The sequence below is a fragment of the Zingiber officinale genome, chromosome 5A (genome assembly GCF_018446385.1).
Source record: "Zingiber officinale cultivar Zhangliang chromosome 5A, Zo_v1.1, whole genome shotgun sequence".
Taxonomy (NCBI): Eukaryota; Viridiplantae; Streptophyta; class Magnoliopsida; order Zingiberales; family Zingiberaceae; genus Zingiber; species Zingiber officinale.
The window spans coordinates 135,106,747-135,176,054 of record NC_055994.1 but is presented as its reverse complement, the minus strand read 5'-3'; the positions used below and the strand labels follow the sequence as shown (position 1 = coordinate 135,176,054).

At 39.1% G+C, this 69,308-nt stretch overlaps 6 protein-coding genes and 2 long non-coding RNA genes across 9 annotated transcripts; 3 read left to right on the top strand and 5 right to left on the bottom strand.

Annotated features, from left to right (window-relative positions):
* Positions 1-11,223: 11,223 nt before the first annotated feature.
* LOC121981956 lies at positions 11,224-15,812 on the top strand. Its single transcript, XM_042534769.1, has 3 exons — positions 11,224-12,169; positions 12,842-13,060; positions 15,312-15,812. The coding sequence occupies exons 2-3, from the start codon at positions 12,878-12,880 to the stop codon at positions 15,588-15,590; spliced, it is 462 nt and encodes a 153-aa protein (XP_042390703.1). The 5' UTR covers positions 11,224-12,169; positions 12,842-12,877; the 3' UTR covers positions 15,591-15,812.
* Positions 15,813-17,075: 1,263 nt separating this feature from the next.
* On the top strand, positions 17,076-26,073 carry LOC121981953 (cyclic nucleotide-gated ion channel 1-like). Of its 2 annotated transcripts, none has more exons than XM_042534765.1 (7): positions 17,076-17,292; positions 18,638-19,166; positions 20,975-21,187; positions 21,794-22,077; positions 22,528-22,639; positions 24,025-24,261; positions 25,061-26,073. In XM_042534765.1, exons 1-7 carry the CDS (start codon positions 17,276-17,278, stop codon positions 25,739-25,741), a joined length of 2,073 nt encoding a protein of 690 aa, XP_042390699.1. In that variant the 5' UTR covers positions 17,076-17,275; the 3' UTR covers positions 25,742-26,073. The 2 variants fall into 2 exon arrangements, with proteins under 2 accessions (XP_042390699.1, XP_042390700.1); XM_042534766.1 differs by having other exon boundaries at positions 17,218-17,292; positions 18,638-18,744.
* A 63-nt stretch (positions 26,074-26,136) lies between these two features.
* On the bottom strand, positions 26,137-27,753 carry LOC121981954 (pentatricopeptide repeat-containing protein At4g02750-like). The gene has a single exon (XM_042534767.1). The coding sequence runs from the start codon at positions 27,740-27,742 to the stop codon at positions 26,165-26,167; it is 1,578 nt and encodes a 525-aa protein (XP_042390701.1). The 5' UTR covers positions 27,743-27,753; the 3' UTR covers positions 26,137-26,164.
* Positions 27,754-27,844: 91 nt separating this feature from the next.
* On the bottom strand, positions 27,845-28,880 carry LOC121981955. Its single transcript, XM_042534768.1, has 4 exons — positions 28,788-28,880; positions 28,461-28,611; positions 28,054-28,371; positions 27,845-27,969 (listed from the first exon to the last, which is right to left on the bottom strand). The coding sequence occupies exons 1-4, from the start codon at positions 28,845-28,847 to the stop codon at positions 27,887-27,889; spliced, it is 612 nt and encodes a 203-aa protein (XP_042390702.1). The 5' UTR covers positions 28,848-28,880; the 3' UTR covers positions 27,845-27,886.
* An 18,716-nt stretch (positions 28,881-47,596) lies between these two features.
* LOC121981952 (protein JINGUBANG-like) lies at positions 47,597-49,592 on the bottom strand. Its single transcript, XM_042534764.1, has one exon. It carries the CDS (start codon positions 49,171-49,173, stop codon positions 47,881-47,883), a length of 1,293 nt encoding a protein of 430 aa, XP_042390698.1. The 5' UTR covers positions 49,174-49,592; the 3' UTR covers positions 47,597-47,880.
* A 136-nt stretch (positions 49,593-49,728) lies between these two features.
* Positions 49,729-50,559, bottom strand: LOC121983279. Its single transcript, XR_006112447.1, has 2 exons — positions 50,237-50,559; positions 49,729-50,135 (listed from the first exon to the last, which is right to left on the bottom strand). It is a non-coding gene; the product is annotated as an uncharacterized LOC121983279 (long non-coding RNA).
* A 5,077-nt stretch (positions 50,560-55,636) lies between these two features.
* Positions 55,637-56,137, bottom strand: LOC121980052. The gene has a single exon (XM_042532023.1). It carries the CDS (start codon positions 56,135-56,137, stop codon positions 55,637-55,639), a length of 501 nt encoding a protein of 166 aa, XP_042387957.1.
* Positions 56,138-59,364: 3,227 nt separating this feature from the next.
* Positions 59,365-60,396, top strand: LOC121983278. The gene is made up of 3 exons (XR_006112446.1): positions 59,365-59,777; positions 59,867-59,946; positions 60,343-60,396. It is a non-coding gene; the product is annotated as an uncharacterized LOC121983278 (long non-coding RNA).
* Positions 60,397-69,308: the final 8,912 nt, after the last annotated feature.

The following is a 69,308-nucleotide window of genomic DNA, read 5'->3' as shown; positions in this document are numbered from 1 at the left end:
ACATTTCTTTCTTTTTTGTTTGTTCAACAATCTAGCATTAAATTGGACAAATACTAGATTGTTCAACCTGTTGGCATCCAACCTATTTCTTTTCTTTGTGTGAATCTAAAAAAAACAGAGAAAGTAAATACCATAGTCAGTACCTGAATATAAAGTATAGACGTTAAAAATTATAACTAATTTAATTAAAGAGTAGACAGAAAGTTTAAAACTTACTCCTTCAAATGTACTCCAATTTCTTTCACACCCAGATGAACTTGTAGTTAATGAAAGTATCCTCAATGCCACTTGTAGCAAGTTGGGTGTGTGAGCACTGTATGTACTCCACCATACACATGAATCAAACGTATCATCATTTTTTTCACATGCTTTTACCGAGTGTTTTTCTAAATAATCCAGTCTTGTCTCTGTATTTTGTCAATTCCTTGTTAATAATTATATCCCGCAGATCTAACCCATTGGCATGTAAAATTTTCATGCATTCAAAAATCTCTGTTGTGAGTTGTGACCTCTTCATAAAGAGCAATAAAACTATCTTTATAGTAAAAATAGGGATTCAACAAAAATACAGTGGTATGCAATGATGTATCAAGTCTATCCTTCATTTTTAACTTAATCACTATGATAGACTGATAATTTAATTTCACGTTCAGGGCTACCTTGATGTCTTCTTTAGCTTGAAGAAGTTCCCCATATAGAAACCCCATCGATGACTTTCTATCTCCATCTGCCAATTGAAGAACTCTTACCAAAGGTGCAAGTATTTTCAAACCAAGTGTCACACCATTCCAAAAACTCATGCTCATCACAGTAGAGTAAGCCAATTTCCCTTTATTTGTTTTTGACCATTTACATTTCTCCCACATATCATTTGTATACATGACCCTTAAATTAGATTTTTTTAATCAAACTTTGTAATGTGAGGAAACTTGATGCAAATATGGTAACTCCTGGCCGGACTATGTCTCTCTTCTTCGTGAAACTTCTCTTCAATGACAAAGTCTTATGGTGAGCATAAATGAAGATGGTAAAAGACTTGACTTGCTCAATAACCTTTTTATATCGTGGAAGCTTGCCAATACTTTCAAGCATGCGATTAACTGTGTGAGTTGTACATGAACTCCATAAGATCCCACATTGCTTTTCTCTCATCAATTTAGTTGTAGCCATATTATTGGTGATATTGTCTGTTACAATCTGAACAATATTCTGAGCTTTTACTTGTTCAACACGCTTGTCAACATACTCAAAAATAAGTTCATCTTTATGTGCCTCGTCTGAAGACTCCTTAGACTCAAAAAATGTAGTACCCAAGTCGCAATTAACACACATATTTAAGATGCTTCTTTTTTATCACTCTATGCATTTGTCATGATCGAGCATCCATTCTTTGCCCATTCTTCTTCATGTTTCTTCAGCAATTGCTTTGTTCTTTCAACTTCGGCTTCAAAAGTGGCTCCCTAAGTTGATATTGAGTCGAACTTGTTGAGTTCTCTCTTGAAAAGAGCCTCATTTATATTTTTGGCGAAGCACTTTACTTCCACCGGAGCCAGATTTTACGGAGCAATTGCCGATGCATATTTATCCATGGGGCCAAGTGGAAGAGGTTTTTTAACTCCATCCATCCCTTCAATTTCAAGACTTTCTTCTTCATCTAGGGAAATAGCCACCTCTGCTCTACAACTTTGTTCTTCCATTATTTTGTTCTTCTTTCTGTTCCTCCCTTCTAAAATAGCCTGTTTGCACTTATTTTTGTCTTCTTGAGATGCTTTTCGACAACCAGATACATTTCCAGGTATATTTCCAATGTGCTCCTTTATCCTATACACTCCTCCTGACATTGCTTTTCCACGTAACTTACATTTAATTTTGTCGAGGTTCTTAGGATCAATCAATATCCCAAACTCCCATCCGATGTCATTTGACTTTCTTCTAAGAATTCCGGATTCGGGTTGAGTGACAGATGCTGTCGAAGATGGATTGCTTGCCATTGATAACAGATAATCTGAAGGAAAAAAAATTATATATAACAAACAAGACATAATATGATAATAAAATTTAATTATACCATACAAATATACAATACAAAATAATGAAAATATGAAATATAACATTAAGTCATTAACAAGTCTGAGAATATTTTTTTATATATCTTAATCTAATTAATAAAATTTATTAAATATTTGTTTAAATAAATTTAATTTTAAATATATTTTTTATATTATTAAATCTGTTATATACTTATATATAAATTAATATTTATAAGAATTTTTAAAATTTTAATTTAATTTTCATATTTTTAAAACTGATTTATATAAATTAATAATATTTATTAGAATTTTTAAAATTTTAATATAATTTTAATAATTAATATTTATAAATCCGATTAATATACATTTATAATATATAAAATTTATAAATATGATTTATATAAATTAATAATACTTATTAAAAATTTTAAAATTTTAAATTAATTTTAATATGTATAAATCGGATTAATATAAATTTATAATATATAAAACTTATAATTTATAAATAATTAAATATGATTTATTAATTTATTAATATGTATTATATGTTTTTTAATTTTAAATATTTTTATATTTTTAAATCTGATAAAGTGATAAATGATAATATTTATTATAATTTTTTAAACCTGTTAATATATAAATTAATATTTAATATTATTTATTTTAAAAAATTAAATATATTATTTATATATTTAAATATGATTATATAAATTGATAATGGTTATTAGAATTTTATATATTTAAATTTGTTTTTATATAAATTAATAATATTTATTATAAAAAAGATAAATTTTAAATATATTTAATTGGAATCTTAATTTTATTAGGCTTTATGAACTCAACCCTATTATTAAAATTATCCCCGTTAGGAGTTAGGAATTGTTTTAATTTATTAAATCTAAAAAAAATATTAAAAAAAAAAGAAAAAAAAACGCTAAAACCCGTCTCTGTCGCGAGTCTCGCGACTCGCGCGACGGCGCGGACGCCACAGGCCGCCGCCGGTAGCGTCGCGCGAAAAGCTTCTGGCATATCCAGAAGCATCGCGACTCTACCGGCGTTGCTCGAAGCAACGCCGGACTTCGCCAGACGCGTACGGCGCGTCCGGCGACGCTTCAGGCAGCGTCTGACACTTGCGATGCGTCCGGTGTTGCCGCGACGATGATTTGAGAAACTAAAAAACATAAACGAACAAAAAACAAAAACTTACCGGAAACAACGCGATCAGGGAAGCCGGAAGACGAAGAGTCGGCGAAGAATCGGGGCGATGAAACAAACTAACGCCTGGCAAATACCTAAAAACGGATTTAAATACCTTAAAAAGCTTGGGCCGCCGAGCCCGCTGAAGCCCGCCGAATCCCGCGGAGGACCGCCGAGGACCGCCTAGGCGGCCCAGCCGCCTAGGGCTTCCGCCTCGCTGGTTTCCGGCGCGGCAGCCTGCCGCACAACGCCTAGGCGGCGCCTAGGCGGCCGCCCAGGCCGCAATTTCGAACACTGACATTTTCTTACCATTTTTTGGTTATATAATTTATAGGGAACTTGCCAAACATCTACCACCGCACACTCGTACATGTAGCGGCTATACGTTGTAGCAGCTACTTGCACAGTTAGTTGCTACAACGTGAAGCAACTACATCGTTATAGCAGCATTTGGACAGGTAGCTGCTATAATGTTGTAGCAACCACTTGGACAGGTAGCTGCTACTACGTGTAGCAACTGCTTGGACACGTAGCCGCTACATGGACACGTAGCTGCTACAACGTTGTAGCAGTCACATTGATAGATAGCTGCTACACTTGGACAACCACTCCACAGTTCAATTTAGCCTGAACTTCATACCGACCTTCGCCGTCCAACCAACTCGACAATTTAATTAAGCATTGGCTCCTTCAGGGAGTCACCAAATAGGGTACTCCTAGGAGAGCTAAATGCCAGCGGTTGGCCAGGGTGGTAGTGTGGGGAGGGCTGATGAGAAGGTACTTATCGCTCCACTCCTTGGCCGAAAAGATATTTTGTCAAAAGGCTCAGTCTGCGGACTGGCTTGAAAACAAAAAAGCCCGTTGTACTAAGGTCATGCACCTCTAGTGTAGAACGTTCCAGTAGTCTTCAAATTCGATGCTCTCTCTCGAGTTCGAATCCTGAAGATGAGTAAATACAAGGATATTTAAGTACTAAGCTAATGCTAATAACAAACTTCCTATAAAAATTGTAAGTCTTTATATGGCCTTATAAATGTAAGAACTTACAATGAGGAGATATGCAAACCCTTTGAGCATGAGAGCTTGCTTTCCCTCAAGGCCCTCTGGCTTCAGCATCTTTGAAAGCAAATCACTAATGACCCCCAATGTGGGCTTATATAATCATATACAGCCTTATACCAGTTATACCTACCTAAATTTTCAAAATCAACACAATCAATTAGTGATTGTACTGGTAATCTAGATATATTGCTAGTAATAGTAAATAAAACACAAACAAAGAAATACAATATTAAAAGTTGGCAAAAAAATTTCAAATTTAGCAGATGAAGATTGTTTACTGAGATTGATCATCTTGTTCTCTAATTCCTTCTTTGAACACTCTACATTTTTGAAATGTTGAATAAAGAGTGGGGTGGTGGCTGCATACTGTTGTATATTAACTTGAACGTCTTGGTCTGGAAACCCTAGAATTAGTGAAACATCTTTCCTTTTGAAGCTAATCTCATTATAAAAGATGAAACATTTGCCTTCAACGCCCCAATTGTTAAAAATATTTTGTATAAGACTTCGGATATTTGTAATTTCAGGCATGACTACGATCCAAATAAATGAGCTTCCATTTATCAACTCCATTTGCGGTCATTTATGTGTAGCGATGATAAAAAAAGCCTTTAACTAAGGGTAATTACTTTTCCAATGCACTTTCCTATAATATGCACGAGAAGTCTATGACTCATCATTTAATTTTGCCAAACAAATATATTAAATCTTGGTGATAATCATTTACCTTCATTAAAATGTTATTAGTTTTCAACCATAATATAATACATTACAATGTTAGTTAAAGTAAAATAGCTACTGTAATATGGTTACGGTAACGGTTAGATAATGGATAAATAAATAGTATATAAGATTTAGGATAACTAACTATAAAAATAATTTAAAATTTTACCTTGAATTTGTATAAGGGATAATAATAATAATAATAATAATAATAATAATAATAATTTGATAAGCAGATTTATTGGAAAATTTTTAAAGTTATGAATATTCGGGGATGATTCAAGTAGGATGGAAAAAACCCGTTGGATTTATCTATTCAATGAGGAGTTGATTTATTACAAAACACCTAAGTTCCTATTGCCCTAGTTTCCGCCGCCTCACTTTTTTTTTTTTCCCCTCGCGATTCCGTCCGCCCGACTCCGTGCCTGTCTCCGCCGACGCTGCGCCGCCCTCTGTGATCCCTCCGGATCCCGGAAGGGGGCTACGGCTGCTGCTGTGAGTCGTCACCGGGGAGCTGCTACGAAGAGTCGGGCTGCTGCCCTCTTTCACGCCGGCGAGCCGCGAGCAGCAACTGCTGCTGCCACAGTGCAGTCGCCGCCGCCTTAACCACCCGACGTCGTTGCCTCCGTCAACTGTGGTGAACAGTCGCCAGAGGAGAAGCCGTAGGTAATGAAGTTATACCTAAGTTTCACTCATTCAATTTAGTTGATTAAATCCTATTAGCAATCAGGGTTAATCTCACTATAGGAATTGAAATCTGCTTGTTGATTTGGGATTTGAATAGCTGTCTGTTAATGGTGAGATGGGTGAGTTAACCCTCATCCAAGGTGCCATGACCGGCTAACACTAGGGTAAGGCTTGTCAATGGGTTTGATTAGTTAATAAACTAGAGATTTAACTGTGTTAATTACAGATGTATTAGATTCTAAAAACAGTAACCGGGTGGCTAGATTAATGCAACCATGGAGCTAATAACTAAAGGACTAACAAGCAAATAGAAAATAGATACGGCTAATACCAAAGAATGCAGGAATAAATTTTTATAGGAAGTTTGTTATTAGCATTAGCTTAGTACTTAAATATCCTTGTATTTACTCATCTTCAGGATTCGAACTCGAGAGAGAGCATCGAATTTGAAGACTACTGGAACGTTCTACACTAGAGGTGCATGACCTTAGTACAACGGGCTTTTTTGTTTTCAAGCCAGTCCGCAGACTGAGCCTTTTGACAAAATATCTTTTCGGCCAAGGAGTGGAGCGATAAGTACCTTCTCATCAGCCCTCCCCACACTACCACCCTGGCCAACCGCTGGCATTTAGCTCTCCTAGGAGTACCCTATTTGGTGACTCCCTGAAGGAGCCAATGCTTAATTAAATTGTCGAGTTGGTTGGACGGCGAAGGTCGGTATGAAGTTCAGGCTAAATTGAACTGTGGAGTGGTTGTCCAAGTGTAGCAGCTATCTATCAATGTGACTGCTACAACGTTGTAGCAGCTACGTGTCCATGTAGCGGCTACGTGTCCAAGCAGTTGCTACACGTAGTAGCAGCTACCTGTCCAAGTGGTTGCTACAACATTATAGCAGCTACCTGTCCAAATGCTGCTATAACGATGTAGTTGCTTCACGTTGTAGCAACTAACTGTGCAAGTAGCTGCTACAACGTATAGCCGCTACATGTACGAGTGTGCGGTGGTAGATGTTTGGCAAGTTCCCTATAAATTATATAACCAAAAAATGGTAAGAAAATGTCAGTGTTCGAAATTGCGGCCTGGGCGGCCGCCTAGGCGCCGCCTAGGCGTTGTGCGGCAGGCTGCCGCGCCGGAAACCAGCGAGGCGGAAGCCCTAGGCGGCTGGGCCACCTAGGCGGTCCTCGGCGGTCCTCCGCGGGATTCGGCGGGCTCGGCGGCCCAAGCTTTTTAAGGTATTTAAATCCGTTTTTAGGTATTTGCCAGGCGTTAGTTTGTTTCATCGCCCCGATTCTTCGCCGACTCTTCGTCTTCCGGCTTCCCTGATCGCGTTGTTTCCGGTAAGTTTTTGTTTTTTGTTCGTTTATGTTTTTTAGTTTCTCAAATCATCGTCGCGGCAACACCGGACGCATCGCAAGTGTCAGACGCTGCCTGAAGCGTCGCCGGACGCGCCGTACGCGTCTGGCGAAGTCCGGCGTTGCTTCGAGCAACGCCGGTAGAGTCGCGATGCTTCTGGATATGCCAGAAGCTTTTCGCGCGACGCTACCAGCGCTGCTGGAAGCAACGCCGGACTTCGCCGGACGCATCGGACTCGTCCGGCGAAGCTTCTGGCAGCGCCGGAGCCCTCCCGCGAGCTGCCGGCGGCGGCCTGTGGCGTCCGCGCCGTCGCGAGACTCGCGACAGAGACGGGTTTTAGCGTTTTTTTTCTTTTTTTTTTAATATTTTTTTTAGATTTAATAAATTAAAACAATTCCTAACTCCTAACGGGGATAATTTTAATAATAGGGTTGAGTTCATAAAGCCTAATAAAATTAAGATTCCAATTAAATATATTTAAAATTTATCTTTTTTATAATAAATATTATTAATTTATATAAAAACAAATTTAAATATATAAAATTCTAATAACCATTATCAATTTATATAATCATATTTAAATATATAAATAATATATTTAATTTTTTAAAATAAATAATATTAAATATTAATTTATATATTAACATGTTTAAAAAATTATAATAAATATTATCATTTATCACTTTATCAGATTTAAAAATATAAAAATATTTAAAATTAAAAAACATATAATACATATTAATAAATTAATAAATCATATTTAATTATTTATAAATTATAAGTTTTATATATTATAAATTTATATTAATCCGATTTATACATATTAAAATTAATTTAAAATTTTAAAATTTTTAATAAGTATTATTAATTTATATAAATCATATTTATAAATTTTATATATTATAAATGTATATTAATCGGATTTATAAATATTAATTATTAAAATTATATTAAAATTTTAAAAATTCTAATAAATATTATTAATTTATATAAATCAGTTTTAAAAATATGAAAATTAAATTAAAATTTTAAAAATTCTTATAAATATTAATTTATATATAAGTATATAACAGATTTAATAATATAAAAAATATATTTAAAATTAAATTTATTTAAACAAATATTTAATAAATTTTATTAATTAGATTAAGATATATAAAAAAATATTCTCAGACTTGTTAATGACTTAATGTTATATTTCATATTTTCATTATTTTGTATTGTATATTTGTATGGTATAATTAAATTTTATTATCATATTATGTCTTGTTATATATAATTTTTTTCCTTCAGATTATCTGTTATCATCTGTCACTCAACCCGAATCCGGAATTCTTAGAAGAAAGTCAAATGACATCGGATGGGAGTTTGGGATATTGATTGATCCTAAGAACCTCGACAAAATTAAATGTAAGTTACGTGGAAAAGCAATGTCAGGAGGAGTGTATAGGATAAAGGAGCACATTGGAAATATACCTGGAAATGTATCTGGTTGTCGAAAAGCATCTCAAGAAGACAAAAATAAGTGCAAACAGGCTATTTTAGAAGGGAGGAACAGAAAGAAGAACAAAATAATGGAAGAACAAAGTTGTAGAGCAGAGGTGGCTATTTCCCTAGATGAAGAAGAAAGTCTTGAAATTGAAGGGATGGATGGAGTTAAAAAACCTCTTCCACTTGGCCCCATGGATAAATATGCATCGGCAATTGCTCCAGAAAATGCTGGCTCCAGTGGAAGTAAAGTGCTTCGCCAAAAAAATATAAATGAGGCTCTTTTCAAAGAGAGAACTCAACAAGTTCAACAATATGTTGGGAGATGGGTGTATGAAAATGGAATCTCATTCAATGCTGTTGATAATGATAGCTTCAAGCAACTAATGGAGGCAGTGGGTCAATTTGGACCAGGATTCAAGCCTCCAACTCAATATCAACTTAGGGAGCCACTATTGAAAGCCGAAGTTGAAAGAACAAAACAATTGCTGAAGAAACATGAAGAAGAATGGGCAAAGAATGGATGCTCGATCATGACAGATGCATGGAGTGATAGAAAAAGAAGAAGCATCTTAAATTTGTGTGTTAATTGCAAGCTGGGTACTATATTTTTAGAGTTTAAGGAGTCTTCAAACGAGGCACATACAACTGAACTTATTTTTGAGTATGTTGACAAGTGTATTGAATAAGTAGGAGCTCAGAATATTGTTCAAATTGTTACAGACAATGCGATCAACAATACGGTGGCAACTAAATTGATGAGAGAAAAGAGACCTGGGATCTTTTGGAGTTCATGTGCAACTCACACTTTTAATCTCATGCTTGAAAGTATTGGCAAACTTCCACGATATAAAAAGGTTATTGAGTAAGCCAAGTCTTTTACCATTTTCATTTATGCTCACTATAAAACTTTGTCATTGATGAGTTTCACAAAGAAGAGAGATATAATTCGACCAGGGGTTACCGGGTTTGTATCAAATTTTCTCACATTCTGAAAAAAAATCTAGTTTAAGGGTCATGTTTACAAGTGATGTGGGAGAAATGTAAATGGTTAAAAACAAATAAAGGGAAATTGGCTTACTCTAATATGATGAGCATGAGTTTTTGGACTAGTGTATGACACTTTGTTTGAAAACATTTGCTCCTTTGGTAAGAGTTCTTCGATTGATAGATGGAGATAGAAAGCCATGCATGGGGTTTTTATATGAGGAGTTTTTTCAAGCTAAAGAAGATATCAAGGTGGCTCAAAATAATGTGAAATCAAATTATCAACATATTACATTGATTATTGAGTCAAAAATATAGGATAAACTTGATATATCATTGCATATTGTTGCTATTTTGTTGAATCCTTATTTTTACTATAAAGATGGTTCCATTGCTCTTTACGAGGAGGTTGCGATAGGGATTTTTGAATGCATGGAAATTTTGCATGTCAATGAGTTTGATCTATAAGATACAATTATTAACAAGGAATATGTAAAATATAGAGACAAGACTAGGTTATTTGGGAAAACATTGGCAGTAAAAGTATGTGAAAAAAATGATGATACATTTGATCCATGTGCATGCTGGAGTACCTACGGTACTCACAAACCCAACTTGCTAAGAGTGGTTTTGAGGATACTTTCATTAACTACAAGTTCATTTGGGTGTGAAAGAAATTGGAGTGTATTTGAAGTAGTAGTTTAAACTTTAACTCTTTAATTAAATTAGTTATAATTTTTAACGTCTATACTTTATATTCAGGCACTGACTATAGTATTTACTTTCTCTGTTTTTTTAGATTCACACAAAGAAAAGAAATAGGTTGGATGCCAACAGGTTGAACAATATAGTATTTGTCCAATTTAATGCTAGATTGTTGAACAAACAAAAAAGAGAAAAAGAAAGAAATGTTGATGTCCTTCTTGCAAAAGATGCTTCAAATGCACAAGGTTGGATTGTGGATGGTGGGGAAGATGATGAAGTTGAACTAGGTTCCGGGCTCACTTGGCAAATGGTTGATGAAGCAAGTGGAGCAGATGAAAATCTGCAACCCCGAAGAAGCTCTAGAGTGAGAGAACTTCATGAAGATGACTTTGAATCCGAAGAAGAAGACGAGGATCACAATAATGATATTGAGTTTGTGTCCGATGAAGAACAAGTTATTGAAAATTATGGAGAAGAAGAAGCAGAATAAATATGAGTCTATTTTGATATTATTAGTTGTGTAATTTTGAACTCATTTTGTTAAGACATGATTTATGTTATTTAACAATTATATTTTGCTTAGTGTTACTAGTTCACAATGCATTGTAATCTTGAATTGAACTATTGCTTCTATTTTTCAATGTTCTACTTCTACTGTTTACTATATGATTATGATAACTTACTGCATGTTAATTGTTTCTTTTACTCATATTTATTGAGCCTAGTATATTTCCTTTGCACAAAACTATTAGTTTTCTTTTATAATTTTTCATTTTTTGGTATCGGAAAGTATGTATTTATTTCAGCATACATAGTTAGATCTTCATTGCTATGAAATTGTTTAAGACAACATTTAGATTTGCATATGACATTGTCCACAGTCCACATGAAACAAGGGATACCGAGGAATCCGCCTAGCGGCGCCTAGTCCCCGCTTAGGCGGCCTAGGCGCTTGTCTGCCGCCCGACTAGCGCCTAGCGAATTTTAGAACCTTGGAAAATGTTGTTCGGACTAAGCGTCAGCCAATCTTTGCGGTGGTAGTTTGGGGAGCTTCTTGTTAGTTCGAGAACCCGCATGTGACTGTAAGTTGTAAGTTGTGCTAAGCGGGCAGTGCCTTTGCTTTGCTTGCAGGCAGGAGCGAGGTGCGACGGACAACAACGATAAAGGAAGGAGCGAGAGAGAGAGAGAGGGCGGGAAATTTAAATTTGGGAACAAGTCGAGCATTACGTTTTTAATGTGCAAGGCGGAAGGGGGAGAGAGAATAAAAGTAAGGGGGAGAGAGAATAAAAGGAATATTTTTTTACAAAAACATCGAGCTGGCAACACCACATAAGCGCGTCGCGCATGAAGCGTCGGGCAGCATATTATTTGTGTGTGTGTGTGTGTGTGTGTGTGTGTGTGATGAAATGACATTTCCTGCTTAAGTGGACTTGAATGAAAGAAAGAGCACCAATCTGAGAGAGTAACATGACACTAAGATTTAGCAGTTGGGTGTCGTGTACTTTTGCACTAATTCAAAACCCTCTTTTCGTTATATCATTTGTGTGTGTGTGTGTGATGAAATGACATTTCCTGCTTAAGTGGACTTGAATGAAAGAAAGAGCACCAATCTGAGAGAGTAACATGACACTAAGATTTAGCAGTTGGGTGTCGTGTACTTTTGCACTAATTCAAAACCCTCTTTTCGTTACCTATCAGCCATCGCGCCTGAGCCCCGCCTGACGTTGCCGCTACCCGTTGCATCTTCTCGCGACGCCTCTGACAGCAAGTGGCATGAGCCATACCTCCCTTCCACCTTCCGTCTCCTGTAGTGACGCTTCCGCCTGTGGCATGAGCGATACCTCCCTGGCCTTTCATCGTCAAGAAGCTAACTCGTCCTCCTTCCAAGGCCCCTTTTTTTAACCGGCTGTGTACGTTTCCCGAGGTGTCTAGGCATCGTAAGTCTATGTACCTTGATGTAATTTTTGATTTCCTCGCATATCTTTATTTCGAAGTAATTTTCGTCGTCGTTTCTTATTTTGAATAGATCCGGTGAGCGACATATCGTGCAGCATGTAGGAGCTTTTTTTCCCTCTCGCAACGTATATTTGACGTTATTTCCATTAATCGTAGTGCATAGGCTGCTTCTCTTTTCTTAATCTAGAGTGTCAATTAATGGTACATAATGCTTGACGTAATTAGTCTGATACTCAATGTTTGAAGGTTCAGCAATATCTATACATTAGTCTTCTCTTAGATGTATGTAGAATTATCAGTTTCTAGTAACAACTAATACATTTTGATAACTCCCTATCACTTATTATTAATTTTAATATAATTTGCTGTTTTTTAGTCAATTCATTGAGCAGACGTGTGATTGTCTTAATGGTTGCAGCCAAATCATCTCCTTGTATAGTTCTTATAGATATATTGAGATTAAGAAAATATAGAGGAAATCACAGTCATCAATTAAGGGTTTTCCATCTTGTGGAACATTTTATGAAGGGAAATTTGAATTTTACTTGTTATGTATTGAGGATTATTTAGTGGTTAAATTAGAGAGTAGAAGACTAAATCATTATTTTACTTCGCTAATATAATGGTTTTTGGCTGTTTCTCTTTGTATACAGTTCTATTTAACAGAAAAGAGGTGAAAGAATAGCATCATGCCTCTGTACGATTGCCTCCTTTTAGCAAAGCCTCATGTCTCCAAGCAGGCGTTGGTTGAGATGGTTGGGCGAATTGGGAGTCGGGTCTTTCTCCGGAATGGTGTCCTTACTGACATCAAATCTTTTGGCACCATCCAGCTTGCTTATGGTATCAAGAAACTTGACGGACGCCATTTCCAGGTTCATTATCTTCTTACCTTATTCTACTCTCCCCAATTTCCCCATAGGATGCACAAGTAATCTCTCCTGGCTCTGTTTTCTGTTTTTAGGCTACTGTATTGTACGGTTCATAAATGGGATCTTTATGTTTTTTACCCTTGTTTTTCCTCGGTCTTAAATACATCCAAGTACTGTTAGTGGTTTCCTAGGATTCAGTGTGCTTTGTTTTCTGTTTCCATTTATGAATTGAAGTTATGTATGCTATCCTTCTCAGCAGAAGCACCTCTACAAGTAGTACAGAGGGCATCAATTCACTTCCAGGTGGAGCAACTCTTCATCATAGAATCACAACTGAACAAGTCAAAGATGGCTCCCTTCTTGTCGCCAAGTTTTGAACTTTTTATGCTTTCTTTTTAGGCTCAAACATCAACATTTTTTTAAATTCTGCAGATGGCAAATGATCTAGTAGTTTAACAAACCTTTGACATGTTTGGAACAATATCAAAACCCTTTATCTTGGTGCACATAGAGATTAGTCAAGTCATTTGTGTTAGGACCTTTGGCGGCCGGCTAGAGAGGGGGGTGAATAGCCCCTGCACAAAAACAAACAAAAGTACTTACCTGGGCTTATAACTTAACAAACACTTGCATAAAAATAAAAGATAAACTAAAAAGACGAGACTCACAGATTTACTTGGTTTCAATCGGGAAAGTTGTTAATCCAAGGCAGTTGAATCGCACTAAGAATCTACTTCAGGCGGAGAAGTCTCTTATAGCAATGAACGCACAGAAAAAGAAAGCTAAACAAAACAAAAAGTGTCTACAAGTGTTGTTGAACTATTTCTTGTTCTTCTTAGCTTCTTGGACCAAGACTGTATTTATAGTCTTGGTCGAGGCACCTGGAAGGGTTTCAAGCGCCTGAGTGAGATAAAAACTTATCCCCGACGCAACTGTCAAAGACCACGTCGAAATGACTAAAACTTGGGTTCCGGGCGCTCGTGCTGCTCCGGGCCTCCAGCTTCGGCTCTGCTTTCTTCGGTCCGGGTCTTCCGCTCCGGCTCCGCTTGCTTGGTGATTTCGGCCATCCGAAATAGGGCTCACACGAACCCAACTTCCGGCTTTCTCAAGCAAGCTTCCGCTCCTGGCTTCTCGTCCCTCGGAAACGCCGCGCGCCTCCTTCTCATCCGTTCGCATACTCTTCCGCAGCACCTCGTCCCTCAGACACACCGAGCTCGTCGGCTCTCTCCCGTGTCGTCATTCTCGTTAGCTGCGTCTTTTGCTCGACGCCCTGTGCTCCTAAATTCTTGTACACTTAGACACAAAGTTAAACACAACATGATCTAACTTAACTTGTTTGATCACATCAAAATAACCTTAGTCCTTGGGGTACCAACAATTTGTCTTGAAAGCTATATAATAACAGAGGTTTATTTGATATTCAACTTGTTGTGCAATAACAAAACACAAGGATAGTTTTGAGTTATTTATGAACCAGAGAGCGTAGAGCGTACAAACTAAGCTTGGAGAGATAGAGTAGACTGGCACAACTTGAATCAGAATTTTTCTTCTTTTGTGCTAGTTATCAATGTGTCAGCAATGCTGGTAGCTCACGGACAAGCTACAAGTTAAATGATGGAGCAATTATTGATTGCTCTAATTGTTGATATCTTCAATACTCTTTATTAGTATTTCTTGATATTTAAAGGCCGTTTTTCATACCTTTTTTGTGTCAAATGATTGCTTAAACTCCCTCAGTGATCCATCTAAACACACTGGCGTTGATTATAGAGTCTGACTATTTTGCTGATCATAATTGTTGAGGCGCCCTGCGATCATCTGTTTGATAGTGGATTTTCAAGATAGAAACTCCGTTGAGATAATCTCTGTTGATATAGTGAGCTTGAAAGGTTAGCATAAGTACCCTCGAAATTGGTTTATATATTTCTTTTTTCATATTAGCAATGGATCCTCCGACCAAAATATCTATTTTTTCCCTTCTAAATTACCACATAAATTACTCATTTATTAATAAAGTGGGCATTTTGATAGTAAAATGAAAAATGTTAGAGTACATTTTGACATTAATTAAACCTTGAGGGGCATTTTAAAAAAAAGTTAGTAGATGTTGGGTGCATTTTGAAAAATATCCATAAATATGTACTCGATCAAACTTTATGTAAATAGCATGATAGCACCATGACTGTATCTTGTTAAAATTTTTCTTTGTTTACCTCTCTTTCATCGGTGTGCTTAAACATGATGGTTTCTGCAGGGACAACTGATGCAAATGACCATGATGGTACCTCCCACATTTAACCAGGAGCTACACTACTTGAATAAGGAAGATCGTCTATTGCGATGGCTTGTAGTGAAACACAGGAATACAATGTACGGGCAGGAGTTCATTAACGAGGACGAAGGGACAAATGAGCTAATGCATCAAAAAGGTGGCTTGTTTAGCAAAAGGACTGCTGCAGACGGAGATGAAGACGAAGACGAAGATGACGACGATGATGACGATGATGGTGATGAAGAGTATGATTTGGAGTAGAAAACTGTCATCTCACAATAAAGCATATTATCAGTTCAAGTCCATGGATTTGTGAATCGAGAATAGCATGATTTGGACTAAATTCACATTTGGCTCTTGAAAGTTTGCCTCTTTATGGATGCTTTAACTGCAAGAGGACTTGATTTTGTAGGAAATATTTGGTGTTTTTCTTCTGTATTTCACTACTTATTCAAAACTTCTCTTTGGTTAGAATTCATTGAATCGTGGCGTTCATTAGATTGGTGCAAGATATGCCACACTATTGATTAATTTTTTAAAAATAAATCATTAGATTGCTCTCCTACAAAAGTCAGATGCTTTAAACAATTTTTTGAAGCTCAGCGCCGCCCACAAATTCTACTAGTTTGAACTGACCCATGATAATGATATTTAGTTAAATGTTAAATTTTCTAATGATGCTGGTTCAGGATTATCTTTAATAATCTTAATTATTCATCTAAGATTATTAATAAAATTTTTATTTGATTTAGGTAATCGATAATTTTCGAATAATGTTCCATGTTAATAAATGAGATATGTGGAAAATTAAAGTTTTTCTTGATTTCGATTGAAATTTTTTTATTCAAAATATTCTCGAATAAAAGAAAGATGTGATAAAAAAGAAAAAATAAAATAAAAAATTTTTTAAAAATAAAAAAATGTAAAAAAAATAAATATTTTTAAAAAATAGGAAAAACATTTTAAAAAATAAAAATAATAAAAAATAGTAAAAAAATAAAAATAATAAAAAAATAGGAAAAATGTTTTAAAAAAATTAAAAATAATAAAAACATAAATATATAAAAATATATAAAAAATATAAAAAAAATTAAAAACATAAAAAATATAAAAAGTAAAAAAATAAAAAAAAAAAGTAAAAAAAATAAAGAAAAACTTTAAAAAATTAAAAAAGGAAAAAAAAAAAGGAAAGAAAGAAAAAAAAATAAAAAACACATAAAAATAAAGAAATGTGAAAAAGAAAAAATAAAAAAAATGTAGAGTTTAAATAATAATAATAATAATAATAATATATATAGTTAGTTTTGTAAGTAAGGGTAACATAATAAAATATTAAATTAGGTTATTTATTAAAATCTTTAAATAAATAAATTTTTATTACATTATTTAGGTTGAACCAAATAATATTTAGTTATGTTTTATTTCTCATAATCTTTATTATCAAGATTATATATATGATAATATGAATCAAACCTATCTAAAAGATTAAATTATAAATATAAATATTATGTATACTTTTAAAAATATACCATCTTTATAAATAACTCAATTCGTCACCATATATATTTAAATTATATAAAGTCATGTTTAAACTTAATATTCTCATCTTAATATAATTAAATTATGTGATATTATTTATTTTTATTTTTTTATATGAGGTAGACGACTTTTGTTTTAAAAAAAATGCTTTCTAATTTATTTACTAAAAGAGTCAACGGCGAGAGAAGCCGAGCGTCTGATAGTGAACTGCTCCCTCCATCGATGATGGTAGGCCCCGCCGCTTTGAGTGCAAGGATCCGACGACTCAACGCCGAATGAAGCATCCGGGAACCTTCGCCACTCTTTCGGCATTGGCAGCCATAATTTTGATTTGATGGCTTTGATTCTTCCAATCACTTCTCCAATTCTTCTCCTTTCCGACCCAGAGGACGAGTGATTCCTAATCGATGGCGGAAAGCAGGAGGTATGCCATGCTAGGGTTTTTCTCCCTGATTCGTTTTTCTTCCCAAATTATGGAGCTGTGCCAAATTTCTCCATTTGAACCGTTTTAGGGCCTGTTCATCGACTGATTTATTGATATCTTTACTCATCAACTTTATAAAATTGAATATACGTGTTCGAATATATGAAACAAGATTAGGTGTGGAAGTGGAACCAAGATGTGAAATTGCTATTTCATATTAGTTGCCTTGGTCGTGTTGCCGGAAGTGGGTTAAAGTGGCTTGTCTGGAAGAAATTGCTTATGTTAATTAAAGTATGTACTGACACTAGCGGAAGAAGTAAATGATGACCTGTGGACGTGGAAACCTTTTAAGGCTTAATTAGCTTCTAGATGTTGGGATTTCCAAGAATCACACTGCAATAATTATGACTTGGGTTCGTTAGAGTGTTGTTTTCTACATGCGCGTGATAGGGTTCGTAAACCAAATTCATAAATTATTTGACTTGGCTAAATACAAGACACACAGTGAGTTACAGAAATATCTATGCTTTTTTAAAGGAGAGAAACCAATTTTTGTGAATATGATTAAATTCTATACTGCAGATGTTTGTATATGTGACAATATAGTTCAGTTATTTATGGTGGTGCAATGGTGGGATTTTCAGTTTGCACCACCATCAAGTTAGATCAATGTTGAATTTAGCAATGTTTTGTGAGGTCAGTCACTATCCACTTTTTAGGTTATACATCCCTAGACATCACAATGTAGTGGTAACTTGTTACTCTGTAAGGTACATTAATCCCCAGTCAAGTTTCTATTGTAAAACTTCTATCTTGGTTCCGTGTTTGTTTTTTGGCGGAATCTATCTTGGTTCCTTTGAATTGACTAATGTTCTTTTGTTGCATGCTACAAAGCAATTACTTAAAGATACATTTTTGTACTAGGCACCAATCAGAAGTTATGAACATATAGGATGCTTTAAATTCTCAGAAGTTCCTGTTTTGGTTCAATACGAGAGGGTTTATGTTTGTATTGATTAGTGGTATCAGTTTGGAAGTTGGCTTAATTCTTACAAAGGGAAGCTTATTTAGTTACTCGAGAAAGATACTTGCTATTCAATTTAAACAACCATTCTAAGTTTGTAACATTGAAACAGTAACTAATGATTCCTTATCAGTTGTAACTAATTTATTAACCTTTGCATATCCTTTCTTTTTGTAAAATATATATATATAGCCAATGTATTTTCCTACTTTTAATTAACTTAATTGTCAATTGGTTTTAGTTCACTTATGGAACTGGTAGCAAAATATATTTTACACAGTATTAACCTTTTAATTAGAATTTTGGTTGTGATTTTCTCAGTTACAGGCCTCAGGATTCGTGTTCAGAGAAATCTTGGGGTTCAGAGATGTCTCTTCTGCAAAGCAGAGAAAGAAATTCTAGTTCAACAAGTGTCCAAAAAGGACTTGGTTGGTTTAGAAACAATACTCTCTTTAAATATATGACAAATTCATCTGTGGAGAAGCCTTCCAAAACAAAAATTCTAGATCCTCAAGGACAATTTCTCCAGAGGTGGAATAAAATATTTGTCATAACTTGTGTGATAGCAGTGTCTGTAGACCCCTTCTTCTTCTACATCCCAGTTATTAAAGATGGCAATAATTGCCTTTATTTACATAAGAAGATAAAGATCACTGCGAGTATACTGCGATCTTTCGTAGATAGTTTCTACTTACTCCGTATCTTATTTCAATTTCGAACTGGATTCATCGCTCCTTCATCTAGAATATTTGGACGAGGTGTTTTAGTTGAAGATTTGTTTGCTATTGCCAAGAGATATTTATCATCATATTTCATAATCGACATTCTTTCAGTTCTTCCGCTTCCTCAGGTATCATATTAATTTATGTCCTATAACTTTGGTATTAAACATGACTTATTTACATATAAATCTTGGTGGGATAGTGAATCACATCTGGTAGTTTTTATTGTATGTTATAAGGATAAAGTATAGAATACTAACATGATTTTTGGTGATTCTTGTTTCTCCTTTTAATTTTTGTTAGATTTAATGACTTTGGATCTTATTTTTCCCCATATTGTTATTTGCATTCACAGATAGAATAAATCCATCCTGTTGATATTGTTTAATTATTTCTCTTCTTTGTTCAACAACCATCTTGATGAAATGCATAGTCTTGATTGCTTTCAATTAGCATCCTTAGTTTCATGTGGATAGGGGCATATGACTTAAGAAAGAGCATAATTTTGAAAATTTCTTGTTCTCATTGAGATAAAGTCATTTGTTTTTATATGTTTTCCTCATATATGTTGCTTTCTATGCCTTGTTTCTTGCTTACGGAGGCTTGACCTGTTGCACAATTAAATGTTTACCTACTCCTGTGGATGACGGCTGAACTCATATGTAAAAAGGGCAGCCCGATACACAAAGCTCTCGCCATGCGGGGTCCCGGAGAAGGATCCATTGTACGCAGCCTTACCTTGCTTTTTGCAAGAGGTTGTTTCCAGGATTAGAACCCGTGATCTTTTGGTCACATGACAACAATTTTATCGTTGCGCCAAGGCTCCCCTTCAGCTGAACTCATATGTGAACAACATAAATCCAATCTCAATATTCATGTACAAGAGACCATAGGATGACTCCTGGTGTTAGTCACCACCCGATCTTGTTCTTGCTAAGTTGTGAATTCTGATATCCCTAAAGGACTATTCTGCAAATTTTAAGTTCATTATAGTTTCATAATTTGTTTTTTACAAAAAAGTGGGCACCTTGTTTTTTAGATAAGTCAATTGAGGACCTTATTTTCTTTTTCTTTTTACTTGTTTTGTTGCTATTGGTCTTTGTTATTGCTAACTAAGAATGCACTTATATACTCCATGCATAGAAATAATAGAAAAATAGTTAACAATATGGTGGAAGTAAACTTTATGGTAAATCAATGAGGGATAGCTTTGAATCACAACATGAGGTTGTGTTTGGTTTGATGGAATAGAAGGAAATAGAAAAAGGGTTGAAATGACATGAAAAAACAGGAGCAATGCTTGTTTCCATCTTGTACTTGATTTAACTAGTTCTGAGTGATTTTAGAGAATGAAATCAAAGCGTAATTAGAGATAATTTGCCTTGGCCCAAAGCACCCTAAACTTCTAAAAAAGTTCTTTTGCGCACTATATAATTTATTTTCCATTTGCTACTAATGCCAGATCTCAAGTAAATTAGTAGCTAGTGCCATTTAGTGAGCAAGTTGGGCATGGAAGCAGACTGAAAACATTTGGAAAGTACGGGAGCCAATTAACATTTATGGAAGTATGTGGTCATTTGGCAAAAGGTGAAATCCATGGCAAAATGAAACTTTATTATTAAATGGTTTTAATTAAAATATATCTTAAATTATTAGAAAAATATTAAGTTATTAGAAACATGGCTACTAAATATCTTCACAAAAGTTAGAACAATTGGTATATTGACAGATGCAACTTTTGAAACTACCAACATGATCTAAATATTTGTGTGCAAATGTTTTCTGAACTTTGATATCTTTTATATTTTTGCTAAAATATATTACATCATTAGTTTCACTTATCTAATTTCGTACTGTTGCTGTTTATTTTTTTTAAACGTAACAAATTTACCCTTTGATTCTTTTGACAATTGATCACATGTTTTTATCTGCACAGATGATGATCCTGATCATAATGCCCAAGCTTGAAGGAATAGAACTCCTGAATGCCACACATGCATTAATGCGTATAGTTGTATTACAATATATTCCACGACTTCTTAGGATCAGGCCATTGTATCTTGAATTCACTAGGTCTGCTGGTATAATTACAGAGACAGCATGGGCTGGAGCTGCTTTTAACCTTTTCCTTTATATGCTTGCAAGCCATGTAAGTTAACAGAAAGTGTTGAACTTTGTTGTCAACTTTTGGATGATGTTTAAAGAGTAATTTTTGAGGGAACAGCGATTCAATGTGACTTTGCTCTGCCTTCCAATTTTACTGTTTTAATTATCTTTGCTGCTTGATGGTTGAATCTAAGTTTTCTCCTTTAACCCTGCTTTTTTATCATTTCATTCTGGATAAGTTCAGAGATTTAGTGAAGTTGTAGACCAATGAAACAGGAGAATTGATGCAATATGAAGGATTTTTTTTCCAAATAACCTGAGCAGTATTGTATGCCATGCTATTTCTAAATGATTATAGCAACATGCGGCATTATCAGATGGGTTAACCAGGTGCACTGCACCTTGAGGAGCAAAATTGTAATAATTTATTTTGAGCATCAAGTGTGATGATGGTGAAATTTTTCTTGAAACTAGCATTTTTTCACTATCATTGGAAATAATTGTACTCCTATTTCATGTTTTCATACATGTTTTATTTGGGAATGGTAAGAATTCTTTGAATATTTGGTCCATCTATTCTCTCTAGAGTTAGATTAAGTTATTTTTTGTTGATTCTTCTTGATTGCAACATGTTTTATTTTGTTTTAAGGTCCTGGGAGCTTCATGGTATTTGCTTTCTATTGAACGTGAAGATGCATGTTGGAGAAAAGCTTGTGGCCGTAATAATGGTTGTGAAATTGATTCTTTAGTCTGCAGGCAACGGAACACCCAGAGCAATAATTTTTTGGCAACTGATTGCCCTATTAACAGTATTCAAAATCCCCCTCCCTTTGACTTTGGAATATATCTACCAGCTCTCAACAATGTTGCTCAATCAGAGAAATTCTTGGAAAAGTTCTTTTATTGCTTTTGGTGGGGACTTCAAAATTTAAGGCAATATACAACTTTCCCTATTTTGATCTGCAAAATCCTGTCTTGCTTCTGCGATTTCACACATCTACCATCTGTAATTTATGCATATGGCATAGTCTGTGAATTTCTTCTTACATAACCATACAATGTTTTCTACCTCAGTCATTCAAACTTGGATCATTTCAATCATGCAATAAAATTGGTTCTTATTTTTATTTACTTTACCCAATTTGGTTTCATCATACCTCAGAAATTGCATTTGACATTCAGATAGCAGATGTGTTGTATTTCTTTATGTTTACCTAATATGATACATTACCGTCACTAACTGAACTTAATTGTCATGTTGTCTTCTTCATATCTAGTTAATCTTTTATATATTTGGATTCATTTGTCATGGTAAGTCACAATGCATTATTTTAGGTTTATCATATTTCCTTATTTTGTGTCTGAAATGATGCTAAATTGCAGTTCTCTTGGACAAAACCTCAAGACAAGCACTTTCATATGGGAGAATTTGTTTGCAATTTTTGTTTCCACCTCGGGTTTGGTTCTGTTTGCACTTCTGATAGGAAACATGCAGGTATAGCATTTAGGCATTTAGGGGATACCAATATCTGGTTATTTTTATTGGCAAAATTATGGTTTCTATCTTCTACCTTTGGATTTAGAGATTTTTTTTTGTCTATTAAGGTAAGTCAACGGTCTCTTTACAAATTGTGACTTATATATTTTTGAGCTCTTCTGCTTTCTCGATTTAGCCTATTTTTTAGCTTGTTCCCTGGATACACATCAACTTACTCGGTCTTAGTGCACTAGAAGGGAAATGCTTCAAGCTTAGTAGATTAAAGACAGAATATATGGAATTTAAGTTTAGCAATATTAGAAGTAATGAAACAATTGTTAAGATAGAAGAGGACGAGTTGCTCGGAACCGAAAGATTTAAATATTTAGAATCATTTTTGCAAAACGATGGAGGGATTGAGAGAGATGTCTTACATAGAATACAAGCAGGATGAGTGAAATGGAAGGGAGTGTCGAGTGTTGTATGTAACTGTAAAGTACCTCTTAAACTTAAAGGTAAGTTCTATAAAATCGTAGTTAGACCTGCTATGTTATATGGAACTGAATGTTAGGCTGTGACTTGAGCACATGACTAGAAGATGAGAGTTGCAGAGATGAGGATGTTAAGGTGGATGTGTGGGCATACGAGGATGGGCAAAATAAGAAATGAGAGCATTAGAGAAAAAGTCGGAGTTGCATCTATTGAGGAAAAATTCCGAGAGACACGTTTAAGATGGTACGGACATGTACTTAGACGATCAATAAATGCTCCAGTTAGGCGATGTGAAACTATGATAAACATACATATCAAACGAGAAAGAGGAAGACCAAAAAAGACTTGGTTAGCAACAATAAAAGAAGATAAAATTTATTTAAATATAGATTATGATATAATAGGAGATAGAGCTCAATGGCGTAAAAGGATTCATATAGCCGACCCCACCTAGTGGGAAAAGGTTTGGTTGTTGTTGTTATTGATTTTCTATTTCCATGTCCCATGTCCCATCAAGCAACTTCCAATGCGGTGCTGTTCTATAGTTGCATGAATTTCAATGATTTCATTGGATAATAATTGTAGATTCTATATCAATTTCATTTAATCAATTAATTTAGTCTTTCAATTCCTTGCTCTACAATGAGATATAGAACAGGATTTACTTCTATGAACTTCTTGGACATCATGATCTGCATTCAATTTCACAGGAGTTCTTGAAAAGATGAGGTTGCTATGGTTGAGTATAGTTCACTTGTTTGAGTGAGACTGAGTTGAGTGTCCAAATAAATTGCTGTAAACTAGCTTTCTATCAAAAATGCTTTCCTATATGTTGATTGGACTTGTTTTTGTTCTATGTAATTTGACAATTGTCATTCCATTCTGTAAATTCACAATCACTTTTTTTCCAGACGTATTTGCAATCTACCACTTTGAGAATAGAAGAGATGAGACTGAAAAGGAGAGATGCAGAACAATGGATGTCACATCGGTTGCTTCCTGAGAATCTAAGAGAGCGAATACGCCGTCATGAGCAATACAAATGGCAAGAAACAAGAGGGGTAGATGAAGAGTGCCTTATTTACAACCTTCCTAAAGACCTTCGAAGAGATATAAAGCGCCACCTCTGCATAGCACTTCTCAAGCGGGTAGGATGGCTAAGATTGTTTCTCTCATTTCTATTTATTAAGTCCTCATCTAGATTTTTTTTTTCTTCACTGCGTACTTGATATACAGCCTAAAGAGAGCAAAATTAACTTTAATAGCTTATAACTAATACATACTATCCATTTGTCAATCCATTGCAAAGTAACTTAGAAGGGATATTGAAATTTACCGCAGCATATACTGAGTTACTAGTAACTGGAACACAGAAGCTAGTGAATTTAAATAGTCTAAAGAAATCAACAACTTAGTGACTTATAACCAGCACATATTATCTATCTGTCAATTCTTTGCAAAGCAATCGAGAAGAAATATTGAAAGTTTATTGTAGCAAATTACTAACTAGTAACTGGAAAAGATTGCATCCATTTTGCCATACCAAAGATATCCTATTAGTTTTCCTTTTCATTGACATACTTACCTTTTCATTGTTCAAAGATAATGTTCAGATGTAAATGGTATGTGATTTGGTATTAGGGAAAGTTGGGTGTGTGATTTCTCAAAATGCCAAAGTGGTTATTGTTATTCCTCATGGGGGTGCCTAGTTGGTTAGTGGATGGCAAATTTGCTACAATGGGGTGGGAATTAATTCCCGGCAGGCACATGTCCTTTGGAAAAAAACTCTTTCGACCCCTAGCCACTTGACGGTCGGCTATAAGTTGACCTGTCACCTCACCGGATGAGCATAATCATCGTTTGCTACAAAATAGTTATTGTTCAAATCAGCAAGAGTAAAATATTTTCTTCCCAAATTATATTATGTTGACTATGCATTTTTTGTAGGTTCCAATGTTTGAGATAATGGACGATCAACTGATGGACGCCATGTCAGCCCGCCTCAAACCAGTTCTCTTCACTGAAAACAGTTGCATTGTCCGCGAAGGAGACCCAGTCAATGAAATGCTATTCGTCATGCGTGGAAAGCTAGAGAGCACAACCACAAATGGCGGGAGAACTGGCTTCTTCAATTCAGACATCCTCAAGGCCGGAGACTTTTGTGGAGATGAGCTTCTCACCTGGGCTCTCGACCCCAACATCCACACCAGCCTCCCAATATCCACCAGGACAGTAAAAACGCTCACTGATGTCGAAGCCTTTGCCCTGTTAGCCGACGATCTGAAATTTGTTGCTTCCCAATTCAGAAGGCTACACAGCAAGAAGCTGCAGCATACGTTTAAATTCCATTCACAGCAGTGGAGGACATGGGCTGCTTGTTTCATACAGGTAGCTTGGCGCAGATACGCAAAAAAGAAGCTCGAGGACGCTCTACATGAAAAGGAGAAGTTGCTGCAATCAGTAATGGTGAGTGATGGTGCTTACTCATCAAGTCTTGGTGCTGCATTATACGCTTCGAGGTTTGCTGCCAACATGCTGCGGGGATTGCGACGAAATACGAGTAAAGCTCGTCCCATGATGTTTATTCCAAAGCCAGCGGAGCCAGATTTTTCTGTGGAAGAACATTAGCGCCTAGTCTTGAATTCCACTCTTCTGCCAAGTAGTTTGATAGCATATTTTGGGTATATTTTGAAGAGTGTAGCAAATTATGCTGTATATAATTATTTGAATAGGCCAGTGTAAGATAGTTAATTCCATTGTGTGGTGAAGTATATGTACAGGTAGTTAGCTGTTAATGCCAACTCGAACGATAGAAGATAAGAAATGCAAGTGTAGGTGTGGGGTTCTCTTGTAAGTAGTGTTTTGTTTGGCTTCTTTTAGATACATTTCTGAAACTACTGCAGAATCAGGATTTTGTGAAACTGCTTGTTTTAGATTATCTATGATCGATATGTCTCAAAGAATTGGCTTTCTTACAGGAGGTGAATGTCATAATAGAGGCTTATGTTTCTATAGATCTTTAATGAGAAGGGGTCCAACTCTCACTATGAATCATGCTTTCTGTGCATGCTGCAATTGTGTGGAAGCAGACTCGATCCAACTCAAAGCCCTTTGCTTCCTCGATCTCTTGCACTGCATCTTCCCCTTCAGCTCATCGAAACTAGTCCATAAGCCTCTTTCTCCGTAAACCTTTAGCATCATTGAGTAGATGATTGGATGGTCCTTCTGCAATCTTTGCATTGCCTTCACTGCAGATAGCCCATGCTCCAAATTGGAATGCAAGCCACACGCAGTGAGAAATGCTCCCCACACCGCGATATCGGCTTCGAAAGGCATTCTCTTGATCAGGTTCTCTGCTTGCTCAATGTTCCCTGAACGCCCAAGCAAGTCCACCATGCATCCATAATGCTCCAACCGTGGCTCGATGCAAAATTTCCTCTCCATAGAATCGAAGTAATGCACACCTTCATCTACTAGTCCACCGTGCACGCAAGCCGTTAGCACGCAGACAAAGGTGATGGGATCAGGTCGAATTCCTTCCTCGATCATCTTTTGGAACTCTTCCAATGCTCTCGTAGATAGGCCATTCTTGGCGTAGCATCCAATTATGGAGTTCCATGAAGCCACATTTCGGGTTTCGCACGAGTCAAAGGATCGAGCCGCATAGCTCACATCGCCGCACTTGCCATACATCTCGACCAGGGAGGTAGACAAGACGACGTCCCACTGTGATAAAGATCTCGAGATTTGCCCATGGATTGATTGCCCGAAATGGAGGAAGCCTCCAATGGCGCAGGCAGCGAGCACCGTGGAGTATGTGAATTGGTTTGGGAAGACATCGGAAAGCCTACGCATCCGGATGAACAGATTTAGAGCTTCTGCATGCTGCTCGTTTCTCTGGTATCCTTTGATCATTGATGTCCACGTGATGACATTCCTCTGCGGCATCCGATCGAAGTATCTTCGCGCCTCGTTCAGCTTGCCATTGTCGATGCAACCATTGATCATGGTAGTCCAAGCGACAACACTTTTCACTGGCATTGTCTCGAACACGTGCTCTGCATCCTCGAGCATTCCAAGCTCCATGTATCCTGAGATCAGCGAAGTCCACGACACTGAATTCTTGACCGGAATGTCTCCGAATGCTCGACGCATGGAAACTGGGTCCTCCAGACTCGCATAGCCACCAACTAGTGCAGTCCCGAGAATGGAATTGAGAGGGGTGAGGCCAGCGCGAATAGCCATCGAATGGAGCTGGGGAATGAGGTTGCTGGATGGAATGGCCGCAACCATGGTCGCCAGCGTTGCCCCATTCGGACTAACACCGGCACGTTGCATCCGTAGGAAATGCTGGAAGGCCAGCAATGGACGCCCGGTGCGCCTGAAGGCGGAAAGAATGGTGTTCCACGAGACAATGTCTCGGCGTGGCATTTCGTCGAACATCTTGTGGGCGCATTGGGGGCGACCGTGTGTGGCGTAACCGGAGAGCATGAGGTTCCACGAGGTGGTGTCTGTTAGGTGAGAGTTGCTGCGGAATGCTTCGACGGCATTGGTCAGCCGGCGGTGGCGGAGATGGTGGAGCAGGACGGAGTTCAACTGGGCGGAGGAGTGGAGGGTAACATAGGACATGAGTGGCGGTTAAGTTGATTCCACCGTCAATGAACCAGAGGCCGCAGGAGATACACAGAGAACAACACCATTTACCCTTATGCTTCAGATTCAAAAGCAGGGTTATATCATAGTCGATCGAACTAGCTTTTTTGGGTAAGATAATCACAACTTTTTCATATGTTCGACAACATTAGTGAAGAAGTGCAGGGTGAGGCCGATGCTGACTGCCACAAGGGCTACAATTCCTGCAAAAACAATCAAATTTTCATATCTCGGAGAACTATTTTCTCTTGCGAATGATGCGTGAATTTGATCTGGTTTGAACTCACCAGATTGAGCGAGTCTCGCTGAGCTTTGCCTTTCTTCTACCTCGCCCTCGTTGGAAGAGACTTTGAGCTGCAAGCTCATGGACAAAACCACCAGGCCACTCCCAAGCTTCTCCCTCACGACCCTCTCGCGCATGTCCAGCGACAAAAGCCCACTACACCCGTCGACATAATCCTCCACCACCACCTTCACGAGAAGGAGAACGCCGCCCCAAAGCACCAGCGAAGCCGCCTGACGCAGCCTTCTTGATGCAGCGAACCCAACGTAAAGGAGATCGACAAAGGATGCAGAGGCATAGAAAGGCAACCACAAATACCAATCTGATAAAAAAAGAAGGGACGACTTTCCTGAAGCTATAATCTGGTTCTGACGAGGAGGAACGATTAGAAAGGGGCATGAATTTGCTTGCCTGGATCGTTAAGCTGAACAGATGCAGAGTAAGCAAAGAGGATGCTCATGATGATAGAGCAAGCGGAGAGAACGGGAGGCTGCAGGGCGATCCTTGTCATTCTCGTGGAGATGAGCTTGCCTTGCACCAGTCGCTGCAAGCAAATTGTTGTCTGGGATTGGAGGAAGAGCGAGATCGACGATTCAATGAAGATGGAAAGGAAAAAAAGTCAACTGATTACACAATTTGATATTCCATGTATGTTTTAATAATTAAAATTATATATTAAAAATGATAATATACAAGAACAACAACGAGTGTAAAGAAGAAGAATGATAGAAGACATACTATACTCCAAGAACAACAATCCGGGGATGAACACAAGTCAAATTTAGACTTCAGATTCATTCCCTGATATGCTCAATTTAAATTGTGTCGACTTTATGCCAAATACCAAATTTTTGTTCTATTTCTAGCTACCAAGTTATTTAGTTTCCATTGTAATGCAGGTCCAAATGCAGTAGAGTTTATCATCAACCATGCAAAGTATCAGTGGCTTTAATTTCCATGAGGAAAAGAAGATAAACGCTGCAAGTCATATTCTTTATGACCTTTGTGCATATAGACATAATATTATTATTATTATTATTATTATTATTATTATTATTATTAGATTTTCTATTTATTAGCTATTAAGGATATATTAGTTTTTTTCTTATTATGGACCTAACACAGTATAAATATTGTGTAACTTTTCATTATTGATTGATGTACATAATATAGCAAACCTTAGTTTTGGTACGTTTGTGTAGTACGGTTTTTTATTTTGAGCCTTTTGATTGAGTTTTTTTTTTTTTTTTTTTTTTGTATCACCTTAATTTTGTTTACTGATTGGTTATTCGTTAGCACTATTTATTTTGCCACAATGATTGGTCGTATAAATGATTTACTTCAATCGATTAGTGTTCAACTGGATGAAAAAAAATATTTATATTGGAAATATGTTATGAAAACTTCATGCGGAGAAAGTCTATGTGAGGATATATTTCAGGTGTGCAAATTAAACCTACAGTCTCATGCTTATTTGAAAAGTTCTCTAGAGTGTTACTTCACTTCGTTTTCATCTAAAAAATCACGATTCAATATTGTTTATCAAATGTACGAGTGTGTGTCATATTCTTTTATTGTTATATGTTTATGATATAATTAATATTGGTGATGATTATGATGAAATTGTTTTCTTGAAGTCTGAGTTGGCTCATTATTTTGCTATGAAAGACTTAAGTATATTATGCTACTTTCTGGCATTGAGGTCGCCTATCCTCCAAAAAATTATCTTTTAACTCAATTAATGTGAATGTATCACAAGGGCCCAAGAGAGATTATGGAGGTGGCAAGAGGTATTTTGGTCTTTTCATGTTTTGAGGGTTTGGGTATTTAGGGGTGCATTGTTCATGCAAAAGGGAGGGGAGGCTGGCTTCGTGTTTTTGCAGGTTGTGTTTGTATACATGATTGGTATATGTTGTAGGAGTCCTAGGATAAACTGTCCATTTGTAGGTAGTGTTTGTATACATATCCAGTTATGATTGTTGTAGGTTTCTTGTGGATTATACCTATGTGGTTAGGTGTACATGTCTGATTGTTTTATTGGAGTTATCTTGTTGATTGAACCTATGTTGTGGTATGTGCACATGTGTTTGGGTGTTATGATGGAAGTATCTTGTCGATTAAATCTGTGTCGTGATATGTGTACATGTGATTTGGTGTATTATTCGAGGTATCTTGTTGATTATATCAGTTTTGTGGGTGCGCTCATGTGTATTATGTTTATTGGAAGTATTTCGTTGATTATACTCTTGTCGTATGTGTATATATGTTAGGTGAGTATTATTGGAGGAGTATTGTCGATTATACCCACGCTGATATATGCACACATGTTCGGTATGTATTGTTGGAGGTATCATGTTGATCATACCTATGTTGTGTGTGCACGTGAGTCGGATTATTATTGGTAGTATCATGAGGATTCTACCTATGTTGAGTGTCTACCATTATGTCTTTGGCTGTATACCTTGTCAACTAATTCTCCTACTAATGAGTGGCCCACTACGATGTTGAGAGAGTTGACAATGGATTCGATATGTTTACTAGATTGTTATACGCTTGGCTGCCCATAGTGACCTGTGGTAGAGCGATCTCGTGCATTCTCTAGCTAGATGTTAGATGTCTTGATCACTTATGAATTGTTTGTGGTGGAGCGTAGCTCCCACATATTATAGATTGTTGTGGTGGAGCATTGCTCCCACATTTTATGGAACGTTTGTGGTGGAGCGTTGCTCCCACATATTGAGGATTGCTTATGGTAAAGTGTTGCTCCCACATATGTTGTTTTTCTTGTGATGGAGAATTGCTCTCACATTTGATGATCTATTCCTTGGTGTTTATGGTCGGGGATCTTATGGTTGAGGATGTCTGATATACAGATATTATAAATTCTTGGTTTTATCATTAAGGCTTATAGTGCCCTAGATGTTATCATGGACTCGATGATTTGGGTATCCCTAGGATATTGGATCAGTATCCATTATCTTTATTAACGATGTGGTGATCTATTCCCGATCCGAGGTTTATCACGTACATGTTGGGATCTAGCGCGCTAAACACGCTTAAGCGCAACGGAAAAATACTAGATCTTCTATCCAGCAAATCCATGCGAAGGGAAGAAACATTTTCTGAAAATAATCTATACTAAGTTACATGATAGGATTATACCTTTGTTGTGTGCCTTTCGCAATCCCGACAGCAACCTTTTCTTTGGATCCAGATCTCAGCGCGTTCAAGTGTCCGCGCATCTATGGTATCCACACGAACATATCCTTCGTTCATCGCACGAACTAAGCCTTTGGAGAAGAACCATCTTCTTGTGCTAGCAAGAAGTATGGTTCGGCCAAGCTTGAAGCTTCGGCCAAGGAGGAAGGAAGAAGAAGAAGAAAGAAGCTCAAGAGACACCTTTTCTCATCTAATGAAAAACAAATTCAAAATTTTATTTATATTCATCAAATGAATATCAAGGGTTTTGTCTATTTGTATTCCTCCTAATGGGTTGGATTTATTATATTGGATTAACTATTAATCCAATAACCCAATAAGTTTAACCTATTGAGTCTAACCCATTAATCTAATGTGTCTAATTCGGATTGGACTCAATCCAATGAGTGGGTTCATTTGAGTCTAACTCAATGAGTAACCCAAAAGGCCTAATCATCTCATGATTGGCTCTTAGGGCTAATTACTAACAGTACACCATCTTCGCATAGTTTTAAGGATGTTTCGATGGAAACATTTATATGTGAAATTCAGTAGTGTATATTTTGATTGTCATTTGTGAGATAATTGAGACACATGGTCACCAGTAGGGGTATACCGTCGATCCACAAGAGATAGAGGTTGTTACCAGTTGGGAGTTGTCGTAGTCTATATAGGAGACTCGCAACTTTCTTTGTCTAGCTAGTTATTATCGGAGGTTCGTTGAGGGTTTTCCTCGTGTTGCTATGCCACTTACACGCCTGACTAGGAAGAGCGTGAAGTTCACGAGGCCAAAAATCGGCGAGACCAACTTCCAGGAACTGAATTGGATATTAGTGTTGGCACCAGTTCTGGTTTTACCTCTGGAGAAGACGAGTTCGTACTCTATACCGACGCTTCTCTACAGTGTTTGGGCTCTGTTTGATGCAACACGACAAGGTAGTCTCTTATGCTTCTCGTCAATGGAAGGAGCAAGAGAAGAACTACCCTGTACATAATCTAGGGTTAACCGCCATTATCTTTTCGTTGAAGATTTGGCGGCATCATCTGTAGGGTATTATATTTGGGATTCTTACAGATCAAAAGAGTTTTAAATATCTTTTCACCCAGAAAGAACTTAATCTCCTACAGAGGAGATGGATGGAGTTCCTGAAGGATTACGATTGTACCATTAGCTACCACACGGGGGAAAACTAATGTGGTTGTCGATGCGCTTAACCGGAAGTTCAGAGGGGCTTTAGCTCGCCACCTAGTTTTAAGCATGGACTTGATTTAGGGTTTCTCCGAATTTGGCCTTCAGGAGCAGGGACAGATAGAGCAGGGTATTCTGGTTACCATGGTTGCTCAGTCGTCGATCAGAACGAGGATCTGAGAGACCTAGGCCGGTGATCAGCGCTTATAGTCGATTGGCAGCCAGATAGCTTCCGGACAGCAGACCGAGTTCACCCGAGATGAGGAGGGCATTATTTATTTATGAGGCAGGTTATGTGTACCTCAATCTCACCTGGTCTTAGAGGAACTACTTCAAGAGGCTCACCATTCTCGATTTACGATCCACCCCGGTGGAACCTGCATGTATCGAGATTTGAGACGTTCCTATTGGTGGAACCGCAGAAAGAAAGTCATCGCGGAGTTTGTAGCTAGATGTCTAGTCTGTCAGTAAGTAAAGGCTGAGCACCAAAGACCTGTAGGAATTACTTCAGAGGCTTCCTATTCTGGAGTGGGAATGGGAGCACATCACTATGGATTGTGTGGTAGGATTGCCTAAGACACGACGAGGTCATGATGCGATTTGGGTAGTCGTTGATCGATTAACTAAATCCGTACACTTCCTAGAGATTTGGAAGACCGACTCTCTGAGCTGATTGGCAGAGCTGTATTGTCAGGAGATCATCAGATTGCATGGTGTCCCATTGAGTATTATATCGGATAGAGACTCACGGTTCACGTCCTAGTTCTGGTAGAGTCTGCAGCAGGCCTTGGGCACACAATTTCGTTTTAGTACATCATTCCATCCTCAGACAGATGGACAACTAGAGCGGACCATTCAGATTTTAGAGGACTTGCTGAGGTCTTGCGTTACGGATTTCGGAGGTAGCTGGGTGGACCACCTGCCATTAATAAAGTTTGCTTATAACAACAGCTATCATCCAGCTATCCAGATGGCACCGTCTGAAGCGTTGTATGTAGGCCTTGTCGGACTCCCACCCTCAGGGAGGAGGTTGGGGAGGGCCAACTACTAGGACCTCATAGGGCTCAGCAGGAGGCAGAGTTGGTCCACACTATTAGACGGAGAATGTTAGAGGCGCAGGACCGCCAGAAGAGTTATGTTGATCGGAGACGGAGACTCCTGGAGTTCTCCACTAACGCCATGTAATTCTAAGAGTCTCACTCACGAAAGGGGCGAAGAGATTTGGTCTCTGAGGTAAGCTAGCTCCATGATACATTGGGACTTTCCAGATCTGGGAGAGGATTGGAGTGATAGTCTATCATCTGGCGCTACTGTTGGTTGCTACTCAGAATACCGTCCTAGTTCCACTGTACAAAAATTTGTATAAGCATAGAACTATCCTAGCTACCCATGTGCTCTACTGAAGTTAAATTTAGATTGCAAACAATGCTTAATATTATTAATCCAAATCGTCCTTCAGAAGTTAAACTTGAATTGGGAATGAAACTTAATATTCTTACTTCAAGTTTAACCGATGTGATCTTCTTAAGTTAAACCATATTACAGAAGTTATTAAATATATATTTCAAAGATCGGCTTCCAGGTTAAACATAGCGAGACACTAGGCCTTCTTAGGTATGAGATCATCCACCACTTCCTAGACAAAGTCTTTCAAAGAAAATCGATATTTAACTTCTTACAGTAAACTAGGTTTAACTACAGAGACCTCAATAGAAACACAATATCGAAACATGAAATCAAAAACATAAAATCGATAATAAAAATGATAACTTAAACTGATAACCTCTTGTGTTTGGTTTTTCTGTTAAAGTGTATACTAAAAGTCTAGCCCTTTGTAAACATTTTATTTTAAAATAAAGAATCACATTGGTCAAATGTCTACATTTATATGCTAAGTGTAGTTGTTCAATTAATTTATATTGTAGATAACATGGTACGTGGTGTCACACACAGAAGATCATGTTATTAATTCCTTATAAATTATAAACAGTAGCTCACGACTAAGATGGAAAGGAACAAACCATTGGAATAGTCATAGTGTAATTTGGTATTAGTTTATCTTAACTATAAAATTATACTAGTACACTCTAAGTGTATTGAGCAAGACCAATTAAGGTAAGTTCTTTTTATGTTGACTGAATAAAAGAACAAGACTTTTGTTATTATGAAAGTGTATTTTCTTAATCCTGATATAATAACAAACACATATATTTAGTATTTATTTCTTTAACTTATCAATGGGTGAGATTTAGTTCGATAAATCAAGAGACCCGATAAATTGAGAAATGATATTATTTATAGTGTGTGTTGTTGATTATAGAAGGAAACTGTGTCCTAGTAATCTAGGTTGATAATGTCCCCAAGAGGAGCTCATAAGGATTATCATGTAAACTCTGCAGGTGGACTTAGTCCGACATGACAATAAGGTTGAGTGGTACTACTCTTGGACTAAGATATTAATTAAAGTGAGTTATCAGTAACTCATTTAATTAGTGGGCATTCGACATCTTAAACACAGGGAGATTAACACACTCATGATAAGAGTGCGGTAGTTCAATAATAATTCTTTAGTGGTATGAATTATTATTGATAAAATTAAGTTGGGTGTTCAGGGAGAACATGGGAAGCTTAATTTCATAGGGAGATCAAAACCAATTCCTCCTCTCGGTCCCTATCGTAGCTTCTTATTTATAGAGAATTATATCCACCAAATACCCACTTCCTACCCACCCTTAGGTGGCCGCCCAAACAAGCTTGGAGCCCAAGCTTGGGTCGGCCAAGCCAAAGGCTTGAGCTACGTAAGAGTGGCCGACCATAGCTTGGAGCCCAAGCTTGGTGTGGTCGGCCATATAAAATAAAAGGATTTTATTTTTTAAATCTTTTCTTGTGTGGAAGCTATGGTTTTAAAAGAGAGTTTAAAAATTTAAATCTTTCCTTTTATAATTTTCTACAAAAGATTAAGAGAAAGGTTTAATATCTTTTCTTATTTATAGTTAAAAAGAATATTTTAATTTTTGAGAAAACTTTCCTTTTATGTAACCATCCTCATGATTTTTAAAAGAGAATTTTAAAATTAAATCTTTCCTTTTATAGTTTCTACAAAAGATTAAGAGAAAAGATTTGATATCTTTCCTTATTTGTAGATTGAAAGGTAGATTTTAATTTTGAGAAAACTTTCCTTTTTGTAATCATCCACATGTTTCCTTTTTGTAATCCCCTTATATATAGTCAGTATAAAAAGAAACTACCTTAAATGGTCCTACTCAATACACTCATAGTGTACTAGTGTAATTTATTAGTCAAGATAAACTAATACCAAATTACACTACAACCACTCCAATGGTTTGTCCCATTCCATCTTGGTTGTGAGCAACTATTTATAATTTATAAGAAATTGATAACATAATCTTCTGTGTGTCTTCTCGCACCATGTTATCTACAATATAAATTAAATGGACAACTACACTTAGCATAAATGTAGACATTTGACCAATGTAATTCTTATTTCAAAATAAATATTTACAAAAAAACTAGACTTTTAGCATACACTCTAACAGCTGCCACAGTCTCTGGCAGACGTTCACAATGTATTTCATGTGTCCATACTAAGGAAATATGTGTCCAATCCAGCACATGTTCTGTCAGATGTATCAATTCTCATTCAGCCTGACGTTATCTACGAGGAGGTTCCAGTACGGATTATGGACCACATAGAGCGTCAGCTGCAGAACAAGACTATCCGGCTGGTTAAAGTTAGATGACAATATCATACTGACGAGGAGACTAACTGGGAGCTCGAGGATATGATCTGAGCTCGATACCCCTATCTTTTTACTTGAAGAATGTGGGTTAGATTTCTGTTCAGCATTTATATTATCTATCTATTACTAGCACTTGCTGATGATAAATAGTAAAATTTAGGGACTAAATTTTTATTAGTGGGGGAGAATGTAAAATACTATAACTAATTAATAATAAAATAATTAGGTTAAATGAACGAATAACTGTAAGGAAATTTTTAGAAATTTTATGAGAATTTTTCGGAGCTCATATGAGCGAGTTTAAGGGGGCTCAATTATTAGGTCACAGGAAAACCTGTTTAAGCTATCCGATTTAAACGAGAAAATATTTAATTTCCTTCAATATTTATTTTTCTTTTTTCTTTAATTCTTTTGTCGTGCCCTATTCCTTCTCTCCCCGAAAGCCTTCTTCTCCTCGTCGTCTTCCCCTCTCCCTCACGCGGCACACAACATCTTCTCCCTCTCGAACCCACTTCGTAGATTCCCTTCTCCCTTCACCTCTCCGCACTTCTGCCGATGTCGATGGTTGCCTCCCTGATGTCGGCGCTCAAGAGCCCTCCCTTTGCGTCGTTCCCTTCTCTCCTGACCCTTCTTCAACACCCGATGGCACCGCCCAACGCCCCGCCACTCACTGTCTTTGTTGGTGTAGCTCAGCGTCGCAGCTAACCGAGGGCAAGCCTACCATGATCTCCCCCTTCCGATTTCCGCTTGTGCCCTAGATCTAGACTATCGCCGCCTCCTCTCAGTCTCTACCGATGCAACTAACCCTAGATCAACGTCGGCGTCCCTTCCTTCTGTCGACTCATTGCTGCTTTCTGCGAACCACCGTCGTTGTGTGTTGCCACGAGGTTCACCGTCAGTTCCTCTTCTCCACGCCATTGCCACTGTCAATGCTTTCCTTCCAGTGAGCAATGGGTGATCCTCAGGCAGAGATAGGGAAGAAGCAGTGAACCTTTGGCAGAAACAATGAAGGTAACGAATGGAGGAGTTTGGAATTTGGGGTACTATTTTGATTGTAGTTGCTGTAGATTGAGGTTTGTAGTGGTTTTAGATTGATTAAGATTATGTGAATTGGTTTGAAATGCTTGTAGTTGTTGGATCAACCATTGTAGCTCCAACCTTTCTTCCGGCAGCAGCTTCACAGTAGCTTAGATCATGAATTTTCAGTAGCAAGCTTCTTCGGCTGTGAATTATATAGCGGAGCATCTGATTTGGGTGAGTTTTGAAGTTGTTTTCATTTCTATATTGGAATGTGAATAGGGTATTATGGATTGGATTGATTATGGGTTAGAATGTTTGAGATGGGTTAATTACGTAAGGTTGATTAATAATGAGGGTTTCCTAATTGAATTAGGAATTTGATTTAATCATTGGATACTCATGCGAGTAGATTGATTTTATGCTTATTGTTACAGGACTTTGAGTTGAGGCGAGCGTCTCAACGTGGAGAGAGTCAGGACCATCTATTTAAAGGCAGATATCTCTTGACTTATCTTTTATGATATTGTCACTTTGATATGCATAGTAAATTATAGATAGTAGCAATGATCATTCTTAGATTTACATTGGTATGCCACTATTTGACCCCTATAGTATGTTTTGTTCGTTGCCTGTTATGTATCCATGTTTATATCTCTTGATTATTATCATGTGCACCTTAGTTCCTAGAGGAAGTGACATACTAGGCTTCACTGAGTATAGGACTAATTTTTTTGGATTTTATGATCTGGCATGTGTACTTAGATCTGTGATACATAGGTCATGGTATGATTTATTTTTCTGTTTGGTACATATTATGTGGAGGTGATTATGGTTAAGATTTACGTGCTTAGTGTCATGCACCATCTTGCATTATTGCATGCTGTGCGATTGTCGGCTTCATTATTGTTGAGCACATCGACAGTTACATGATTTGCACACACAACCACTCATGGGTTAGTGGTATATCAGGCAGGGTGTGTAGCAGTTTGCTCTGTTAGGCTCCGCTGGTCTGCTCATGGGTAGTGGTACGCAACGTGGTAGCCGGCAAGGATCACTCTTCTGGACTGTCTCAGGGAGATAAGAGCATTGCGCTCCCCTACTCTATTTGGGGTAGGAGGATAGGTGTACTCTGACAGCATCCTGTCTACTCAGTCACTCAGGAGCAGTGATGGCAGAGTACACAGTTGTCATAGCCCCACCCACTCGATCTGACCATCGCGTGTGAGATAGCTGACTGACGTCAAGGGTGACACATGTCATTTTGCACCATATTGCATGATTGCATTTATTGCTTATAATTGCTGCATATTGGTTGCTGCATTTTGGTGTTTGCATATGATTGGTATGCATACAAGAGACATGAGGTATTTGGTCTGACGATCGTATGTTCCGGATAGGAGACCCTGGTGAGTACAGTCTCTTCAGCATTTTCAGTCTGCATTTCCTACTTTTGTTCAAGAAAATGTACCGCATGATTATTTCTGTCAGTTATATCTTATTAGGCATGTCAACTTGATATCCGTTGAGTTCTTTGAACTCACACCGTTGAGCTATTTCTATTTTAGGTAACAGGTAGATTTTTGGAGTCGCTTGAAGTATCCTGTCTGCAAGTTCCCATGTCACATCCGAAGAGTTGTTTCTGATTTTCATTTGTACTTTATTTGGTCTATGTTTTTGGTTTACTTAGCAATGTAAATTTAGGCTTTGGTTTCGGAGTATTTTGATGTGGTGTTTTGTATTATTTGTTGTGTTGTGTAAGTCTAGCCGACTAGCAGTCTTGTTTTTAGTTTGTAATGACTTTCTATCGTTTCCGCTGTGTTTTTGGTATTTTGATCCAGCCGAGTGGGTTGTTAGATATATATATAACTGCGTGGTTGCATTTTTTTATTGTTACAACCGAGTGGACTGAATATAAACTGAGTGGTTGTGTATATATTCCAGCCGTGTGTGGCTGATGTATATCTGTGGATGTAGAAATGATTCAGATTGTCATTGGTACAAGGGGGATGCTGCCGAATTTTTCTTTGGCTAGGACTCCTCGGGACGTGACAATTTAAGTCTAGGGGAGGGTAGTACAATTTTATAAAATATTTTAAATCTTTGTACTTGTAAATTTTATAATTATTATTTTTATAATTGTTATTTTTGAGGTTTTACCCTAATTTAATTTGGGTTTGTTCACATAAAAAAGATGGAGATTGTAAGTACCCCGTGATAGTTTTGATGTGATTAACCAAGTAAAATTAGGTCATGTTGGTATTTAACCCCTGCGTCTAAGTGCAGGAACCTAGGAGCACAGAAAGTCGAATGAAAGACGCATCTAGTGAAAAGGACGGCACGGGAGATAGTCGACAGGCTCAGTGCGTCCGAGGGACGAGGTGCTGCATAGAGTAAAATTTCAAACCCAGGTGACTATCCTACATAGACTTCTTTTTTTATTAGTCCATTGAGAAAGGTGGATTTAACATCTATTTGAACCCTTTATGGGTTGCATAACTGAGTAGCATTCTAATGGACTTTAGTCTAGCTACTGGGATATAAGTTTCATCATAGTCAAGTCCCTCTACTTGACTAAATCCTTTAGCAACTAGCCTAGCTTTGTTTCTAGTAATTTCTCCAGTCTCGCTTAATTCATTTCTAAACACCCATTTTGTTTCTATTATCTTCTTATTTTTGGGTGGTGGTACTAAGTCTTAAACCTCATTTCTCTCAAATTTAGCTAGTTCCTCTTGCATAGCTATGATCTAGTCTGGGTCAAGTAAAGATTCAGCTATGGTTTTGAGTTCAATTTTTGAAATCAAAGATATTTGACTTAGGTTTCTAAGGGATGACCTAGACTAAACCCTTAGGTCTGGATCATCAATTATTTGGTCAATTGGATGATTTGGGTTGACTCTTATGGTTTTAGGAGGTTGATTCACTTGAGGTTGATCTTCCTCTTCATGATTTAAGTCTTCACTGGTTCCCTCGTGATTATTGTTGCCTTGACTAAAATTAATTGGCTGAATTTGAGTTTGTTCTAGGTTTTGGTTAAGTTCCTTGAATTTTGCATTTGAGGTTTCTTCAATTCTTAGTGTAACTTTATTATATATTCTATAACCTCTACTGTTCAGCGAGTATCATACAAAAATTCCATTTTCTATTTTAGAAGTAAATTTTCCTAAGTGTTCTCTTGTGTTGAGTATAAAGACTGGGCACCCAAATACTTTAAAGTATTTTATATTGGGTTGTTTATTATAATATATTTCAAAGAGGGTTTTGTTATGTATTTTATTTATTGTGGTTCTATTTTGCACATAATAGGTTGTACTAACAGCTTCTTCCCCAAAAGTACTTAGGTAAATTATATTCGTTTAGCATTGTCCTAGAAGCTTCAAGTAGAGTTCTATTTTTTCTTTTTACAATTTCATCTTGTTGAGATATTTTAGGACACGAAAATTCATAATGATATCCATTTTCAAGACAGAATTGGTTAAAATTATGATTTTTAAATTCACCCCATTGTCACTTCTAACTCTTTTAATTTTAAGGTCATTTTCATTTTCAACTTGCTTGCAAAAATTTGTAAAGATTTCAAAAGTTTCATCCTTATTTTTTAAGAATTTTACCCATGTGAACCTAGAATAGTCGTCTATTATTACTAGATAATATAAGCTTTCATTTATGGATTTGACCCCATGGGAGTCAAATAAGTCTATGTGTAAAAGTTCTAGTATAGAGTTTGTTTGAAGTTGGTTAGTTGGTTTGTGAGTGGATTTTGTTTGTTTTCCTTGTTGACAAGCATTACAGATTGTTGAGTCTAAGTTGAGTAATTTTGGTAATCCTCTAACTAATCCATTTAATTTGCTTATATTTCTGAAGTTTGTGTGTGACATTCTTCTATGTCATAACCAAATTTCTTCTTTTTGTGTTAAGTAACACTTAAGTGAATAAATGGTTAGGTTAATTGCATAGATGTTGTCTTTTCTAAACCCTTTTAGACTTATTGTAGGGTTATCTAAGTGTTTGATTAAGCATTTCGAAGATAAGAATCTAACCTTATATCCAGTGTCACATAGTTGACTAATACTAAGAAGGTTATACTTGAAATTTTCAACAAGTAACATATTTGTAATAATAAAGTCAGTTTTAAGTTCAATATTACCTATGTCGATTACTTTGAGTTTGTCGTTGTTTCCAAAAGTAACTGTTCCTAAACTTTTGTAGGTAAGTTGAGTGAATTTAGTGTGATCTCCAGTCATATGTTTGGAGCAACCATTGTTCAAGATCCACTTGATTTCCTACAATAGGTAGGAGTTAGGATTAGTCTGAGTTTAATGATTCTTAAGTTTAATTATTTGGTTAAGAATAATTTTTTATTTCTTACTTTAGAATAACCCCCTTAAGATGATTTTTGAGTTAACAGGATTTTTAAAAATAATTTTTAGGTTTAAAAAAAATTTAAAAATAATTTTTAGGTTTAAAATGATTTTTAAGTTTAAAAAAAATTAAAGTAATTTTTAAGTTAAAAAAATTAAGATAATTTTTAAGTTTAAAATAATTTTTAAGTTTAAAATGATTTTTAAGTTAAAAAAATTAAAATAATTTTTAGGTTTAAAATAATTTTTAAGTTTAAAATGATTTTTAAGTTAACAAAAAAATTTAAATAATTTTTAAGTTTAAAGAAATGTAATTTTTAAGTTTAAAAAATTAAAATAATTTTTAGTTTTAAAATGATTTTTAAGTTAAAAAAAAGTTTAAAATAATCTTTAGGTTTAAAATGAGTTTTAAGTTAAAAACAATTTTTAAAATAATTTTTCAAGTTTAAAATGATTTTTTTTTAATTTAAAATAATTTTGAAATTAAATTTTCAAATTAATTTAATTTAATTTTATTTTATTTTAATTTAATTTAATTTTATTTTATTTTATTTTATTTTATTTTATTTTATTTTATTTTATTTTATTTTAATTTATTTTATTTTAATTTTAATTTAATTTATTTTTATTTTAATTTTAATTTAATTTAATTTAATTTAATTTTAATTTAATTTAATTTAATTTTAATTTAAGTCCTTAGTCATCTCACACCATCTAAATTTTTAATCAAGGAATCTTATAGTTTTGTGAGATGAATTAGGTTTAGTTTTAGGGTTTAGTTTAACTTTGTATTAGATTCAGGTTTAGCTTTGGGCTCAACAAACATGCATTATTTGGATAAATTTCTGAGCTATGGTGAGTCACTTGGACATTTTTAAAGTAATCATACCTTCGAGGTTTTCCAAATAGTCCTATACACTGAACTTAATACAAAACCTTGGTCTAACTGGTTAGGATCTGTAAGGGGTAGCTTCGGTTAGTTCCACTAAACCAAATGCACCAGGTCAAAGTCATATCTTCCTAGACATGTATAGACAAAGTTTCCCTAACGTACTATCATCCAAAACTTTACCAGTACCGTAGGTTAAGTTAAATTGTTGTCCCTTTTTAATACTAGACCTAATTACCCTGTCGGGTAGGTTATTTTTGGAGGTGCCAGCTATTCCGGAGCCTCCCCATGAATTATTGATTTGATTTAGGTTTTAGTTTTGGGTTTATGTCGATTACTTTTATAATTGTATTTGATTTGATGATAGTCTGATTTTGGATAGGCTCTAAAATAGTTTGATTTTGATTTATTTGGTCTAGATTTGTATTTGGGCTTTTGAGTTGGTTTATCAAATTTTACATAATATATTTTATTTTTGGGTATGTAATATTGGTTAATTTCTACTTGCGTGGTTAAGTACGCTTTCGGAACCCAAGCTTTAGTTTGTTGCTTGTGTTGAGTTATTAGTGATATAAACGTTTTATTTGAGCTCGACTTGTAGCCAAGTCCGGATTTATTGTAAACGTCTTTTTGACTATTTAGAATAAAATCTAAATTTTTAGATCTTGTTGTAAATTTTTCTAAAAGCCTTTTTAATTTATTAATTTCTATTTTTAGTGTTGAATTTTCCTCCTCAAGTGTTTAATCTTGAGTTGGATTAGAATTTGTGATTTGTTCCTTGAGGTTTTGGTTTTCCTCAAGGAGCAATTTATTTTCATTTTCAATTGCAGTTAATTTTTTATCTAAACATGAAATAACTTTAAAAAAAAATTTATTTAAGCTATGGTATACCTCTTCAGGACCTTCGAAAACGAGTACGGACTCGTGGCTCAATTCAGGTTCGGACCCGTCTTCCAATTCTTCCTCCGATTCTAACTCATGGGCCATCAACGCAAGGTGGCTTTGATGCTTCTGCTCCTTGGCATCTGATTCTTCTGAAGACAAGTCGTCCCATGTTGCTTTGAGAGCCTTCTTCTTGGTTGTCTTCGACTTGTCTCTCTTCAACTTCGGGCACTCGTTCTTGTAGTGGTCTTTCTTGTTGCACCCGAAGCAAGTCACGTTCCTTGGTTCAATTGGGGAGTTGATCTTTTGCAGGTCTTTTCTGCCGAAGTTCTTCTTCCTCCTAGTGAACATCTTCCTTAACAGGTTCACTAGGTACTCTTCGTCTTCTGAATCTTGGTCAGACTCATCTTCAGGTTCAGGCTTGGTCTTTGTCTTTTTTTTAGAGGAACCTGCAAACAAAGCGATACCTTTCTCGGTTCTGGCGTTAGTCTGCTCGTGTAACTCTGGTTCGCAAAACAACTCGTCTAATTTTAACTTAGAGAGATTCTTCAAAATCTTGTAGGCATCCACGATGGATGCCCACAATGCATTTCGAAGAAACACGTTTAGAGCATACCTGATTAAGTCACGATTCTCCATTTGGTAGCCTATTGCGTGAAGTCCGTTGAAGATGTCTTTAATCCTCTCATGGAGCTAACTTGCCATTTCTTCTTCCTGCATTTTAATATTAAAGAGTTTATTTAAAAGAATGTCACATTTAGTTACCTTGGCGTCGCTCGTTCCTTCGTGTAGTTCAATCAGCTTGTCCCATAATTCCTTCGCATTTTGGTGTGGGCCCACTCGGTTCAACTCTTCCCTCGTCAGTTCGCATAACAGCGTGTTAAGGGCTTTGAAGTTCGTTGAGGCTTTCTTTATCATGTCCGGAGTCCACTGTTCTGGATCCAATGGATTTCCAGAGTTGTCGATTGGCGCCTTGTATCCCCTGGTGACACTGAACCATTGGTTGAAATCGGTCTTCAGATAGACCTCCATTTGCTTCTTCCAGTAAGGTAAATCGTCACCGTTGAATAGAGGAAGACGGACTGTGCTGAAGCCTTCGATTTGAGACATTTTACCTTGCACACAAACAAATAAGGAAACAAAAAATCCCAAGACTTGGTCTTGTATTAGTAATGCGAGATTAAATTAAAAAGAATCTAAAACTAAATTGGTGTTGCACCAGTTCAGCTTAATTGCTATGAAAAAAAACTTCCAAAAATGTAATGATGCCAGTTTGGATTATAACGTAAAACTTAAAGTCGAAAGAAAGAAAAAATTTGAAAAAGAATTTCACCCGCTTGTCTGATTGATGGTTGCACCAAACTAGAGTGGTACCTGCTCTGATACCACTTGTTGGATCGTGAAAGTCGATAGAAGGGGGGTGAATATCGATTTAAAGTTATTCGTAGCTAAGTAAGAGTAAGCAGCGAAAAAATAAAAGAGAGCACAAACGCTAACACAAACCAATTTACTTTGTTTGGAGCCTTCATCGACTCCTACTCCAAGGCCCGCACTCGTTGAGTACTTTCGTTGGGCAATTCACTAGTAGTTCGTAAAAGATTACAAATGCAAGTACACGAACTTTAAAAGGAAATACCGGCAACAAAATAAAGGAAGAAAAAAACTCTTGGCAACATGTTGTCGGAGGAGCTTCGCAGCGACGCAGGAGCACAGCACAGTAGAGCAGATGGCGTTGTTGTTCTTTGCTTCAGGGCTCACCCTCCTTATATAGGAGGCTCCGAGCGTCTGGACTGTGACGTAGTCCAGCCAACCAGCAAGCTCCACGTTGCGATGACTTGCGGGGATAAAATTTGTCTTTCGGGCGCCCGGACCACCTTTCTCCAGAAATTCCTCCTACAAGAAAGAGTTAGTCCGAGGTAAAATAATAGCTAAACTACCCTGCAAAACAGAAGTTAGCACAATTATAGTAAAATAAAGTAGTAATTAGATTCTGTCTCCTCGAGACCGGAATATAGCTACGATCTCAACTTAGATTTCCGAAATTGATCTAAGTTGGATCGACGCCTAAGTTCCATACTCAAGAATGCGTTCTCACAGTCACTCTCCTCCAGTGACTTACCTTAACTTACCTGCCAGACGTCCGGTCAGCACGTCGACTAGTCTGGACTTCGTGACAGCTATCAGGTCAACCCGTCGACCTAGCTGGACTTCGTGCCAGACATCCGGTCAACCCATCAACCAGTATGGACTTCGTGCCAACTATCAGGTTGACCCGTTGACCTAGCTGGACTTCGTGCCAGACATCCGGTCAGTCCGTCGACTAGTCTGGGCTTCTCCTGCACACTTAGTTAAAGTGTTATATCACAATGAAACTAACTTAACTTACTTTGTCATTCATCAAAATCTGAGTTAGACCGTTAGTACTAACCGCACCAACAGCGTTGACCAGAGACCTTCTGACGACTTTATCAACATAGAAGATAGTCTCATCACACTCCCCCTCCCGGTCATGGTGACTTGGTCAACATTCCAGTCACATCACACCTGCAGGTTCCGTCTTCTCAGCTTCCCAACAGGATCACTAGTCAAAGTATATATCTGATCTATTTGAACATGCACGTTTCACTGATAATAGATTCGTTGATACTTCTATAAAGACTAATGCTCGGTATTCTCCATTTGATAGCCCACCTTTGTCGGATCTTAATTTGTATCGAACTATTGTTGGAAGCTTGGTTTATCTCACCGTGACTCGTCCAGATATTACACATGCTGTTCATGTAGTTAGTTTATCATTGCATCAATCACAGTTCATTGTGATAATATTCTTTGTATTCTCAGATATCCTTGGGATATTCAATTTCAAGCATTTTATTTTCTTCTATTTCATCTCTGGAGTTACATGCATACTTTAATGCTGATTGGACTGGTGATCCTACAGATCACAAATTTATCACTGGTTTCTGTGTTTTTTTTGTAATTCCCTTATTTCTTGGAAGAGTAAGAAATAAGATGTTATTTATAGATACTCCACAGAAGCTGAGTATCGTATTATGACGTCAACTACTCGTGAGATAGTTTAGTTATGTTGGTTGCTTACGGATATAGATATCTCTCTTCATCAACCAACTCTGTTATATTGTAATAATTAGAGTATTATTCAAATTACACGCAATTCAGTCTTTCATAAGCGGATAAAACATATTGAAATTAATTGTTACATTACTTATTATCATCTTCAGCTTGGCATCATCTTGTTCTCATTCGTTCCTTCTAATCTATAGATTGCTAATATATTTATCAAGACACATTCTGCTTCATACTTTCATTTTTTATCTAACAAGATAAGCTCTCAATATTTTAAATTATAGTATTATTAGTTTGAGAGAGGATCTTAAATTATATTACTGTTTTTATTATTAGATTTTTTTATTTATTAGCTATTAAGGATAGATTAATTTTTTTTCTTATTTCTCACCTATACTTATTCTATAACTTTTTTTTAGTGATTGATGTACACAGAAACCTAAGACCTATGTTTTTTTCTCTTTTCGATTTCTACATTAATAATATCCTTTCAAAGTAAAATCATATATTTAATTTATAATAAGAGCCTTTTATTTTCTAGGACAGTCTAACTGAATCTAAAAACACACAATGAGGCTGGCAGTACTGAGAAGATGTCTTGCGACTGTGAACCTAAAGTGCTTGTATATTTAATAATGAGTGGGCAATACATTATCTACCATTTTAATATTTAGATGTAAGCGTGAGATTAGGGAAGTGGCTTCGAAAAAGAGGAAAGAAAAGCATCCCCTAAGATATTTTTGATAGGTACATTCATTTTACCTACAACTCTACTAGACATCCTTAAAACCTTGTCCTATTTCTTGCTAGGATGTAAATATTTTGAAAATAAATAATTCATTATTTTAACGGCCCTAATACTTGTCCTACAAATATTAAGAGAGATAAATATCAATACACGTTAGACATATGATAAAATAAATTTTAGATCATCAATTTTTAAGAATCAATTCTGGATCATTAGATAAAAATATTATACTGTCTCCACTAGAGATAGGATGTAAATACTTTGAGTAAGCAGGAAGGGAATCCTCAATAAATTGAAGGATCCATATTGGCATGAGAAGCAGAGAAGAGAATAGAGAAAAAAAAAAACTACCTTGAAAAAGTTCAATGGAAAAACAAACAAACAGAATGTGGTAAGATCGATGGCACACTGTTAATTGTGCTGCACAAGTTCATAATGTGTTCTAACCAATCGTTGCCTTCGTGTACAAAAATTCAAGAGAAATACAAAGGCAACAGTGCACTCTGTACAAGCTTTGACCTCGATAGCTTTTTGCTGTTGCCGTTGCTGTTGCTGAAGCTTCCATGAAACTGACACTGGGAATTAATGATCTCAGTTAAGCCACCGCGACACGGTTGCTGCCTCGTCCTGACGTCCTCCGCAGCCGCCGCCGCCGCCGCCGCCGCCGCCGGGTTCTCTGGCACGCTCGTTGGGGTACCCTCAGTAGCTATCTGGCAGTTGCTCCGACACCCGCCACACCTTCACCGACTTATCCAAACTGCCGCTGTACACGATCCAGCTTCTGACTGCCCCTCCGCCTTCGACCTCTTTGTCCTGGCCGTTAGCAACTACCGCAAGGCACTTCACCGGCCCCGTGTGGCCGCTGAGCACCAAGAGGCAGCTGTGCGCAGCGCCGTCTCGCCGCCAGACGCAGATGTTCTTGTCGGCGGATCCACTCACCAGGAGAGTCCCTGCCGCCACGAGGCAGAGCACCGCCATCTTGTGGCCGCCGAGCACCCCGCCGTGCGCCAGCTCATCTTCCCCCTCCCAGAAGTTGACGAGTCCGTCGGAGGAGCCGCAGTAAACCACGGGCGAAGAGGAGCTGACAGCGAGAGACGTCACGGCGCATTCCCGCTTCAGCAGCGTCTTCACCGGTGAATGTTTGGTGCTCTTCACTAGCAGCTCCCGCCGCCACACCTTCACGGTGCCGTCGGCGGAGCCGGTGAAGACGAGCCCGCCGAAGGCGGCCACCACGGAATTGACGGCGTCGTCGTGAGCGATGACGGACTCGAGGCACCGGGAGTCGGCGATGCGCCATACCTTGAAGGTCTTGTCCCAGGAGCCGGAGTAGAGCAGGCCCTGCTCCTGGTCGAGACTGAGGCAGGAGATGGCGTCGTAGTGGCGGATCCAGAGAGCGCTCCGGTGGCGGCGGACTTCGATGTAATTGGAAGGCTTCAGCGAGCTCCGGAGAACGTCCTTGAGGCGGGGGAGATTACCGATCCGTTTGTGAACGGTCGGATTCTTAGGGGACACCCGCCACACCCGGATCTTTCCGTCCTGGTGTCCAGTAAAGATGCGGTCAGCGGCGGCGACGATGGACTTGACGAGGCCGCTGCTGGACTTGAACCCGGCGAAGTCCTTTTGGTTCTTCCAGACGCGGATGTTCTTGCTGTCGGAGCCGGTGTACAGGACGTCGCCCACGGCAGCAAGGGAGTAGATGTGGCCCTCCTCCCGGAACAGGGAGGTGATGAGGCCATTGCCGGGAGTATCTCCGGCAAGGTCGGGAGGGTCAGCCGATGCTGACTGGTGCCAAGGGGACATGGCGAAAGCGGAGCCCTCGCTGCTCATGGCCATGGGGTAGTCGCCGGCGGAGCTCGCAGAGGTCGAGGAGCTGCTTTGGCGGAGTAACTCCTCCTCCTCGTCGGCCGAGGGGCGCGTCAGGGTATCGGAGTGCATGTTGCTGCTTCCGCTTCTACCACTGCCGCTGCTGATGCTGTCGCCGTACTCCCTCATCAACCGGTGTCCTGTTCTTGCAGGTGATTCATTCGAGGAAAATCGAGGAGAAGGTCGAAAGAAGAAAAGTGGTGGCGGAGCGTCAGTCTCTGGCTCCCGGCGAACGCGCGCGGCCGCAATTCCGCGATATCCCCTCCGACCGCTCCGTTATGTAGCCAGTGGCTCATTTTAGCAATCGAACCGGATTGTAATTTAGTTGGGTCAAAGATTCTTCTGGACCGATTCGGTTCCCCGACTCGCGTGGGAACGACTCCGTGGACCACGTTTGTCTGATTAGTTTAATTTCAACTATCATAATTATTATTTTATGACTAATGACAAAAACTTGTCATGTGATAGCCTACTTGATATATTTAGGCTGTCAGATCGGTTTTTTATACTTATATTGTCATGATTTTAAATTTGTACTCTTCCATCCAAATAATCAGGTCATTTATCTTTGATTATTGTAATCTCAAAACTTAAATTAAATTCTTTGAATCTTACTCGTAGCTGATCTAACTTTAAAAATTCATTTGTGAGTACTAATCAAACACTGTATTATTCGCATGAGAAAAAATAAATTAAACAACAACAACAATAACAAAAAAAAATTTCAAGGTAATGGACTTGTAATTACATGGTTGGGAAAAGCTTGAATTGCTCATTATAATTAAATATTCGCAAATCGATCCATGAGCATGAAGACGGAGGCCTCGGAGAAGCCGACGCCATGCTCGAACGACGACATCAACTTCTTCTCTTCCTTCATCCTCAACGCCGGCGTATCATCCTTCGCCTTCTCCTCGCTTCCTCGCCTCCGCAGTGCTGCTGCTGCTGCCGACGAGTTGCGATTGAATTCGGCCTCTTTGGCTCTCAGTCTGACCAACTCCCACGTCCAAATGTCCACCAGGCTCGACATCGATCGATCTGGTCCTTGATTCTCTGCAACTGCAACAACTGATTCTCCAAACCAATAAATTCTGCGAGAAGGAGGAGGGAATATAATAAGTAGGCGGTGGCCGGCTGGAGACTTAATTCAGCGGATGGTGCTATTGGTTTTGGGGATTCAGTGGGTTCATACTTCGCGTTCAATTTTGCAGTGCACACAGAAATTAAGCGGGAGCAGGAGGAAGGCGGCGCCGCTGCATGCTTAATTTTTTAAAGGAAATAAGGGGGGCGGAGATGAATTGTGGTGAATGGATAAGACAGGAGTGGATCCAAGTGACAGAAGGCGAAACCCTCGCCCAGCGCCCCAAAACTAAGTCCGTCCATAGGTGAACCTACCACGTCAGTTATGCCGCCCATGGAGCTGATACAAAGGGATCCAGGGACGCAATGCAAGGCTACAACCTACAAACGACAAACTTTAATTTTGAGTTTATATTAAAATATTGTAAAAATATTTTAAACATTTTTATATTATTTTTTGAAGTTCTCTCATTAATACGAAAGCGTCTGTTAATATTTTGTTTTGTTTTTAAAATATTTCCTTTTTGACACGGATATAATTGATTTTTATCCTTTAAAATAATTGGAAAAGATTAAAAAAGCAAAAAACATGTTGGAAGTATTTCATTACCAACAATATAAGCTTTTGGACAGTTTTAACCCCGGAGGCCGATCCATAGATTTTTTTTTTTAATGGGTAACAGAAAATGATGGTGGTCTAAGTCGATGAAAATTGATACGGTGTGTAAAGATGGGGGTTGATAAGATTAAGCAGTCAGAAATTAAGAGAATGTGATAGTCAAAGATAGTTCAAAGTTAAGGGGACGTGACGATTATAAGTTAAAGAGGTGTGACAGTCAACAGTCAGGAAAAAAAATGAGTTAGACTGCCTCATGTCACCAGTTGCATAATTCCTAGTCGGGTATAGACAGAGCAGGGTGCCAGATATGAGACATAAAACACAGCCTGTAGTAGTGTCTGACCTGCCCCTACTGGTCAGGCTTCCCCAGTTCAAGCCGCGTAGCTAAGCTTGGTACTTTCAATAGGACAACTCCAGTCGGCCCTTCAACGATCCAAGCGTGAAAGATGGGGTCCTCGCCATAGCTCGTCCCCTTCATTAAGACTCAAGTCAGGTGGTACACCCGAACGGTCATCCCGAGCTATCCGTAGCTAAATCAGGAGGGACAGAAAACACTAAGTAACAAACAATGTTAGAGAATTATAACCTCCTGTCAAAGAATAATTATTATGCGTCATGGAATATGCTAGTGGTTTGCTATCGCCTGCGAATGGAACATTCCTTCCACTAATAGGAGGCCTCCATACACCCTCTCACACCCCGACAGGCCTTGCCACCCGATATTCTTTGACAACATGCAAGTTCTAAAGGTACACAGCGTCATATAAAAAAGAAGGCACTCTTCCTTAGCCAAGTAGCGTACATTCGCACTCATCTTCTATAGTTCTTTTTTCCTTCATATAGTGTTCTTCTGGAGAAAAAACACTTGACTTGAGCTTCAGAAGACTTGTGCAAGGGACTTTTTCCCTGACTTCTAGTCTCTAATGCTCCGTGTATTTGTCTGAATGTGCACAGAGCCTGAGTACCCGCTTGTTTCGCCACCATTGTCCCTGAGTTCCACGTGGAGGTCTATGATTTCGGTGCACATGATGCTAGGTGTATCAAAGTCGTCTCTCCATCAACGTCGACACTATCTGATTTTCTCTAACTCAGATTTTAGACAGAATTAGAAATCTTTATGATTCTATCCAATTTTATTTGACCTGATTAATTATTTTTTATATTTTAAGTAGTTTTATAAATTACTCTTTTATATTTTTCTGGAATCACTTGAGCTGTTATCTTTGTTATTTCTAGCATGGTGAGGGTTTTTTTTTCTTAAATTGGTTTTAGGATAAAACTTGTTGCTTTAAAAAAAAATGTATTATTCGAGATAATTTAGATGTTTTTTTTTTTGATAAAATGAATGATTAAAGTGCTTTTTGAAAGATTTTTATCTTTTCAACTAATACTCTTCCTGAGCATCTTTATTTTTCTTTTTAGCGTCTCACTTAAATATCGGAGGGACGCCGGGATAAAGCTCTACGCCGGAATAAGTCCGGCGCCCTCTGACTTAGAAATTATTCATTGGAGCCGGAGACGGCCAGGAGTGTTCGACGCAAGTATCCAAATTCTACATATATACACCAAGAAATATCTAAAGGTTTGATACAAAGATGTGAAATTAGTACACAAGCCGGAGAGCTTCCACTTGAAATATACAGGACAAGGGCCCAATTACTTAAACCGGCCGGCGATCGGCAGAGCATGACCTCTTGCCCGGCTAAGCCTCGGCCACTGCCATCTCATCTCACGGAGTCACGGGCTGAAGCAGTGGAGGAGCATGGAGACGCCGGCGTCAGCGGACGGCGGCACGTGCGCAGACGGACGGCTGAGGCGGCGGCGCTCCATTCGCGTGCCCCGCCGGCTCACCTCAGAGGCGTAACACAGAGAGAGCTCCTCCGGTTCGGTGGGCAGGGAAAGCGCATCCACCTCCGCCGCCGCAATCCTCGTGAGAGCCGCGCGACCCTTCTCCCTCAGCTTCGCCAGCCCCGCCGTCCACACCGCCAAGAACTTGGACATAACTCAGGTTTTCTGGAGATCGATCGAAGGAATAACAAACCACTTCGCGAACACAGCGAGCGCACGGCTTTAACCGCCCCGGAGCTTATCCACCCCGAAACCAGGTAGCACTGGAAAGCAGCTGCGCTGTTGGTTGCGTGGTAGTTTTCAGTGGGAGCCCGCAGGTTCGCAGCCTCGCAGGAGTAGACGACAACTCGACAAAGGAGGATAAGATTTTCCAAGATTTAATTATTCACTGTTTTGCCACTGATTCATGATTGGCTTTCTCAATTCTCAAGTCAAAATAACTCTATCCGTAACAGGACCCATCTATTAAAGGCCTTTCTGTTGACCTTCAAAACTTCCACAGTCTCTCAAGGGAAAAGAAAATTCAAAATGACACGTAGGAACCAATCAAAAGTTCTATCCAAGCTTATGGTCTGTCTCAGAAATCTTATAGTCTGATTAGTCACTAATCGATAACTAGTATGATTGAAATTATCGATCGGCTTGAGTTCGCTCTGAGGATGATGCGGGCGGGGTGAGGCGAGAGCTCGAATAAAAATGGTCGCTGACGAAGCTCAGTGGCCGAGCTCTAAAGATGATTCTAGAATCTCTGACTGTGGTTAGGGAGATCATTTGTGCATGCCTAGTGATACTACGTATTAATCCTCGGTTAAGGTTAAGGGAGTTGGGAAATTCGAAAAGTTAGGATACATGGGCCGGATTAAAGGATGGGGCTGGTCTGATTGGACCTAGGCCTAGGAGGAGGAGGATACGGTACTCGACACTCGACGCTCGACACTGACGTTAGATGGGTGAGAGCTCAGGATCATGCTGTGCTCGGGACACTGTGTGCATTGGAATCGTTTGATGTTCGGCAGTTGGATTCGGGCTCGGAAGAGTTAAGAATGTGCACCAGTGAGGGCTTAATCTGAAGGTGATGTATTTTAAAAAAAGGGTGATTAGTAAATAAGACGATCATGTTATGGTTGTTATGAGGAGGTAGTCATTAATGTAGTTTCGGACAGAAACTTATTCTTTGGATCAGGAAACAACAAATTTCACCGTAACACCTACCAAGTTTATTTGTGTTAGGTACATGATACGGTGATGATGAAGTGTCTCGTCCCGTTGTCACGGTGGAGTTTAGAGGAGATTAAAGTCAAGACGGTAAATGCATAGATGACATCGACCGCTGGGTGAAGCATGTCCCGATCGGGGGAGAAGATCCCGATCCACCGTTGCCTTTGACACATGAAGAAGTCAAACGACCAGTGCTCAATAAAGATAATATGCAGAAGTCGCCCGAGCGACTTTCCCGCTCAGCAAGACACCAATATTCATCATTGGCAGATGGAACTACGACCGAGCGGTTACCTCGCTCAGCTAGACAGTCGGCATGACATCAACAGAGTTCAACTTCGGTCGAGCGACTACCCCGCTCGACCTGGTAACAAGTCTTGACAGTGGCAGAGTGGAACTTCGATCGAGCAGACACGCAAAGGAGTATCGAGATTTTGGCCGATCGGACGGGGCACCAGATCAGCAGAAGGTCGGCCGAATGGCTAACTTGCTCGACCTTATAGTACACTCCATCTAATATCCAACGGCATCCTTTTGGGAGTTGGTGCCACCGACACCGAGTATGGACAGCTAGAAGATCGTACGATGGAAGCTTCCACTGTCATTTCATAGATATGCTCGGGCCGTTAAGGTACTGTGTCAGGGACACTTTACTGATAAATCTTTTCAAGAAAAAATTTGAGAAGCGTGTTCGCATTGGGAAATATGTACACGTGCTACCAAAACTCTATATAAAGGGAAAATCCAACCATCAGCGGAGGTAAGATTTATGCTACAGTCTTCTTGTTGCTCCGCTTTTTATTTCATCATCGATGACTAACTTAAATGTCAGAGGATCAACATCAGGATCCTTCCTTAATTCAATACTGATATTATTTATATTATAGGTCCGAATGAAATTTACAAGAGTTTAACATGAGTATTTCGTCTCTTCTGTTTTTTGGATAGGATCGGTATCAAAGATGATTCTATAATATTATTTTTAAAATGGATTTATTACCAAAGAAAAATTCTCCATCTTGATACATTTTTTATGCTCCTGGTTCCACCTAAGCGTCTCCGACCTTCTAGACATTACGATTTCAAGGCCACAGTTGGTTGGTCATTTTCGACTGTCACGTCAACTATTATTTTTTGAATTGGACTAAAATTTAACTTTATTCAAGGGCAGAAGAAATTTGTTTTTTTTAATGGCTTCTTCTGCGTAAATGCGAGGTAAATTGTAGGTGCACCCACTTTGATTTAGTTTATATGGATATTTTATATGAACTTCGTTCATCATGTGATTTAGTTACGTGAAAAAAGGTTCATCAAATGGATTAAAATAGAGATACCTGAAGTACCTATAGATAAAGAAAGTGTTCCTCAAAACTCCAAGCGAGAAATGAAACATAACTGATTGTATTTGATTTTTTTTTATTCTTTTTTATTTTCTTTTTCAGTTTTAGTATCCTTATCATGTATTTGATATTTTTTTATTCTTTTTCTTTTTCTTTATCAGTTTAAACTATCTGGATAAGGATCCGACTGAGAGAGTTAAAGTTTAACTGCGGTGTTCTGTGAATATACACATTAATTTGTAAAAGAAGAAAATATGTTCATTGATTGTTCTGGTTTCCAGTCCTCAATAACTTGAAGAGCGAAAAGGATTTTCTTGGCTATTTTTTTTCTTTTTAATGTTATCTAATAGGATCGAAATGTGTGAGCTTTGACGAAAAGTTCATCAGATATAAATACTTCTTTAATTTAACAAGAACATATGTACATTAGCCCTTTAGCTTGATCGTCTCCTGATCTGCGGGAGAGGAAGATTGTCGTGATGTCTCATCACTCCCTTTGGCTGCGCGAAAGGCTCCGCCAGAATCCGGCGCTCCGGAACTTGCTCAGCATCTCCTTTTCCAGCTCCGCTGTCTCCCGGCACTGCGAGATCGCCGGCCAAGTCGTCCCCTCGCTACTAAGTCCCCAATCACGCTGTCTGAGATCGTCGTCGCCGTCGCGAAATGCGCCGCCTTTCGTCTTCCAAGCGCCGGTTCTGGCCCAGCGCTTCCTCCGCCGCCGCGTCAGCGCCCGCCGCAATAGCGCCGCCGGAAGCTTCAGCGCGACGGCGAAGAGTAGGTTCAGGAGGGCGCAGGGGCAGCAGCAGCAGAGCGCGGCGCATCCCGCCGCCGCGGTTCCGGCAGCTTCCGCGAGCGCCGGATCATTGGTGCCGCCCCCCGGTCGGCGACGGCTGAGATCGTCGGAAGGTAGGCCCCGTTTCGCTGGGGATGAGGAAGGAGGAGCGGCCTTCCCTTCCCGGCGAACCCGCTTCCGCACCACCGCTCCCCTCATCGCGGATCAAAGCTCGACGGAAGACATGCGATCGTGGAGGAGCGTCAAACTTCGATAAAGATCTCAACTTTACGAATTTCGATTCCAAACTTCAGAATCCTCTCGATGGATGCGCAAGGATCGAGGAAGATGGATGGATCCACGGGCATCGCAGAGGGCGAAATGGGTCATTTAATAGCTGCAATCAAGTGCAGTCGCGATGGAATATTCCTGCGAGACAGCGTGGATAACGTACTCCGAGGCGATCGCTCGTCCACGTGGAATTTTCTTCGGCCCAGAACCATGTGTTTGACTGCTGAAACGAATTTATTCACAACCTGCGTGACGTGGCCGGAACAGATGGATATCTAATGTAAGCCGGCAGGAAGTGTAGTATATATCACGTCTGAAATCCGTGACAATTGAATCATGGATGAGCTGACTGTTGAGTCGATTGGAGCAAGATTTTAAAATAACGATACCCGTAGGATAACGAAAGATAGGGAGAAAATAACATTAGTTAGTAGGTCAGAAGATGTACTGACGCTTAAGTCAGTGGAGTTGATGCGGAAGATAAATAAGAAGAAGAAACGTAACGTGTGTGTGTCTAGTTAAGCCTTCGTATATTTATTGTATCAATTTCATCGATCATAGTCAAACAAAATATTGTCAAATTGTCATATATTTATTGTATCAATTTCATCGATGATATCTCATATTCTTGATACCATTCTACATATCTCTAACATTTCTGTATTTACTAAAGTATGATCCCATGAAACATGAAGTCCATTGGGCTTCCAAGACCTGGTCCACTAAAGGAGTTGAGTAGTGGGGCCCCAATGAGACAGTACAAGATATAAGGGAGCAAAACTCTGGTCTCAAGTGACCTAGTTTGATTATATGTGTGTTCATCTATAACGAATCGAGGAGAGTCAAGGCCCTGGAAATAGGATAATCAGATGAAAGTGATATTAGAGTTAGCTGGTTAGAGCCAGAAGTTAGAGGGAGCCGAGCCCAATAGGGGTTGGGGGAATCCAACCAGAGAATAACTCTGAGTTGGTCAAGATGGGCACTGAAGCAAAGGAAGCATAGCCTTTCGAGGTGGGGAAGTCTGACCATAGAATAACTCTGAGTTGGCAAAGCAAGGCATTGAAGCGAAGGGAGCATAGCCATTGAGATCGGGGGAGTCTGATTGGTCGGTTGTCTTAAATGACCCAATCAGATAATCACTCAAGTTGATCCTCTGGACTTCGACCTCCACATAGTGAAATGATTGACCTTCCGATCTTACGTGGAGGTTCCCGACATTATCTGTATTACAAGTTTTCCCTTCAAGTTTAGTCGAAAGAGGTTTGAGCCTGACTGATAGATAATAGTATAGTCTGGTTTACTGACCGACTCAATTCTTAGGACTTACGTCATCTGGATAACCTTGCTGTCGTACAATCAGTGCCTCAAAAATATACAAGTCATGCGTCATAAATGTGGGTGATACGAGTGATGGTGTATGAATAATGATCGGTCTATCACGTCTATTATAAATGTAGGTGTATACGGGAATGTCATGTGTTGCCACCATGCCAAGGTTTATCCCTTCTAGAGGACTATTAAGATACGGTCAATTTGGCTCATGATCGGGCAGTGGTGATTAGCCCTCCTTTTTGTCTTCGGGATTAGACGATTGTGATTCAAGGATTAAGGGGTTTTATAAAGGCGACGAAGGGAGAATGCATTCTTCGTCATCCTTCTCCTCTCATAAAGTCTTCGATGATTTCCTCAAGCTCTCTCGATTTTCCTTAACTATGAGTTTCTTTGCGTTACTCCTTCCTTCCCTTTGTATCATTGTCTTTGTGCTTTGCTTTTTGTCTCTCTTTTTCACCTTGCACCCTTCCAATCCATGGCTTCTGACGTCCTTATCCTTTGGCACACTTTGACCTGGTCGGATCTCAATGGCGAAGACATAGATCAAATTAGGTTAACCTTGAAGATTCCTGCTAACCATTGCATAAATCATCCCAAATGTGTTTGATTGGCCACACCTCTTGCCAACCAAATTCATTACCTTTTTCGAAGACCAACTATTGGGAAGCCCTCCAATTCCCAATCTCGAGCTTATTCTTAGAGATTTCTTAACATTTTCATATTCCCCTTCAACAGTTAACACTCAACTCCTTCTGATTGCTCTGTGAAGTAGTAATTATTGTTTTTCGTTTGTATCATTTCCCGCTCACTCCTAAAATGTTCTATTATTCCTTCTACCTGAAGAAGATGGATGCGATAGTCTTTTTCTTCCAAGTTTGACCAATGTGCATCATTTTAGACGAGATATCAACCTCCAATAAAAGTTGAAAATCACACTATATTTTCATTCGACCTCCAACTTCTGTTGTATGGTGTGGTCCACCGGCTACCAAATTGAACTACCGAAGGCCCCTAGTCTGTGCAACTATCATTTAGAGATTATGTTCATAACAGCATCCGAGAGCTTGGTTGATTTGAATTTTGATTCACTCGTTTGTTTGAGAAGGGCATTCTCTACCAATTTGGGTTGAGTTTGATTGAAGTCAGACTGCAATTTACTTTTGGTAAAAAAAAAATTATGTTTTGGACTTATATGATAGCTAACTGGGGTCTCTCTTTTCTTTATTCAGCTCGAATCATGTAGAAGGCTCGATGAATAAGACATTGAAGATGGACAAAGACGATCTGGAAAGGTATGGCATGCAGCCGACCGACTCTATAGGAGATGTTGCACCTAGCGACGTAGCTGCTAGCGAAGTGGCAAGCAGCGACACAACGGCTAGTACGGGAAAGTTTCCACCGCCACAGCCTTCAATGAAGCCCGTCTAAGTATCTTCGAAGGAGTTGGGAGAATCATTGAGGATTTCTTGAAAGAGACACAGACCAACAACTCCAACCGAGCACACTTCTCTGACTATAGTTCTAGAGCCCTCACTACCTATTCAAGTGAACTCTCCAACGGTTGCACAAGGCGAACAAATGGAGGGAGTCGAGCGCTCTAGCGATTGATCCCCCTCAATGTAAAATACCGAAAAAAATAGGCGAATATTAATAAGGGAATTTTCCGAAATTTTTGAAAAATTTTCGGGAAATTTTCGAAGCTCGTATGGACGAGTTTATGGGGATAAAAACAGGGTCCGGAAAAGCCTGATTAGGCTACCTTGTTTTAATGAGGAAAAGTTTTAATTTCTTTTTCCTTTTTCCTTTTTCTTTTTCTTGTTTTTCGTCGTCCCGTTTTCTTTCTCCCTCGCGCACCCTAGCCCTCCCGATGCCGCCCTTCCTTTCTCCTCCTTGCCCTAACCGCCGGCGGCGGTTACTCCTCTTCGAGCATACAACCCCTCCGCCGAACCCTCCTTTTCATCTTCTTCATTTTTGTCTTTCTCCCGAGCCGAACTCCTCTTCCCACTGCTACCAGCGACGGCAACCACTGCTGTACAACGCCGCTCGTCTGTGAGTGCCGAAGCCGAAGTCTTCTTTTTCTCTTCTTCCAAGCGCCGGTGACGCTTGTGCAAACCGTGCCCTAGCCGAGCTTCCTCCTGCCGAGGCTGCGCCGTTGTCCCTTTTTCTGTGGAAATTCCCACGCCGCCGGCGGCCACAGGAAGCCCTAGTCGAGGTGTGGTGTGGAATTAGGGTTGTGGTATGACTTCGGTTATTGATTTCCAGTTCATGTTCTTCCTTGCTTCGGATCTAGTCACGGTATAAGAATTTGTCCTGGTTGCTTCATAGGTGAACGACAACAGGTGTCCCCGGCAGCCGCTGTGATTTCCGGCCACAATTTCTAGCAATATCCCTGGCTGTGATTTGAGGTAAGGTGTAGAGGGAGTCATTTCTTTTGTTACAGCGTACATAAAATTGGAGCTAGGAAAGGATAAGAAATGAGGAGTATAAAAATTTATTTAAATCTATGTTGTTATGAGTAAATGGAGTTGGGATATGTTATGGGTTTATTTGGGTTTGTCCTATTTTGTGTTAGGGATTTTTATTTAGCTATTTCATTGGGTATATGCTAAAAAAAAAAAATGTATGTATTAGGTGAGGTTGGATTGATTTAAAATCTAATGGAACGAATTAGGGTTTAAGAAGCTAACCCTAGTTGGTCGAGGTTTATGGATTAGGGTTTTGCCCTAAATTAGTGTAAGAGATTTTATTTAGCTATTTATATGATTGAAGCTAAATAAAATATATTTCTATTTGTGACACAGGACTTTGACGCGAGACGAGTATCTCGGAGTCAGATTTGGACCATTTTATCGGAGGCGGGTACTTTGACTTATGTCTTTGATATGCATAATAATATGTTTAACATATAGCAGTGATTGTGTAATCATTTTGTTCGGTTGGTCACTACATGATAGTTACATGGTTGCTTGTTTATTTATTCTGCACTGCATATTATTTACCTGATCATATATGCTTTAGGTAGTGACCCAACCACATGCTATGTTATCTTCTGGATCTAGGGTTTATTTGATGCCCTATCTGATTTGTGTACCTTCTATCTGATACATCTTCCAGTGGTACACACTTTGTATTATTTATTTGGTCATTACTATGTTATTCATGAGATTGTCATGCTTAGTGTCATGCATTATGATTGCATGCTGTGCGATTGTCGGCTCCACTACGGTTGAGCCCATCGCCAGTTACATGTACTGCACACCCCACCACCCATGGATTAGTGGTATATCGTGTGTGGTGGTTCTCATTGTTGGCTGTTGGTCGTGACTCGGTAGGTGGCCCGATTCCTTCTGTTGGCTCGTTGGCATTTAGTGTAGCGTGGTAGCCGGCAGATGGTGGACTTTGTTTGGCTCCGTTGGTCGATTGACTCGGTGGTAGCCGCAGAGATATCCTCCCGTCAAAGTGTCTGAGATGAGAGCATTGAGCTCCCCATTTACGATTTGGGGTCGAGGACGAGTACTCCGACAAAGATCCCGTCCACTTTGGCGCTCATCGTGAGCAACGGTGATGTCGAGTGCGGTCACCATACGATTTATCAGATTTATTGCTTGTGATTGTTGCATTTACTTGCTGATTTATATGGATGCATATGATTGACATGCATATAGGATTATGACTTCCCCGGTCTGACGACCCTGTTACCTTTGTACTTTGATCCCGGTTAGTACAGTTATCTCCTGATTTCGTTTCAGTTGCATTTATCCTTCTCGTATTCAGGAGACTGTACGCATGATTAGTGTTGTCTGTTATTTGTTTTATTATGCATATCAGTTGTACCTGCTGAGTGTTGGACTCACCCCGCTTTCATTGTTGATATATTTTCAGGTTGAGGCTGTCAGGAGCAGTTCCAGTCGCTGGTTCCCACAGCACGTAGTGCTAGTCCTCTGCTAGTTTTGAGTTGTTATTTTATTTTAGCTTTTCTCTATCAGACTTTGTTTTAGTCTTGTTTTGGATTTTACATATGGATATTGTATGGAATCCTTCCGTTTGATGGACTTTTGGTATGATTTGGATTTTATTCTACTACATGCCTGCCTGGACGGCAGAAGAGGTGAGTTCGTCGGATTTGAGTAGGGTGGATTTCGAGTCAGAGTACTATTGTTTGTGATTACTATTATTAACTGTGTGGTTGTGACAGCAGAGGCTGAATATATATATAAACTGCGTGGTGATTGTTTTTATTTATTGTTATAATTCCAGCCGCCTGTGGCTGAGGTATATGTGTTATGTAGAAGTTTCAGATTGTCCGCCGTACAGGGGAGATGCTGCCGAAATTTCTTCAGACAGGGACTCCTCTGGGGCGTGACAATTTATTTGGTATCAGAGCTTAAGTTTTACGATCTTTGTTTTCGTATTTTGGGATATTTGGGATAATCTGATACCAATTTAGTTGGTATCAGAGTGCCAAGGTTTGGCGATACTTGTTTGGTTTCCGTGTGTTGAATTTTCGAGATTTATCTAATACCAATTTATTGGTATCAGAGCAGGGTGTGATACCTGCTTTTGGTATTCTGGATATATTGTGATATGTTGTGCTAGCCCAAGTTTGCAAGTCAAACTGGGTAGTTATTTTTGGTTGCACGGATTTTCCATTACGTATATGTTTTGGACTTTCGTTTCGGATTTTTATTATGGATTTCCGATGATTTTCTCGTATAGAATTCCGAGGTCAATTTGGGGACTGGACAGCGACGGAACATCTCCAGACAACAATTAGGTATGAAATTAGTTAGTAATTGTTGATACTTGTAGTAATATCTGTGATATAATTTAACAGATATGAGGCGATCTACACGTATTGCTGCGAGACTGGCGCTGGACGACCACGTACGAGGACCGCGGGATCTCTGGATACGCCAGAGATGCCTTCTGTTGATGAGCCTGTCAGCCAGGGACAGACTCAGCATGTTGCGGGCGCGTCGGGCTCTCAAACCCCGATGGCTTCCTTAGAGGTACCTATCTCAGCTGCACCAACAGTATCTACTCCTACTGTATTTCCGGTATCATCAGGGGTACCGTTGACATTCCCGACACCAGCTCCAGCCCAGCCTATGGCATACGCGGCACCACCGCCACCTGGGCCTACAGTGTACCCGACACCAGCGACACCTGTGCTCCCAGTACATACGGTGTACCCAGCAGCACCTGCATTAGGGATACCGGCTTCCTACCATGTGCACCATCTTCCTAAACATCATGGTTTCGCGGTTCATGAATTGGATGGGCATGTGGGAGGCCGGGATGGGGGGCAACCCCGGCAAGTGAGTGGCGCCTCGCCAAGGTCTCCGAAACTGACGTCCGTGGTGGCGATCATGGTCGGGAGGAAGATTAACACGGCGAGTCGAGCACTGGGTGAGGAGATGAAGTGTGGCCGGATTCGGAGCTACGGAGGTGACTTTCTATTGCTTCTGTGGAGAAGAAGTCGAGGACGACGGCGCGGACGTCGGATTCCTGGCAATAGGAAGAGAGGAATTGGAGGAACTGGGGATTGTTCGGCCTGACTGAGTCAAAGAATATTTGACCGGATGGCTCGTCGACGGATTCCGCCGGAGGCGGGAGCTGGTGGAAGGAGATGGAAGGGTAGGATGCGGAGTTTCGGGCGACGAACTGAGGACAGTTCACGTATACAGCAGCTCATTCATGGACTGGATGGACATTTGCAACTAAGACTTGTCGGTCTTGGTATCACATCTTATGCGGAGATGTTGGGCAGAACCCTCATTATCGAGTCAGCAGAGAGTTTTTCCGGATAGGAAAAGGAAGCGATCGAGTCGACATCGGGCAGATCCAGACCTCGAGCTACCACGCAGCAGCGTAGTCGATCGAGATCGAGTACATCCGGGGTATCACGTAAACCTCGAAATCGGGCATTCTTCTTGGACGCTTCCGGTCTTCCCTGAGAAAACAAACCGCCGACATTATTTGCTTCAGATGTGGTCTAGAGATCATGTCACTTGACTGTTCTATGGACGATCGGTTTGCTTCATTGGCGCACCAGAGCCTGGATTGTCGCGAAGACTCAAAGATGACTCCGGAGGGTCCGATCATGGAGGACAGTCCGGTCAATCCGAACTTATCGAGGAGGCGAAGAGCCCAACCTTGCGGCCAACAATGGAGTACTTCACTGCGGCGATATGTCATGCTTGGACAGGAGTACTCCGGTGCTTCCATGCACCTCGTAGTTACGTTGGGACTTTATTATCCAACGCGAGGCGATGTCGAGATCTGACCTCGGCCTTTAGGCGATGCAGTTCGGTCGGCCGGTGCACCATCGAACCACCGTCCTCGGTCTTCTCGCGCGATATCGGCCGCCTCGGTGGCGAGCTTACCGACGCGCATGACGTTACCTCCTCCTCACTTGAGGGGGCGTGTTCATGCGATGACCAGAGAGGATGCGCAGATGGATCCGTTTTCGCGGTATGATTTCTATTTATGCCTTATCTGTAGATATACCGATAGATACCGGTAGCTAGCATTCATTTATATCGTACTTTTATCGGGAGGTTGGTAGATTACCCACTTTCGGACCCATTGACCATCTCCCTACCGTCGGGTGATACTTTAGAAGTCACCCAGGAGAGGTTGCCGTTAGATTTTGGCAACCTAATACTTACAATGGATCTTTAGTATTAGAAATGGTCGATTTTGATATTATTCTTGGCATGGACTGTTTGTCGCATATCATGCCACGGTTGATTGCGCAGACGAGGGTGGTCGCATTTCGCCTCGAACCAACCCTCGTGGGATTTCACCATCGGAGACGACGACTTATCGATCATTTCGACGATACAGCTCGTGTCACATGGCTGTCGGTTTTCTGTTATCTTTGATCAAGCTGAGGACAGTAGCAGTTCGCAGCTCTCCGACGTTCTTGTAGTCCCGGAGTACCCGGATGTATTTCAGAGGAGCTGCGGGTTTGCCTGAAGACCAGTGTAGTTCGCTATTGAGTTGATTCCGGGAACTGGCATCGAAAGCTCCTTATCGTATGACACCAAAAGAGTTGAACGAGTGAAGGTTCAACTCCGTGAGCTTTTACAGTGGATTTATTCGCCCTAGTGTTTCACCGTGGGGTTCTCCGATATCGTTTGTCAAAAAGGATGGTACTATGAGGTTATGTATTGACTACAGGCACTGAATGCAGCTACTGTCAGAAAAATATCCTCTACCACGGATCGAGGATTTGTTTGATCACTCAAAGGTACATCGATGTATTCTAAGATCGATCTGCGATCCGGATATCATCACTGAGAGTCGAGAGATTACGATATTGAAGACGACTTTAGTGCGGATACGGTCATTATGAGTTTTGGTAATGCCATTTGGGCTTACCAATGCTCAGCGGTGTTTATGGACTTGATGAACCGCATCTTTCCGGAGTATTTGGATCGGTTGTTATCGTCTTCATTGATGACATATTGGTCTACTCTCGTCCGAGGAGCATGCACAACATCTTCGTATAGTCTTGGAGATTCTTGACGACATCATTGTCTGCGAAGTTCGACAAGTGTGCGCTCGGCTATCCTCGGTCGGTTTTACGGGACACGTGGTTTCTAGTAGAGTATTTCATGATCCTCGAAGATCGAGGTCACCGATTGGGAGCAGAAGTCAATCCGGATATCCGCAGCTTTCAGGATTGGCGGATATTACCGACGTTCGCGAGGGTTTCTCGCGTATTGCGATGCCACGACACGCCTTACCGGAAAGGCGTGAAGTTCATGTGGTCCGAGGATTGCGAGACCAGCTTCCGGTGAAGCGGAGATTAGTGTCGGCTCAGGTTTTGTTTTACCTTCCGGGAGGACGGATTGTACTCTACATCGACGCGTCACTCAGGGTTTGGGTGCTCTGATGCAGCACGGCGGAGTAGTCTCTTATGCTTCTCGTCAGTGAAGGAGCATGAGAAGAACTACCAGTTCATGACTTGGAGTTACGCCATCATTTTGCTCTGAAGCTTTGGCGACATCATTTATATGGTATCACATTTGAGATTCTCACCGATCATAAGAGTCTCAAATATATTTTCACTCGAAGGAGCTTAATCTCCGACGGAGGAGATGGATGGAGTTCTGAAGGACTATAATTGTACCATTAGCTACCACCCGGGGAAAGCTAATGTGGTTGCAGATGACTCAGCAGGAAGTCCAGAGGACTTTGGCTTGCCACCGGACTTGATTCTGTGTTTTTCTGAGTTAGATCTTGAGGCGAGGGACGAGCAAGGTATTCTTGTTACCATGGTTGCTCGATCGTCGATCGAGAAGATCCGAGAGGCCTGTGCCGTTGATCAGCATTCGCTTTTATTGGCGGTCGAGATAGCTTAAAGGCCGAGTTCACACGATGAGGAGGGTATTATATACTCGAGGCAGATTATGTACCTCGGCCTCATCCGGCCTTACAAGAGCTACTTGAGGAGGCTCACCGTTCTCGATTACGATCCATCCAAGGGGACCCGTATGTATCGAGATTTGAGACGTTCTATTGGTGGAACGGTATGAAGAAAGACATCGTGGATTTTGTAGCTAGATATCTTATCTGTCAGGTGAGCACCGAGACCTGCAGGATTACTTCAGGATTCCTATTCACGAGTGGAAGTGGGATCACATCACTATGGACTTTGTGGTGGGTTTGACGAGGAGGCCATGACGCGATTTGGGTAATCGTTGATCGATTAACCAAATCCGCGCACTTCTAGCCGGAGGATTCGAGGGATCGAGGGATATCACAGAGTCGAGAGATCATCAGACTACATGGTGTTCCGTTGAGTATTATTTCGGATAGAGATCCACGGTTTACGTATCGTTTCTGGCAGAGTCTGCAGCAGGCCTTGGGCACACAGCTCCGATTTAGTACAGCTTTCCATCCACAGACAGATGGACAGTCAGAGCAGACTATTCAGACTCTTGAGGACTTACTAAGATAATGTGTTATGGATTTTGGAGGCAGTTGGGAGGACCATCCGCCGTTGGTAGAGTTTGCCTACAACAATAGCTTTCATTCGGCTATCCAGATGGCACCGTTTGAGGCGTTGTATGGTAGACCTTGTTGGACACCTGTCCTCTGGGATGAGGTTGGAGAGGCCCAGTTGTTGGGACCTCATAGAGTTCAGCAGGATGCAGAGTTGGTCCGTACTATTAGACGGAGGATATCAGAGGCGCAGGACCGCCAGAAGAGTTATGCTGATCGGAGACGCAGACCACTAGAGTTCTCGGTTGGCGACCATGTATTTTTGCGAGTTTTTATAACGACCACCCTTCTTACTACTACTCTCTAAGGATGACCGTTACTTATCTACTAACTCTACTTAATCGGTATGATTAAAAATCACATGGAAACCCTACCGAAAAATTTCGACAGAGTCTCCCCTCTACCGGTGACCTTATTCAACAATACATGACATAATATACACAGCCACAAGCGGCTGGGACACATATCAATCAACCACGCAGTTTATATATCAAAAAGAAGCACAATACCAAGGAAAATTCAACTCTAACGAATACACGACAAAACAAACCAAATAATAACATGCACAAGTTCTAAATACGTTAAACACTTAAACCAAAACATTCTAAATAAATTCTGGTTTAATCTCTTAGTCTACTCCATAGTCCAAACATCACACACCATCCGCGCCACCTTGTCGCCTTCCTTGCTATATCTTTTCCTTTCCTATATCTGCAGTAAGAGGAAGTGCAATCTATAAGCAAAATTTACTTAGTAAGCGCTATCTACGAAAAGAACTAGAAACTATATGCTCTAAAAAGAAATAAAGCATAAACATAACTGTTCATGTCAAACTAATAGCAAAGAAAAGCTAAGAAATCTACTCATGTAATTCTAATAGTTAATCATGCTACTCATCTAATAGGTAAACATGAAAACTACTCATCCACTAGATAAACATGATAGAATAAAGAGCTAAACTTACTGATTTTTAGAACTATATGAACCTTATTTCATTTGTTCTAAACTTAATCTTTAATACTTTATGTTTATGTAAAACTCGTTTTACTTGTTCAAAAACTTATACTTATAATACTTCAAAATAATAATCAACTTCTCTTGGGCCGGCATTGTACCAATTTGCGCGCATCCTTAATATGAGTCGAGGTCGCTAATCCCGAAACTACCCGTTACTACTAGGTTATCTAAACCTAGGTACGACTATGGGAGCCCAACCCAAGGACAACTGAGAGTCCAGCACAGTGCCACTGATGAAAGTAAAATACTCGTTATTTTTTAATACTTCTATATAATGCCTCGGCATTTTCTTTAACACCTTGTGTGCCAAAATCCCTAAAGTCTTGACTTTGGGATCTACTTAAGGCCTTGGCCTATTTCTTTTTTTTCTTTATCTTTCTTATGCTCGTTCAAGTAAAATACTAGCCTCTTCAAACATGCTATAACAGATTAAAACAAAGGAAAACAAATCTGAAGTCTTTAGACATGCTACAGCAGAAATAAATCAAAGAAAGAAAGATCTGCATTCTTTAAAAGGAAAACTGCATACACTTAGAGAGTAGGTGTTCATGCTTGTTAAAATAGGGAAGAAACTAAAACTGCAATGCTAATAAACAGGGCTTATCATGTTTGTTAAATAGCAAAGAAAACTAATACTATGTACTTAAATTAAAGGTTGTTCGTGCCCTCTAGATAGTACAAAAAGGTCTAAACAAAAAATGCTAAACATAGGGACGTTCGTGCCCATTAATGGCACAAAAAGATCTATAAAATAATTTAACCCGTATGATTATTACTTTCTCTGATCTCTTCTCAATTCATAAGGATTCTTACAAGGTAAATTCTTGAAGTGGTTACTCATAAGTATTAATTTAAATACTTGGCAACTATATGATATATCTATCATTGTTAATTAATATAGATCAGTACATACTATGTATTTCAGCGTGTATAATTACATATAACAACCCTAGTTTCAACTAGCACCACTTACAAAACCAGACAACTAAAGTATGCAATTTGTGTTTAAACTACAAGTATAATAACAAGAAGTGAACTAACAAGAAGAACATCTCCAACTGAACCCTATCTACTCATGGCATTAAGAAGCACAAAGGAGAAACAGAACTTCATCGTCCCAATTCGAAACCAACCAGTGATTGCAAAACCATAAGAAATCAAAGCTTCATAGTTCAAATCGCAAAACCTCAACAATCACCAAATTAAACCTGCTGAAAACTTAAAACAAAACTATATAAACTGATTCGTTGCTTCAGCAGAATTGCAAGGAAAAAGGAAAAAGGAAGCCTGCAAATCTAACCCGAAACCTCAACTATTCTGTTAAGCAGCGCATTGACAGATTTTTCTGTTAAGCTCATGCCATTAAAAGGTGATTGCTATGTGCAACGGCAAGGAAACCAAAGAAGGAATTTCTACTATAAACAACTCGCTACTGGAAACCTAAAATCCCAATTGTTCTTCATGCTCATTGCTTAGAACAACAAATTCCAACTGCACAGCAACTCACGACAGCATTATAAATTCCTTGCTCCCTACTTCATGCTTCCAAAAATAAACCACATGCCTAATTATACATCCTGATCAAATATGAAACAAGCAACTCACAGCCAAAAACCCTAAACCGACAATCATCACAGAAAAAACTAAAAAACAAAGGAGATAGAAATCCGGAACTATCCTACTACAGGTGAGCAGCGACTTACCTTGGGTTTCTTGGACTTACAACCGAGAAGGA

Excerpts from the sequence above, each read along its gene's own strand:
- LOC121981954 (XM_042534767.1), bottom strand. The coding sequence starts at position 27,742 with ATGTCCTATGTTACCCTCCACTCCTCCGCCCAGTTGAACTCCGTCCTG.
- LOC121981956 (XM_042534769.1), top strand. The coding sequence starts at position 12,878 with ATGCCTCTGTACGATTGCCTCCTTTTAGCAAAGCCTCATGTCTCCAAG. Across the intron at positions 13,061-15,311 it reads TTGACGGACGCCATTTCCAG|GGACAACTGATGCAAATGAC; the intron begins GTTCATTATCTT and ends TGGTTTCTGCAG.
- LOC121981953 (XM_042534765.1), top strand. Across the intron at positions 21,188-21,793 it reads TTTATATGCTTGCAAGCCAT|GTCCTGGGAGCTTCATGGTA; the intron begins GTAAGTTAACAG and ends TTTTGTTTTAAG. Across the intron at positions 22,640-24,024 it reads TTCTGATAGGAAACATGCAG|ACGTATTTGCAATCTACCAC; the intron begins GTATAGCATTTA and ends CTTTTTTTCCAG.
- LOC121981952 (XM_042534764.1), bottom strand. The coding sequence starts at position 49,173 with ATGAGGGAGTACGGCGACAGCATCAGCAGCGGCAGTGGTAGAAGCGGA.
- LOC121981955 (XM_042534768.1), bottom strand. The coding sequence starts at position 28,847 with ATGAATCTGAAGTCTAAATTTGACTTGTGTTCATCCCCGGATTGTTGT. Across the intron at positions 28,612-28,787 it reads ATTGTTGTTCTTGGAGTATA|ACAACAATTTGCTTGCAGCG; the intron begins GTATGTCTTCTA and ends CTCCAATCCCAG. Across the intron at positions 28,372-28,460 it reads TGTTCAGCTTAACGATCCAG|ATTGGTATTTGTGGTTGCCT; the intron begins GCAAGCAAATTC and ends TTTTTTTATCAG.
- LOC121980052 (XM_042532023.1), bottom strand. The coding sequence starts at position 56,137 with ATGAGGGGAGCGGTGGTGCGGAAGCGGGTTCGCCGGGAAGGGAAGGCC.